Source organism: Rhipicephalus microplus, chromosome 2, assembly GCF_043290135.1.
Source record: "Rhipicephalus microplus isolate Deutch F79 chromosome 2, USDA_Rmic, whole genome shotgun sequence".
Lineage (NCBI taxonomy): Eukaryota > Metazoa > Arthropoda > Arachnida > Ixodida > Ixodidae > Rhipicephalus > Rhipicephalus microplus.
Window position 1 is genome coordinate 94,790,435 of NC_134701.1, and position 60,948 is coordinate 94,851,382.

At 46.0% G+C, this 60,948-nt stretch overlaps 2 protein-coding genes across 8 annotated transcripts in view; one reads left to right on the top strand and one right to left on the bottom strand.

Annotated features, from left to right (window-relative positions):
- LOC119170790 (lipopolysaccharide-induced tumor necrosis factor-alpha factor homolog) overlaps positions 1 to 4,045 on the top strand; it is a 24,986-nt gene extending 20,941 nt beyond the window's left edge. The window contains exon 4 of the mRNA XM_037422053.2: positions 3,596 to 4,045. Within this exon, the coding sequence (XP_037277950.2) occupies positions 3,596 to 3,704 (109 nt within the window). The 3' untranslated portion in view covers positions 3,705 to 4,045. The remainder of the gene's footprint in view (positions 1 to 3,595) is intronic.
- A 13,009-nt stretch (positions 4,046 to 17,054) lies between these two features.
- On the bottom strand, positions 17,055 to 60,392 carry LOC119170788 (uncharacterized). Of its 7 annotated transcripts, none has more exons than XM_037422050.2 (9): positions 60,153 to 60,390; positions 52,490 to 52,542; positions 49,455 to 49,550; positions 47,227 to 47,256; positions 46,304 to 46,428; positions 42,055 to 42,138; positions 41,201 to 41,255; positions 25,741 to 25,777; positions 17,055 to 17,222 (listed from the first exon to the last, which is right to left on the bottom strand). In XM_037422050.2, the coding sequence occupies exons 1-8, from the start codon at positions 60,265 to 60,267 to the stop codon at positions 25,763 to 25,765; spliced, it is 573 nt and encodes a 190-aa protein (XP_037277947.2). In that variant the 5' UTR covers positions 60,268 to 60,390; the 3' UTR covers positions 17,055 to 17,222; positions 25,741 to 25,762. The 7 variants fall into 7 exon arrangements, with proteins under 7 accessions (XP_037277947.2, XP_037277945.2, XP_037277942.2 ...); XM_037422048.2 differs by having other exon boundaries at positions 42,055 to 42,141; positions 60,153 to 60,388; XM_037422045.2 differs by lacking the exon at positions 25,741 to 25,777 and having other exon boundaries at positions 60,153 to 60,392.
- Between the last annotated feature and the right edge of the window lie 556 nt (positions 60,393 to 60,948).

Below are 60,948 nucleotides of genomic sequence, written 5' to 3' on the forward strand. Positions count from 1 at the left end.
TATTTAGGTCAATTCAAATTGTTAAGAAATCAATCCGTGAATCTAATGAGGCAACAAAAAAGATCCATTATTCTCGACTCATTTTCCAAGCTCAACGCGATTCAAAGAAAACATGGCAAATTGTAAAAGAAGTTGTCGGTAAAGAACCAACAAAGCGTGTGTCTTCTGATGTAGTCGATGCGCTTTATACTTGATAAATTTAATCTATTCTTTACTGAAATTGGCTCTACCTTAGCCACGAAATTCTGTAGTAGAGAAATGAAATGTTCTTCAACCTCCTTAACAAATACGTTTGCTCTTCACTACATCAGTGAGGATGAAATTCATGACACCGTTGCCAATATAAGCACGAACAAAGCCAGTGGAATAGATGGTATTACTGCTCGCTTACTGAAAGATAACATCGATATTTTGAGTTCCATCTTGTGCCACGTATTTAACCATTGCTTGCGTGCCTGGACGTACCCATCTTGTTTAAAAAACGCCAAAGTTGTGCCAAAGTTGGTATATAAAGAGGGCGATCGCTCTGATCCTTCAAGCTATCGGCCCATATCTGTGTTAAGCATAATAAACACCATATTCGAAAAGATTCTTGGAAAATGAATGCGCCAATTCTTGGAAAAATATAATGCTTTTTGCCCGGAGCAGCAAGGATTTAGATCACACCATTTCACATCCACAACTGTGTTATTGTTATCACAGAAGACTAACACAGCACTGCACAACAACCTTCTCGTGGCAGTTGTCTTCATTGATTTCAAAAAGGCATTCGATACCATTGACCATAATATTCTGCTTATGAAATTAAAACACTGTGGATTCCGCGGCAAAGTTTTAAGCTATTTTCTAACTACATTGATGGACGTCATCAAATGGTCAACATGCAAGATCTTATGACGTCATTAATAAACATAAAGACAGGAGTACCTCAGGGGTCGGTCCTGGGGCCACTGTTATTCTCACTATACGTAAATGATTTGCCATGCATACTCAAATTGGCCGAAATGCTAATGTACGCTGATGACACAGCTTTAATGGTTACCGCCGATAACATAGCCGATCTAGAATGTAGAGCTAAAGAAGAACTAGAAAATATTTTTTAATGGTTTACAGTGAACAAATTAACACTCAATGCAAAGAAAACCAAATGCACCATTTTTCACTCCCGTTACCAATATGTAAACTGTGAGTCATTTCGACTTACAATGAACAACTGCTAACTTGAGCATGTAAAAGAATTTAAATATTTCGGTTTAGTGTTCGACAGCCAATTACACTGGAAAAAACAAATTAACTCTGTTTGTACTAAGCTAGCATCTGGCTGCAGTATGCTACTGGCTGCCAGAAATTATTTTAGCAAAAATATTCTTAGAGTCCTTTATTTTTCGTTTGTTCATAGTCATCTATCATACTGCTTAGACTCATGAGGATGGACCTTTAAAACTTACCTTGATCCTATACAAATATTACAAAAGCGTGCACTTAGAATAATAGATTATGGGGCATATAATGAACCCAGTGCGTCTTTGTTTCACCAGTTGGATATTCTACCCTTTGATTACTTACGTTAGCATAAAGCCGCAGTCACCATCAATAATGTTATTGCACACAGTGTACCTTTCAATGTATCTATCTTTTCTTCCTCGTCCCGCGTCACTAGATGCATGACATTGCGGAATTTTAATCTTCCACCTACTAAAAACGTGTATGGTGAACGCTTACTACAGTTCGTAGGAGCTAAAGTGTAGAATAACATACCACTTCAGATCAAAGATTCTGAGGCTTTCTCGAGCGCACTCGAAAAATATTTGCTCCATGTAGATCAATAGTAATGACCATGTACTAAGCCTTACCCATAGTTTGATGTTTTGTCTGTTTTTGATTATTTCATTATTTATGAACAAAGTGCAACAATGTGTTCTATGTACATTTCTGAGCATTTACTTCACCTTAAATTCCAATGATATCTTCTTGTATTTTTTCGTTTTTTGAAAAATCAACGTTTTTTGATGTTCTGATTTTTTTTTATATATATTGTATTCTGCTTGTATACTTTCTCCCGTTAGACCCCCTACTAGCCTATGGCTTTGGGTCTAATCAGTGTTGTGAATTTCTTGAAATGTAGTCTGTGGTGACCCCGCTACTAACTGCCACGGACGATCACCGCGGGTTCACGCTTAGCGAGCCACAGGGCCGCTACTCCGTTTACTCGCGTGTAGCGCACCGCTTCGCGCGCGCTCAACTAATAAGGCGTTTAGCGCGGCGCGGCAAATAGACAGTGTTCTGATGGAAAAATACACAACACTTTATTGCCTCTGGCGGCACCCCAAACAACAGTACAACATCCGCTCCCAGGACGCGGGTAGCAAAGGCACCCGCACGCGGACGTTCACAATAAGGGGAAAACCGCGAGCACGTCGCAGCTGGCAATGGCGAGCTTTGACACGCCGGTCGGGAAAAAGGTCCCTCGCGGCTATGCTGCGCACTCTCACGATGGCCAATGGGCCTGGTCGCGAGTGTTAGGGCAAACTTCATACGTGTAGGCCTACGGCAAGTGCGGCTCGTTGTGGTACGTCCACTTCAAGCACTAGGCACCGCTGTGGGCTTAGCGTACGCTACCGAAGCTAGCACTCAAATAAACACGCCTGCCGAGGGGCCCAAGGCCACCCCAGGCAGACTACAGTCCGGCGATTCCCAAAGGGGACGCGGACGAAGGAAAACACGTGCTTACTCGGCGCCGACCACGAAAAAGAGAGCGCTCCCTCGGCGCGCGCGTACCGCGTGCCGTGCCCGCACGTGGCGCCATCTATCGCCACGCGTCGTTATCAGAGCAGGAAAAGCAAAAGGGTGTGGCCGTGCGGCGGAATGCCGGCGAAATGGTCGCAGGCGCGCCTCATATCCCCACAAGTCATAAACTCAATAAAATGAAAAAAAAAGGTGTCAAAATACAGAGTAGCGTTCGATCTTGCCATCTACATAGCTGATGCATCTTTATGTTGCCTGAAGGAAGATTGCAGTGCAGTTAAGTGGACATACTAGCCAATGCTCAGGAATGCAGCAGATACTCAACATAAACATTTTTTGTTGCTTAAAATGAATATCACTGATTTAGGCTTTTCAGAAATTAATCCACTTTTGTATTTATTCCCTTGCACTGATGAGTGTAAGTTCAGAGTGCAAATCATGTTAAAAAGAAAAACGGGATCGAACTTTCATGATAATATTTAGGGTTGTGTTTGCTATGCAGTGAAACATGGCATGCAATGATTGATTGATTGATTGATATGTGGGGTTTAACGTCCCAAAACCACTATATGATTATGAGAGACGCCGTAGTGGAGGGCTCCGGAAATTTAGACCACCTGGGGTTCTTTAACGTGCACCCAAATCTGAGCACACGGGCCTACAACATTCCCGCCTCCATCGGAAATGCAGCCGCCGCAGCCGGGATTCGAACCCGCGCCCTGCGGGTCAGCAGCCGAGTACCTTAGCCACTAGACCACCGCGGCGGGGCAACATGGCATGCAATTTGTACATTTTTGTTGCATGCTTTTTCTGCTGAAACTGATGCATATTTGTCTCTATGTGTGTTCAGCTGTTGGCTGGGTTGCTGCCTGATTCCCTGCTGCATTCCCGAGTGCCAGGATGTGGACCACCACTGTCCAAGTTGCAAGCGGCACCTGTGCACCTACCGCAGACTCTGAGGCATGCCCATATGGGACACTCTACTGCAGTCTAGAAACCATGGGGACCACCAAGAAGCCCGGCAGCTTCCCTTTGACATTTTGCGCGTGCCAGACGTGTTGCTGCCTTGGGAGCTTTCCGTACGAACCCACGCTCACCCCTCTGCTCGGGACAGCACCAAAACGATAGCCGCTGGAACTCCGTGCCCAAGAACGACTCTCTTCATCGCTTCCCGTTTCAATGGACCTTCCCCTCTTGACAGCGCACATCACGAGATGCCTTCCCTTTGGCAATATTTGTAGTGCAATACGAGCCCTTATTTTTGTCACATAGCGAATATGCGAGTAAATGAGAAACTTAAGTATTGCTTTTTGAATACATGTAGACTCTGACGATGTGGATGCTTCGACCAGTTGCTGATGAGGCACACAGTGTAGATTGCATCTGGAATGGTGGACAGCTGCAAGAACGTCCTTGGCGTGGATTTTTTTCTGTTGTGGGACGTGTGGCCTACAGTTTATTTTCCTCAGAGGAGGAGGGAGTTGAACTTTCGAATGCAGAATGCCTCCTTGAAAGGACTGTAAAAGGAGCCCGGAATCAAGTTTGTAGAACTTTTTTTTCGTAAGGATACTTTTTCATTCTCGCTGCAACGACCTGCTTGATTGTGATGCAGAACGAACTTGACTCAGTTCTAGCGAAAGTTCATGCTGCTTCCAACATGCTGTATTCAAGATTCTCAGTGAAGATAGTGTTGACTCAGGCCGCCACCAACTTTTGTTCTCACTGCATGATGTTTGCGCTTGGTGTTCGCTGAGCGATAAGGTAAAGGGCTCGACTTTGCACAGTTTGCAAGTATCCTCTCCTGCAAACCGTGAGAAATGACATGCCTGGCTAGTGGGTAGAACAGGAGTGCTAGTGCAATGGTTTACAATTTCTGGTTCATGTGTGAGGAATCTTATTAGATAGTGTGCTAGCTACAAATTTTGTAATGCCTGAAGTAATCAACCTTGCAGAACTCTGTTGTTGGCATGCTCATATATGCGGAATATGTATTGCAACGATGTTGTGGCTACGCCTTAAATTTGTTGCTCGCAATCTGTCCAATCATCTTTTCTTTGATTGTATACAGTATTGTCTAATCAAACTTGTCAACTTTCCTAAGTTGCCTCTGCACTTGTACATTTTAGGCAGGGATAGTAATTTCGGTACTGTATGTCTAAATAAAGCGAAACTATTCTCAATTCACAACTGTACTCCTCATTGTTGCCAGCATAGACTCTGTCCAAACTGCAGTAGTTTGCCAAGAAGGTGCGTAATATGTTCCGATTTTTTATTACTTATACAAGCAAAAGCAAAAACATTAGTTTGAGGGCGTTATGAATACAACGACTGGTCGGTAAAAACTAAATGCTGGGACGTATGTAAAATATTGTAAATAAACTGCATCTGACGAAAAAAATACCTTGGTTATAGGTACTATTATAAGCACATGCATTTTTGTACAACAATTGGCTGTGGTTAAAAGAAGTTGGTTGAGAACTCTATAAAGTATATATTCCTAAATATTTATTCTGAGCCACATGCAGAGAGCCCTTAGCGTATATGTTCAAAATATAACACAATCCCCATGGTGCTATCGCCAAGTTACGTGAATGAGATTTGTCACATAGCTCTCTTAGTGGTGAAGCATAGTGACAAACAGTTTTGCAGTGACAAAGAGTCCCATTAAAAAAAAAAGTGACCTGTAACGGAACGATTTGTCAAATGTGCTTTGCTGTAACTGATACGGTGCTAACTTTGCGATTCTGGAAGTTAGCTATGAAGTCAAACCTCGTTATAAAACAAATTAATACGTGCAGCAAAAGACTGCTGTATTGCACATCTTGTAAGTAGACAACATAACGCAAACAGTGTACCGCACTATGCGGTGTCGCTGACGTTCGACTTGCTACAGGAGCCCGTGGGAACAAGCCATGGTATCGTCCCGTGAATTTCCTTCCAAGAACCGACCGTTTACTCAGTCAGCAAAGGAAGCGCATGTGCTATGAGGCAGAAACTAGTTTACAGGAAGCGATGGCTACCCCACACTCATCAAAGCACGTCTAAGTGCAGCTGCCTGAGAGCATTGAAGCACACCCACTTGCTGCAAAGAGTTGAATGAAACTCTAATTAAATAAACAATTCGAGCTCTTTCCCTACTGTAGGATAGTGCTTGGTGGCGATAGCGAGAAGCATTTGATTTAGAAACCATGAAGATCAGGGTGGATAAGTGGCCGACTTGTCCGGCTGTCCTCGATACACATGTGTGAATTTGTTCTAGCGCACTGCTACTAAGCAAAAATCAGCATAGCTTAACTGAATGCGGTACCTGCTTCTAGGTTCTGCATGTCATGCATTGCCTGCTATGCTTCTCCATATCCATATGCACCAGTATATCCATGCTGTGGGTGTGTTCTGGCAGCAAAGTTTGCTTGTGCTCACTCCATTAATTGTGAACTATTTAGGGGGGTATGGCACATCTTTAGTACCACGCACCGCGATTATGATGCTCGAATGCAGGCCTGAAGGTCGCAGGATTCAATCCTGGCAGCAGTAGCCACATTTTATGGAGTCCATATACTAAGGCGCTGGTTTTAGAATCTCTGGCGGTGGCGATTTCCCGAGCCCTCTCACTACAGCATCTCTCACATACATATCGTGGTTTTGGGATGTTAAACACCAACATTTAAATTTTGTATTGTACTAATTCAGAATGACTGCAAATACTTCTTTCATTTCTGCATGCAACATGCACTTCAAGCTGTCTCATACAAAGAGGCAGAGGTGGAATGCGCTCGTCTTCTTGCCTATTAGAAGCAAAAGCAGTGTGCATTTACAATGTTGGTACTGCAGATATTAGCTCATATTAGGACAGGATTGCTGGCAATAACTGATATTCACAGGCCCCATTTTTTCTGAAACAAGAGTACCTCTCGAGCTTTCAAAAAGAGCAAACGTGCGTTTCTAGTTCTCTTGTTTGTGCGAGACGGTATCGCGTCTCTTGCAACGTTCCCGCTTTCTTTCGCGTAGGCGTATTGCCAGTGCTGTGCTTTAACGTTTCCCCTCGCATTCCTGCCGCGCCCGATAACCCCCAACATTGATTACATGGTTGAAGGAACTAGGATTTTGGCAGAAGAATGGCCGGACGACTCTTGGCAGCCTGGGAGCCATCGCCTGGTTTTTGCGCTCAGGAGAAGCGACGCCTTGAGTTATGCCAGGCAACACCGCACCTAAACGGCGCCCAGCAAGTGACCTGAAACCGTGCCCGCCACCTTTGCGAAGACGCGGTTCACTACCTAGGATGCCGCCTTAGACTATCCACATCGTAGAACGGCCAAAATCTCCCGTCGACCTTACGAAGCTGTCGCCATGGCAACTGTACGAAGCCCTTCTGTAGGCCGCGTCGCTACCGGACCAGCCGCTTGTGTCTCGCGACAAAGTGCGGGTTCACCCCACAAACAACACGTTCACCCTTAGTGTGTGAGAATCCGTCCGAGCACAAGCCTACCTTCGCATCACGTCACTGCAGATTGGAGTCCGGACCATCTAATTTCACGTTTACGCCCCACCAACCAACGATGCATTTCGTGGCATCATGTTCAATGCCTACGACAGGTTTACTGATGCAGAAGTATTGAAGGACTTGCAAGAGAGCAACCCAACTATGCCTGTCCTGGGAGGCCGTCTTATGAAACGGACCAACTACGTACTCGTAACCATGCTTGGAGATTGTTTGCCCAGACGGATCTTCTATCACGGCGTCTACATGCCTCTACCACTTCTACTCAAGAGCTTTAACTGCCGCTAGGTGGGTCACCGAACTGACGTTCGCCCTCATCCAAAACGCAACCGCTACATGTGTACTTTGTGGCGTGGAACACACGCCTATCCCACAGGGCACCCAACCGACATGCCGTTCCCGCTGCATCGTTTGTAAAGGCAGTCACACAACGAACAGTTCGAACTGCAAATGCCGTTCCTTTAAGAAGCCTACTCCGTCCGGCTACACACCAGCGCAAGCACCCAACGAAGCGCCACAACCGCAGCAGCCATAAATCCTTCGCACCAATCACTCACCGTCCCAAAAGCAGTCGTACCCGCCTCTCAGCCAGCTGCAGCAGCAGCAACAGACCAGCCGTTCGGGACCCCGCAACCGTGGCCAGTCCCGGTCCAAGTCCAGGTCCAAGTTGCGGTCTCGTTCTGCTAGCTACTTCAACGTGTCCTCGTCGCCTATCTCCTCCTCCCCTGGTTCGTCCCAGGGATTGTCACAGTCATCGTCCATGCCTGGTCCCAAGAAGCTCAGCTGCCTGGGCCTAATGACCCCCAGCGTCGTTCAAAGTATTACCGACGTCGTCGCAGGATCCACAGGTGAGGGAGTTGGTCAGGGAGAACTCTTCACTTAAGACACAACTTTCCTCACAGCAGTCTCAGCTCTCTAAACTAATGTCCCAGATAGGAAACCTTACACAATAATCCAGTCATTAGAAGCAAAGCTAGACAGAACCCTTGAGCAACCAGCCACAACCGCATCGCAAACGATGGATGCGGCCGCATCTCTTCTCCATCCCAGCCACAATCGGCAAACACCTCCACCGCGTCGCTTCCTGCTAAAACCGATATTGCTACGGCGGTCACTAAAGTAATACCTGCAGCTCGCACGACCCTAGACGCGAAATTCGAAGTCCAATTCAACACTCTGCAACAGGCCATTGCGGACACGAACACCTCGTTGAACGCCCTGGAGAGTTATTATAAGGAGGCCACCAATAATTTACTGAATGCTCCAACAAATTACACGGAGTTCACCACCGCCAAAACCCATGCACGGTTCGAGCATCCGCCCACGTTCGGCCAACCTGCCACGCTGCAGGCGGGCCCCAAGCCTGCAATGGCTTAACCACAGCGTGTCCCACACTCACCATATGGCAGTGGAACTGCAGGGGGTACCGTAAGAAATGGAGCCACCTGTAGCAGCTCGTACAGAAACTGCAAGCTGATCTGCAGGCGACAGAACCGACCCCGGATGTTTTTGCCTTGCAAGAGACGTCTACTCTCTCCACCCTCCCCAGTTACGTGGCCTACCACCAGCTTGATACGCATGTTACCCCCTGCACATCCACGCTCGTTCCCAGCAGCCTCACAGCTCTACAGCACGAATTAGAAGCTACGGGCATTCAACATACGATCGAAGAGATTCTACTACGCAAACGGACAGGAAAGTCGCTCTTCGTCCTGAATGTGTACAGTTCACCTCGTGAGAAAGCGGCAGACTTCTCTCGCCTCTTCCCTGTGACGATCGCTCTCGTCGGTGACGCGCAGCTGCTTTTGCTCGGCGACTTTAACACACGACATCCCGATTGGGGCTACACGCACACGGATCCGAAAGGCAGAAAGCTATGGTCGTAAGTACAAGACCTTCACCTTACTCTACTTAACGATCCACAGCAGACACCCACACGCATAGGCAGAAGTGTGTGTCGCGACACGTCACTGGACCTTACACTGTGCAAGAAGGTTAGGCGTGCTACTTAGAACAACACAGGCCTTTTAGTGGGCAGTGACCACAACATTCTCGCGATAATTCAAAGGCGCCTCAGCAAGAAGCCGAAACCGACAGCTAGCATTACCGATTGGCCGAAATTACACCAGTTACAAGCCTCCGACAACTTTACGGACATCAATGAATGGATTTCTTCCTTACAAGAGCACGCGTGCAAGTCACAACCCGTGAAGGGGAACCTATACCACCGACTTGCCCAACCGACTCTCGCCTTCTCCACATGTGGGACGCACACGCTGGCCTCTTGCGCAGGTTCGCCGGCAGCGTCACTACAAGAAATTACGCCGCCGCATCGAAGCGCGAAATTGAGGACCACAGCCTCGCCCTTGCGAGACAGCAGTGGGGTCAGCTGTGTGACAGTCTCAATGGGCAGATGAGCTGCAAGAGAACGTGGCACCTACTACGACACTTGCTCGATCGCTGTGCGTCCAGGTCGCCTGCGCAAAAACAGCTTCACCGGCTGGTACATCGTTACCCTGGCACCGACGCTGAGCTGCTCGAAGAGTTCGCTCATCGTTAAGTGAACCTTGCCCAGCCGAACGCGCCCCCGTACAGCTTTCCCCCATACAGCGGCAAACCGAACTCTCGACTGGACGAAGATATTACGCAGGCGGAAATCTACGCCGCAATGTTCAAGCTTCGCACAACATCAGCGTCTGGTCCTGACAGCGTAAGCAACAAGTCCCTCCGAAATCTCGACATGAAATCAGTGGCTGCACTCGCACGGTACACTAATAAGTGCTGACGCTCGGGCCACATACCACAAGAGTGGAGAAACGCGAGGCTCATATACTCCCAAACCAAGCAAGAAGATGGACATCGCCAACCTACACCCCATATCGCTCACATCTTGCATTGGCAAGCTAATAGAACTAGTTGTCCTTGCCCGATTACAGACCTACGCTGAAGAAAATGACCTTCCCCCTCCCACGATGCTCGGCTTCTGCGCCCACCTATCAACGCAAGACGCGCTAGTGCAAATACACCACGACCTTATTAATTCGCACCCCGTCAAAGGCCAGCACTTGCCTCGTGCTTGGTCTTGACCTTCATAAGGCATTCGACTCGGAGCGCGCTACGAAGCTATCGCCTCTAACCTTGCCGCCATTGACCAGGTGAACGTACGTATAACTACAAATGTGAACTTTCAAACCATACTGTTAATATATCATTAGCCGGTGGCTCCGCTTCTATACACCTCACACTCGGATACAGAGGCACCCCTCAAAAAGCAGTTTTGTCTCCATTTCTATTTAACTTTGCTATGCGCACGCTGCTTCATTCGATGGGATCCTGGGCCTTCGTCATACTATCCATGTAGACGACGTCACGCTGTGGACGACTACGGGTTCAGACGGCCAGATAAAGGAGACCCTCTTAATGTTTGGCCGATGCCGTCGTTAGGCACGCGACGCAGGCGGGACTCACGTACTCAGAGAGCAAGTCGGAGCTCTTGCTGCTTTTCCCTTCCGACCGCCGTCTGAACAAGTACCCTCCCCGAACCGCCATCCACGTCTATGTCAACGATGTAGCCGTATCGTAAGTTGACCACATGCACATTTTAGGCTTATTCATTCAATAGAATCAATCGAGCACCGTCGCACCGGAACGCCTCAATGTCGCCATCACTCAAACAACCAGCCTCATTGCTCGTGTGTCCGCTCGAAATCAAGGCATGAAAGAAAAATAGCTCCTCCACAAGAAATCACATGGCACCGCCTTCAAACTAACTCGTTTCCGTGCCCCCGGGTATACGCACACATTTACCCCGATCTGTTCAGTCCGCATTGCTCACAATGTGGCTTCGTCGCCTCCCTCTCTTTAATGCTATGGGACTGCAGCGAGGCTGCACCCCCGCCTGATCTCCTGAACACTCCCTCGTCCGAGGCGTGGTAAAGTCTACTACGTGATACAAGCTTAGAAGTACAGCTCTTTCTTCTCTTCCTAAAACAAAAGCCATGGTACCTCCAAAGCAACTCATACATGATACCCGGCTCATCATGGCCCGAAGGAGAACGCACGCGATCGCCTGATGGCTCACTTTCTGGTTGATCACCGCTCACTCGACACCTCCACTTAAGAAACCCCTCCACGGGAGACGAACTGAGAACATTCCATGAAATCGCCTCGCATTATAAATCCCATCGTAATATCTATTCAGAGGATAGCTAAACAGCTCAACAAACAAGAGGAAACGACGTGGCGAAAATTGCAATTTGGGGTGTTTTCAAATACTCACCTGTAAATGGCACCCCGAAATGTTAAATTCCAGATGCGCATGCGCACTGTATTACCATTGCAGGTCTAGTGTACATAGTCTGGACATTCCCTTCTTACTACGCTCCAAGCAGAACATAGAACCCTGGGAGGCCTTATTACCCAACCACGACGCCGAAGAACAACGTAATGTCATTGGTCTCTCCCTGCCCACTACCAAGTCCCAGAGGATTCCAGCCGTAGGCTAGGAGGATTAACGGGAGCAGAGGCGAAAACTTTCTTCGCCGTCATTCTCGACGAGCACAAATAAAGGTTACTTCTCTCTTTCTCTAGGAACATTTCTTGTGCTTGACGCCAATGTTGCAAGCATTAGTCAGCATTCCTTTGCAACCAAAATGAACAGCATGGTGTAAGCTACTATGTATTGATCGGCATAACTGACATATTCGTGACAAAATGTAATAACATAGCACTGTTTAAATACCCGTATGCAACATTTCCATGCAAAAGCATTGTCTGTAAAGTATTGAATCTCTTGTAATCATTTACTGATTTCTGATGTGTCACAGAGGAACCTATATATAATCGTGTGAACGCAATGCGGGATGATTTCGTTAAGACTAACTTCATGGTACAAGCAAGTTAGAAAAAAAAATGCAGAGAAGTTCTCAATAATGAAACAGCAGACGCGTGGCAGTGTGCCCTTTGCTACTGCAGCTTTCACTGCAGTAAAACCTTGCCTCGCAATGCTAGATGCGTTTCCCAACGCCACTACGCCAAGCATTCCAATCCCTTTAAGTGACATTGTCTAGTGCTATAACAATCGTGCGACGTATGCTTGCCCCCCCTTTCTTGAACAGGCTATTCGACACTCATTACAAGAGACATCGAAATAAGAGCTGCTACAGGGCCGAATTTTAGAGTCCCGCCTGAAGTTATGAAGGTTTGTTGCAGAGAGATGTCGTTTTGCAATAATGTGGCATTTTATTTGACATATCAAAGTAAAACATAGGCAAACGACACACAAAAGTAATGATTACTAGCAGTGTAAAAATAAGCTGCGCAATTGTTCGGACTTCAGTAAATTGCAGCACTCCTGCATCACCCATCCTGCCCAGCAGCTCGCACTGGTAGCCGCAGTCACCAGCATCTTTTTCGCAAGCATAGCAAGCTTGCAATATTTAATTTTTATTTTTTTCATTTTAGAAGTTCAGTAGTTCAGATTAGGCGATGGGTATCGTGGTTATTCTACATATGATCAATCATTTACCATGCTTATCTTGTGTGACTTCACCTTCAGTGATGCTACGTAGGTCTTTTCATCTGGAGCAATTTTTAGAGCAGCAAAAATTTCTGCTTTTGAGCATTTAAAAGCAAGTTATTTTGCATCTGCAAGCACTCTCGAGCAGCTAACCTCACATACAGCAATAAACTGGAAAAATTGCATTTACATTAAAGGTGATAAATAACTATTTTGGCACTCTTGTGGAAAGCTAGAAATATTTCAAAAACATTGCAAATCTTATGGAGCAAATCATCTCAGAAGCACATCATATTTCTGTAATAAAATAGAAAGTTGGGGGAGTTCATTTGACGACATTCTTGGTAACGTTTCAGCGCCCACGCAGTGGACGGGAGAATGAAAGGCTAGGAGACAAACAAGCGCAAACTCACAACTTAGTTTAATGAAAGAAATACATGAAATATATATTCTAGAGTAGCTTAAGAGCGCATGTGCGAATGAAAAGCAAAAGAACTATAATACACCATGACATTAATTGTTTTACATAAGTGGTATCTACAACGTGCAGCACAATGTAGAGTAGGGACGAAGGTGGACGCTGGGTTTCTGAGCGCGATGGCAATAGAGACTTCCTACGTGCATGCTTGTAACATCATGCTGTATTGTGGATATGCAGTCAACACATTGTTCCTGGTTTACTACTGCCACCGTGCATTTTCCTGTATGCGACTAGGCAGTGTCCACTAAAAAGGAACTGTCGTCCTCGGAGTATTTATCATGCATGGAATGTGCGATCCATATTTTAAGGAAGAGGCTTGAATACGACTCTTTTCTGCCAAGCCTCCGGCAGCCTGTGTTTGTTTCCGACATGCATTGGTGGTATGATATTCAGTTTAGCAAGCAGTCATACCAGTTCTGGAGAGGCTAGTCCGATTATTTGATTGTCGAGGTGGACTTTACATAACTTTGCTGCAGTCTTGTAAATTCACAGTTCTTGGAGTTGTTCTGTAGATGTCCATCAAGGAAGGGTCAGTGCCTTTCTTTAAGTGTATTGCGGAGTAAGGTATAATTATTTTGTTCATACGTCCTGGTTATTCGAAGGTATAGGTAGCTGTATGTTACTAAGCTTACCACAAAAGCTTGAAAGAAGTGCAGGAGGTCGTGTTTTCAGCCCTCTGTGCTTGTTGGCAATCCAGCTAATCATGCGAGAGATTTGGAGGCATCTGTTCTTAAGTTTCTGTAGTGGGATTGCATTGTTTCTTTTGAGTATGCTCCTAGGATTCCGATGTTTCAGACTTCCTCAACATATGCGTCTTCTTAGTTGAGGAAGTGGTCGTGATCTGGCACTACATGAAGTAATTTTTTGTTCAGTTGTGTACAGATCCGTGGGGCGACATGGATTCCTCTTGTTCACAATATTGGCGGTCCGGCTGGCTCTGTAGGTTGTAGGATGTTTTATAGTGTGTAGCAGTTCGTGGTGAACGAAACTCGCTATGCTAGCCACGTTGCGTTTTAATGTGCGCGTGGTTTGTTTGGTCATGTCAGCGCTTGTGTAACCATTTCTAGGTATGCCTGAAACAATGTACGAAAGCATTTGGTCTTGCTCGGCTTCCAATGCACAGTAATAAGATCGGCGAGTGCAACTTTCCAGCCATATTTATTGTCCTCGTACCCTCCATTCGCCAGAATAATTTCAGAGTGCCCACTTTGTTTCAAGCACATCGCAAAATGCTCTTAACATCCTTCCAAACACGGGGACTATTAAATGGCGTGCGAATGCAGCGTTTTATAGCAACTAGGTAGTGAGAAAAACAAAAAAAAGAACAGGCTCTAGGCCATGCACTTGTGTGCTCTGTTGGTAGGTGTACAACTACAGCACTGTAGTTTATCGATCATACGTGGAGCCTTATTTATGTGGCCGTGGTACTACTACATAGAAATATTACTATCACATAAACTGCGACACATCGTACTTAAAACAGAACTATCACGCGCAACCGTCTGTTTACATTTAAGAATGCTTTAAATAGCCCAGCCATTGACAATTCAAACGCATGCCTTTACGATTTCCCTGAAAATTTCATCTTTTTTACAATGTCTTTAGCAATTGTGTGGCATTGTTAGTGACCGACGGAAAGGCAGTGGTCATTTCAAATGCGAAGCATTTCTTTGATAGATATGCTCAGTCGCCGAAATTCGCCATCTATCTAGCCACCTACGACTTTTAGATCTCCTGGCCGTTTAGATAATGCTTTCAATACCAAAATTGGTATGGCATAACATGATTGTGTGATGGGGATATGTGACTAGGCATAACATGAAAATCATGACGGTATGTCATGACCACGCTCATCATGCGCTTGCGGCCGTTTCGGTAGCTCCACATATACCAAATTCGGTATCACGTGACTTGAATTGACGACGAAGGTAAATGAAGCGTGCAAACATGATAATCATGACATGCACGTCATGAAAAACATGCCTACATGCTATGCTCATAGCATGCTCGTGACCATTTCGCTAGCTCCACATATACCGAATTCCGTAGCGCGTGTCGTGAATAGCCGACGAAGGTAAATTACACGTTGAACATGATAATTATCATATGCGTATCATGTAAAGAATGACTACCTACAACGCTTATAGCATGCTTGCGGCCATTTTGCTAGCTCCATATTTACCAAATTTGGTATCACGTGACGTGAACAGATGACGAAAGTAAATGACGCGTCCTAACTGACAATCATATCAAACATGAAATGCGCCCGCGGCAGTTTTGCTAGCTCCACATATACCAAATTTGGTATCGCGTGACGTGAATAGACGGCGAGGATAAATGACCTGTCCAAACATGATAATCATGACATGAAAGTCATGTACGGCATAATTTACATCCACCTCAAAACGTGCCGATTTCAAAGTGACATATCAACCTTCCTCATTCGTGCTTCGCGTATAAGTTTCCCACTGTACGTGCATCTACAATTTGTTTTGTCCGAAAAAAAAAAAAATGCTTATATCAACCACGGCTGTGCGTTTGCACTGTCATAACATCCATCGATGAGTTATCTGTTGAACTCTAATATAGAATTTTTTACATTCTTACCAGTGCAAGGACGTTTGCATACATATGCGAAATGCAATGTAGCACAAAGCGCACAGCCACTAATCTTGTCTGATTAGATTTATCGACTGTCCTACATTTCATAGTGAATAGAATAAGACAGAAAAAAAATTTATATAAGACGAGAACAGTGGTACTGAACTAATCGAAAAGATATGCAAGCTTTCTGAAATCTTTCTATCTTTTTGTAGTGTGCAGATGACAAAGATGTAAATATGTTGTTCAGTCACGCTACAGCAGGTGGAACACAAGCTAACCACGTAAAAACAACGCTGCAAAGGCGTGATTTAGTGCGAAAGCGTGAAGAAAGTCACTCAGTGCGAGCATCCTATGAAAGGCAGAATGCGCTTTACTCACGGGTAAAACGTTGCATAGGCATCCTGCACTGATTAAGTAGAGAAGAGCGTAGATGTTACATTTTATCTGCCGACCACCAGCTGAAACCGTGCGCGACGAAGTGTCGCCGACTGCTGCCGCCTATAGCCCGATCTCACCGCGAGAAGAAAAGTGCTCCTCACCTAGTGTTTCCTGCCTGCCCAGCTATGACACGTGACGCGCTCACGTATGGTAAGCCCCGCTGGGACGTTGGTTGCGCGCCAATAAAGTATCAAGGACATCGTTGACGTACCGGGTGCCCTAGTCACGATGGGCTACTCCTTCCCATGTCTACGGCGAAGATGGGTGGCGAGCGGCGGCTCGAAAATTTGAAACTGGCTGAAGCAGATATGTCCTAAACCCTGCAACTTCAGCATTATAGCACTCATTCGCAAAGTTCTTGCAGTAGCATGTTCACATAGCAAAAGCGCGCATATTTCTCTTCATTAGTTTCTGGACCACAGAGATGTTTAGAGAGCATAAATAAAAAGGAAATACTTTTTTTGATTCAGAAGCAGTTCATGCTCCGTTTCTGCATATACAGAAATCTCAATGCTATAAATGCGTTGCAATTTCGATTACGTCCATCTTAAGCAAAAAAATGCAACTCTTGACGCGGCTCTGAAGAAGCAGCAAGTCAAACATGACAGTGCCTTCCGCAAAATGGTCATATGCAACTGTATACTGCAAAATGAAATTCAATGAAGAAATTTATTACGCACAAGGATAACATTAATCCAAAGCCCGACAGGCTCAAATGAAGCTCCAGCAGTGCTGAGCACGAGCGCGAGCAAGACCAGATCTCACAAAGACACACACAGCAAACACTTTATTGTTGCAACAGAGGACAACGCAAACAAAGGACAATGAATGCAAGCAAAAATGAGGACATGTTAGCGTGACTGGCTCCGGCTTCCCCGACGTACAGGGCTAGGACTATGCCGGCCACCGTTTTCGGATGCATCCCGGCGAGAGCGGTGCTGCAAATACACGAGATGGACAGTCAGACTTCGTCCCACAACTAAGCCACCACACACTATGACCATGTGACAACAAAAAACGCCAGTCCTGCGCAGAAAGCGCAGCACAGTCACGGCAAAAGCTAGAAGAGCGTCCTTTCAGAGCCTTTTCTGAAGGGTCATTGGGTAACTGCTGCAAGCACACTTGCTTGATGCCCACTATGGCATTAATAAAAAATTTTACGGTAATAGGCCGGCATTCGCTATGACATTTTTCGTCATTTTTTTCAGAAGCATGGTATCTGCTAAACACTTGCAAGGAATTTCGTGCCAACTGTTCGTGCAGTGGTTGACAATAATGAGGAATTATGGCTGAAGTGGGTATGTGCCACAATTAAAAGGTGAACGAAAAAGCTTTTGTAATGGTTTGGAGCATTGTATGACTCACTTGTCCCGCTATTCGCCTGGTGCGATGCCCGATTGCTCTCTTGCTGTTTTGAAACACTTCACAAGTCGTATTAACACGATTGTTTTCCCGACATCAAGCCTGTTAAAGGCAAGTTTGCCAACAAGTCCCAAGCAGCGGCATGGCTCAGTGGTAGAATACTGGAATGGCACCCAGCAATCCGGAGTTCAAGCTCCACAGTACTAGTCCTTTTTTTTTTTTTTTTTGAATTTCGTGCAATGTGGTTACGGACACCAGCGGTGGCAGACAACAACTACGGCGCTGCGCGAGACCAGAGTTGTGATCCCACAACAGCCTTCGCTGTAAAACACCAACTGTACTACATGCCAAATGAGTACATAATACACTACGGCTGCCATGAAATACACATGCAATCATCATATATTTTGGCTTCCTTCCCTCTCACCCAAGTGAATGACTGCTGCTGCTTCACGTCTTCGCCACATTAGAAACATCTTGACTGGTGAACAGTTTCTTTAATTGATATTCACTATGCAAAGCAATCCTAACAATGGCCATGCAAACAAAAGCAACAAGTCATGGTAGCTCGTGCGGCCTTGACTACAGTGCTGGGAAATCCCAGAACCTTATTGGTTAACCAACACTTTCCAGCGTTCAAGAACACACTAAAGATGTGCAAACCAATTCATAGCTCATCATATTGTATGTGCTTAGTTAAACTAGATAACCCCTCAAAAACAGTCGTATGCGCAATCGAATCCACTCAGGAGAATGCTGTACGTGGTGTGTTCCTTGACTAGATGCATGCACGAGTGAGCGTGAGAAAAGCTGGTGACTATTTGTACGGTGAAGTAGTGCACTTTAGACAGAGAAAAAGGGGCAAGAAAGACGCAACACTTGCTACATGTCAGTGTCATGTCTTTTCTGTCCCCATTCAAAGTGCTATCCTTCACCATACGGTATAATGACCTGCATTGTGTCACAGTTACAGCTCGCTTGTGTGCAGCAGTAGCAGTGAAATGTTCGAAAGAGGATATTGAAAGCCCCCTCATATTAAGAGCTCAAATGCGCGACCAACTAATTCTGCTGAACTGACAGCCGTGCTTAAAGACCACTGTCAATTCAGTTATAATCACAACCTAAATTCCTAGCTGCATGCAAAATAGCATACTTTAGAATAGGGCAGGGGTTGGAAACCTTTTAAGTGGACGACCGATTTACACATGGCACAGACACCCAGGGGGCCACAAGGCTTTCGCTTTGCCAGCAAAGCGAAAGTTCATCATTTAACGATATGTACAAAACCGTAATAAAAATCATGTTATCCCTGTCTAACATGGAGACGGGGATCTGACTTCGAGTCAGAAGATCGCACGATGTGGCCCATGGGTTACCGACACCCGCTCTAGAAGGATTACAATTCTCGACAACCACCTAAAGTGTGTCAAGAGAAGACGAAATCAACTCTACGGTGTCCCCAACTTTAAAGATGCATCAAACTAAGCCACATTCAGCAAGATTGTGCACTCAAATGCTGACATATATGAATACCAAAGAAATAAATGCAGTTAGACACTTCTGATAACAAGTAAAGCTTATCTAAACTTTCCATGCTTCCTTAGCATGGCCCAGACATAATCCCAAAACCCCCATGCAATTATGAGACGCCGTAGTGAAGAGCTCTGGAAATTTAGACCACCTGGGGTTCTTTAATGTGCGCCCAAATCTGAACACACGGGCCTACAGTGTTTTCGCCTCCATCAAAAATGCAGCCGGAATTTGATCTCGTGAACTGCAGGTAGCCTAGATATAGTCAATTAAGTGTACATAAAGGCACATAAGCATAGAGAGCGGCAGTTAAAGACTGGGAAATTCAACGGACACACTCTCTCCATCTGTGAGACCTTCCCATCCTTTTCTTGTTCTTCATTATGGTTCTCGTGAATGCCAGTTTTGCTAGCTTGCCCGAACAACAGGGTGGTTACGACTCTTGCAGTCTGATTGTGGCTACCCATGTTCGAACTTTGCCTCGCCAAGAAATTTTTGTTTGGACAAATGGAGAAAGGCCAAAGGTTAACTGGTAAAAAAGGGGGAGGGTGCTGGAGCAGATGCTTGGACAAGAGGACTCTTCTTTTCCAAGGCTGCAACTGATTTTCTTAGCAATGGTGTGTGTACGCTTTGTATCCTCTTTTGCAATCCAAACAAAGGAGGAGCGGCCAGCTACCTTGAAAAAAGACCCACCCCCTGTTAATGAAGTTCTCATCCCCGAGGTTTTGCTGCACACGGCAAGCAGCCCAACCTCCAGATAAATAGCTTCACCAACAAAGAAAAAGAGGGAGATAATTAAACACAGCTTTGGTGCACCCAGCTATTTGCACCTTCTGGCATTTGTAAGCAGCAGGGCTTGCTCAACTGAATTAAGCTTAAAGGAGCAACGACAAAATTTAAAAGGTGAGATAATAAGCGAAATAGATGTATATGGAGACATACGCAACACCTAAGAGATATCAAAGGCGAATATGGCTTAGAAAATATTTAGAACCAATTTTAAAGTGCACTCCACGCGACTGAGCGAGATGCAGAGACTCGACGCCAACATCAACACAGGGGTAATGTAAACAAACATGCATCACGAGTTTGTGTTAACTGGCAGGTAGCAAGCACGCGCCTCGCACATGCGCTACTGGCAATAGACCTCTACCGGGGTATGTCACAGCGTGACATCACCGGTGCACGTGCAAGGCGGTGGATGGCAAGACACTCCGGCCGGTGGCTGAGTGGGGTGCTGTCGCTCGGTGCTTGGGCAATTTTTTTTTCTTTTCGAAAACTTAATCTTCATCTCACAGTGGCAACATTAGCTGTGGCATGTGTCAGAGAACATCTAGGTGGGTGATGAAGCGCGTGATGAAATATTCTCCACGCTAGCTGGCTGTTTATCTACGAGAAGTGAACACACGTGGTGGCCTGTGCAAGGAACAGCGGCATCTTCTTCGAAAATGTGCAGTGTTTACTGTGGCGTGTAGTGTGCGTTGAAAGGCATCGACAATATTGGTTCATCTTTACGGACTGTGAAACATGGAATATTGTGTGTGGTGCGTGAATAATGCAATGAGTCCTGTTTGCGAAAACACTGGTATTCATTGAGGGCTAGCTTCAGTAACAGATTGTCTATAGAACTTTACGATCTGACATTGTAGTTAAGGTAAAAAACATTTGACATCTCAGCGTATGCGCGGCGCGCAGAAAAATAAAAGTGCATGATATCCTGGTGATATACGACTACGCATGAGCTATAAGCATGTTGTAGGGGTTGCCGAATCTGCATATATGCTTCACCACGGCTATAACTCGTAATATCAAATACCTGATACGTGTTAATGGAAACAGCAGAGATTTTGGTTTGCTATCTACTTTGTACTTTTACGGCTCGATCCTTATAAAGTGACAATACGTGTTAGAAGTATGTGTATCAGGCCTAAAGGAGTGATAGGTACAAAAACACGTTATAGGTGTCAAATGCTGCAAGGTAACTGTGCCAGATAATATGACATATTATTAAGATGTCGGATTTTACATCACATAAATTTTCACTGGGTTATTGAGAAACGCAGCGGCAGAACTTCACTTTGATTTTCACGAGGATATGTTAACCTCAGCCTACAAGAAGTGCTTTTTTTTCCATTCATCTCCGATGAGACTTTTTTTGGGCAATGAGTGAGAATCTTAGCTGTGACATCGCGCACAACAGCTCAAAACCATGTTGCCGCCAACGCTGTACCTCGTTTAAAACTGCATTGCACATGCCACAATGGAAATTGAGTAAGTTTACATTCATGCCTTAATAATAATGACCATGGCTTAAATAATAATGATAATTGGATGTTCATAACTATCACTCAGAGAGGCAACAGATAAAAATTAACCAGGTAAAAAGTAGGGAGTCATCCAAGAAATTAAAGCAAAATGCATATCAATGAAATACTGCAAGCAGTTCTAAAATCGAACTGGCAATTTAGTAAACCACGGTAGTCCAGGGGATAAACTACAGTTACTAACACCCAAGAACAAAAGCAAACAAAATTTTAGAAAAAGAAAAGAATCGGATTGCCGCATTTCAAGCTTGTACATTTAGCTTGAACTGAACCTAAGAAAGTGCTGCCCCGAAAAAGTACGGCGAGCTTGTTTTGAGAAAATGCAAGAAAAAAAAAAGTGCGTGTTAACCAAAATGTAGCGGAAGATGCTGAAATGTTTCCGTTAAATTTTTAGTAGCCACCAGCCTGCATGCATGCCCACTGCTGCACCATACATCATTCTGAGCAGCACAAGACTAAGAGCTGTTTCGTTTTTGCTTTTTCAGTCAATATATAGTGTGTGGTGGGGATACCAGTTGCTGTTAGCACAAAAATATCAATGTGAAATGTTGAACTAGGCAAAAAACAGTGCCAATGGCTCCAGTTCACAAGAATACCATCTTCTCCAAACATATTACCTCTAGAACCAGTGTCCTCCCCTTAACTGTAACAGAGCATAGGCTGCTTATAACTTATCTAGTTGGAGTCGTGCATATCCGCACTAACTAAATTAACATTTTTCAAAAGTTGCATGACTGCAAAAAATGACCAATATGCAGCAGTGCAATTCTGACAATTAGGCATGCAACTGGAGTGCACATTGCATCCGTTTCCATTAGCGATTGACACCTACAGAACTGCGGTGATGACATAATGCATGCAGAGAAAAAAAGTGCACCGCAGAGGTAAGATGCCGACAAAATTTTCAGACCTCCCGTTCATGTGGACTTCCTCACAGTGTGTCGCAGTGTGCAGGAACTATTCTGGAACACATGCTTTCAATTTTCCAAATGCGTGCACGATGCCAAAAACAATGGCAGCCAAAAACCACCACTAGTGTTGTACATGTACACTGTCCATTTTTATGAGCGGAAACATGCGAGTGCGCTCCCTGCGCGCTAAGGTGGCCACTTGCAGCACTTCCAAGCAACCACTACCTTTGTTTCACCTAGTAGCAAGCCTCGCCGCGGTGGTTTGGCGAGTTGGCTGCCGACTTGCAGGTCGCAGATCGACTCCTGGCTACGGCTGCTGCATTTTTGATGGAGGCGAAAATGCTGCTGGCCAGTGTGCAAAGACCCAAGTGGTCAATATTTTCGCAGCTGTCCACTACAGCGTCTCATTATCATGTGATGGCTAAGGGAAAAAAAACCAGTGATTGGTGATCACAAACAGGCTAGACTGCCACGGCCGGCTGTGTGGCGAGATGAATCTGACAGCAAGATCGCCACTTCACTGAAGGCTATTGCGTAAGAGGCCAGGCTGGCCTTTTCGCCTTCAAGAGGGAGGCGGTTACATTCTTGCTGTCCGTATCATATCACCAATTACTAGCGGTTGGTCATGAGATGGTGCGAAAAGAGGCTCACCCATGCTTGAACGCCCTGAAAGCAGCCACTGGAACGCTCTTGGGTGTTCCCTTTCATAAAGACTGACAGTGTAAATCAACGTTTTCGTAACCTAACCCGACTCAACTCTTTAAAATGTAACAAGCCAACGTTTTGTCGACATTAAACCAAACAAAAAATTTTATAGGTGATGGTCACTGCTGACAAGAGCTCGTTAGGCCTAGAATGAAGGTAGTAACTTGGCATGCTGCTGTGAGAAACTTGCATTACACAACACAGAGATTGTGTGTAGCGGAGATCGCACTCGATTCACAATTGGGAAAGCATCGTGGCAAGTATTTTGTAAAGTTCCTACAAATCATTAAGTTCGCATGCTTTTTGCTATGGCGAAAGCTGGATCAAGTCAAAGCAGAATGAATGTAGACAATCAATGTTGTACGCTTGACATCTGCACTGTCGACGGCGCTAAAGATAACTGAAAAGATCAACAGCAGGAACGTGCCTAAGCAACCGCTCTCCCTCCTCATACCATGCACTTGTGCCCGGCTTGTGCCTTGCTTTTCCAACTGTTCCCTTTTCTACCCCTAACTCCTTGTTCATATAGTCAGTGTCCTTTGCGCCTTCATAACGCCGTTGTTCTCTTCCCACTGGGTGCATTTTCGCCGAGACGTGCACCAATTCCCTCGCTTCTCTGTGAATGTTCCGGCAGCCATGTCATAATTGTTTCCTATCTGTGTAAACTGTACAATAAGCTGTAGGCATACACATGGTCTTCTATGGAAGAGTAAATCAGAAATCAGAATAAACCACATTTAGCTGGTACTGCATTGCAAGCAGTTACATTATAAATGGTCTGCGCTGTACATACACTTATTGCTTTAACTTAGCCCAGACTATGCTTCCTCTTAAAACCCGCAGACCTCAAAAATAAAATAGAAACCAAGGAGCAGTGTAGAGTAGGCTTGCATGCATCATGGCATACACGTTTGAAGATTGACAGGCATGCATTGACAATTAATAATGCTCAGACAAGAAAACACACAAGTAGCAGAAGAAGCGGTAAACCAAAGATGGCCAAGCCGCTCGTGTCAAAGCTACTGTATTCATTCTGGACAGTTCAAGGACTTTTTTATCACCGTATTTACACAAATGTAGGCCAACACATTCTCTGTCTATTTCGGTTGTAAAGTCTTTCTAAAAATTTGGGGGCTCTTAAGCTTTGACGGAGTCCTGCATAGCTAGCTTTTCTGCACAGCTTTCAAGCTTTGTCTTGAAGCCACCTTTGCACATCAGAATTTACTCGAATAAATTGCGCACTTCTTTTCGTGATTTGGGGCCCCAAGAAGGGGTGTGCAAATTACGCGGGGCTTTGGTGAGCGCATGCAAAATATCGTGCCACAGTCCTAACGTGCGCAGCATATACGAAATAAAAAGAAAAATTGCAGAATAAACGAAGTGTACTTATTTTAAAGAATGAGCACGCACTTTAACTAGTCAAATTCAATCCCATGCGGTTTATTGGGGATCACTAGCGCCCGCTGCGCCACCACCCTTCCGAAACGCATAGTCCTCAGTTCCGTTGAGCGCGTTTGAATGCCGTGTTCTCTTGGAGCTGTTGACAATGCTGAGAGAAGCTAGGTCCCACGTACCACGTGTCGTTGCGGGAAGATCTGAGCATCCAGACATAACTGAAAGGGCCTTCTTCAATGGCAGGAAACTTGAATTAGCAAGTGCGCTCTCTCCAGCTTACTCGCGAATCGATCGCACTAATCGTCGCACGTTAAAGTATGTCACCTTGAAGTGCTCTGCGGCAGCACAGCTGAGTTTTTCTTTGGCAAAATTTAGAAAAGCGAGCTGCAATTTAGCCATATATATATATAATCACTGTAGCACATCGCAAGGGAACCGTAGCAATGCGTCAGCCAGATGGCAAAAGCTGGACATTAAAGTTTGACCAAGCGTGAATTGCAACGCAGACAACGAGAACGGTTTGTGTGGGACAGGCCCTTACACGCCTTCGATGCATAAAGTTGACCGTGCCGTGACATGAGCGTGCATTCTCGCGATGCTAGAGATGGGGAGATAGAGGGAGGGAAATGCTCGAGCAGTTCCGGCGCCCCATCAAGAGGTCTGAGTGTTCAGGTACGGTACTCTAGGGACCCAAGTTCAGGGAAAGTACTCAAAAGGGACTTGCCCTGCTTGATAACTTGTCTACTTGGCGAGGCGCGCACCCGTTCGAAGCATAGGAAGGTCTGAAGTCTTCTCATGTGCGCGTCAGCAAGCAGGCATGGGCGGATCGGGAAGCGCAAAATATGCAGGAAAATATTTTTTTATTAAAGCTGTTAAAGTAATAGGGGTGTGCATATTATGTGAGGGCGCAAATCATGGGAGTAAATACGGTAGTTTCCTTCAGAGAAAATTATTTTCACGAAATGCACTCATGCCTTTTTATTTTTGTCAAGCGATTTCAGGGGTGTCGACCTACCTTCGAGTCGACTTACAATAATGTAAATACGGTAGGTTGCTCTAGGCAAGTGCATCATTGGTGCTATCTTTGACTGTCAGACTTGCGCCAAAAGAGCACGATTTACAGTAAATTTCGGGTACAAAGAAGGGATATGCTCAACTAAGCACATGTGTGTTCCCGTCCCCCCACTTTTAGTTTCGAATGATATTTTACAAGATGCTGCTCTGCTTACCTCGTGAATGGCACCGCGTAGCTTACTTCGCCCTCATCTGAAACGCGATATGGCAACAAAAACGATGCTTCAGTTTAACATGCAAAATGAGCTCGTCAGCGCAAACGAAATGCACACTTCAAGTACACAACAAAAAATGAAAGAGAAGTATGGGTAGCCAATTGTTTGCAGTCATCAAGTGCACCGCTTCATATAGACTTTCAGAGCTGATAGACACCATTTGCAATTTAGCCCCTGAATTTGAAAAATAGGCTATGCACGCACAATTTTTGCAAAAACTTTGCATACTTACATTTACAAATTGAAGGCCTTTATTCTAACCTACAGGAACACAAACTTAAAGAAAACAAGCAGCACAGAAGTGAGAAATGCATCAAACCTCACAAGAGTGAATAAACGAAGAGCTGTTAGTAAGAGAGTAGACACCACGATGAGAGCCATGCATGCATTACTTCAGTGCCCACACTAATACCCTATTAACTTTAAGTATAATAATCTGGAAAAATCGAGGATAACAGGACTTTGATGAGGAGGAGCAAAGCTGAGGAAATTGCTACGAAAAGTAGACCATCCCACCCCCCTTTTAATTCAGCAGTACTGACAAACTCTTCAGCAATAGCAGATCCTATGGCTTCCAGGATTTGAGCAACACGAAAAAAAAAAAGGGGGGGGGGAGGCACACTATTGCCAGACCGTGTGGTGCCGCGCATGCGCAATATTCGTGTTGTTTTGAAGGCAATTTTTTTCACTTTAGTTTGCTATCTTAGAAAATGGTGTAGGCCGCATGGTTGAGACGCTATTGGCGTTTTCCCACGAGGCAATGTGAACCGCTGATTGGCTAGAGCAGCGCATTCATATCTCACTGAAGAAAGTGTGCCTGGCCATTCGCTACTGTGCAGCGAGGGGGCAGTCACTCCTTTCAACGGTGCGCGCTCACCCAGTGTTTGCTCTCTGCTCCGTTCGCATCGACCGATGTCTGCTGCTGAGCCGCTCCTTGCCTTGTGCTACATTCTCTATCAATTTCTCTTCATTCCCTTTTGCACTTCTGTGCTTTTCGTCTTTGTCGTTACGCGCAAAGCCAGTAACGGAGCCAAAGACAGTGCGGAAGTCCTGTGCGCGGATGCACACTATGCGGTTTTTGCGTGCATTCAATTTCCGCTATTATGCTACAAGTGTAGACTTCGTAGACACTTGCGAGAGGTTGAACAATGTTGTCGGCTGAGAGATGATTGAGACTCCAACCAAAAGCTTTGAAGAAACCCGACGTTTCGGAACCAACTTGGTTCCTTCCTTAGGGGCGACTGCGGAGGCTAAGTAGGGGCCGCGTTTTCAAAGCACTCGCGGGTTAGCTAATGACCCCCCCCCCCCCTCTCTGTAAGTCGCCAGTGGAGAATCTGACACATTGAGTGTGGCTGGAGTAATAAATGCCCCGATTGTCTCAGATTGTTGAACTTGGACGTGCTCCAAATCCCATGATGTCGAGTGTTTCAGAGATCGCCGAGCCCGCATTTGGATGCTGTATGCCTAAATGTAAACTCTAAAAGACAACAAAAGAAGATGTAGAGGAGGCGAAAGAATATATGAGTGCGGTAAGGCGCTTCTAGCTATTCCTATGAAGCTTTCTGGAGAAAACGGAAGTGCTGAATTTGCTAAGCCCATTTTCTCGGAATGGATGTTTTCTCTAGTTGCGCTGAAGAAAGCTAAACTCAAGGACCCCTCATCAGCTATGCATAGTTTTTTTTAATTATGTTTCCGAGTGACATTACCATGGTGCAACAAGCTCCTTTTTTTTTAGATCGGTATTGTTAATTTATAATAAACCATTCAGTTTTGATAAATCTGGTAATTACTAGCTACACTAAATTCGATGTTGCATGAAAATTTTTTGGGGAAGAAATCGAAAAGAAAGCTACTCTATACTACCCTGGGATATCTATTAAAAAACCACAATGAACTTCAGCTTTCTATGTCCTGGTATTTCTCATGAGTGACTTCCTCAGGCACCCATGTCAACCACAACTCGAACTGAGAAACACAGCTACATGAAACTTTGCAGTTGCTCTAGCTTTAGTGTCGGAAACATGCACTGAAATTTTCATCCAGATATCTTGAGAGAAAAAAAATCTTAGGTCTTGAGAGAGTCGTTCAGCAGTCGAGCTATGTCCATCAGGCGAAGATATGGACTGTTCCTCAAATAAGCATTAACTGCTTCTGTAATATTTCATGTTAGTTCAAGCGTAACGCTGTCGCAAATATATACATAGCACAAGTAGGCGGCTCCCATGTTTGCGTTTACGATTTTTATGCAAAATTTTTATGCAGGATACTACAATGACTTTTCAAAATGACGAACTATTAGCAGTCCCTTGAGATTTGTTGTATTTAGATTTCGCTGTAATTAGAGGGTGTAAATGGTACATGTAAAAAATAGTTTGGAGTTGCAGAATATCTCCCGTTAAATTTTTGGAGACATGAGATGTCAAAGAGGCAGTAATGCAACACATGACCGCACACAGCATTCGTATCAACATCGGAACATCATTCGAAGACTTGCTTCGCACTCATACACAAAACAGATTCTGTTTCCTTGAAATGTGATGATATCTCTCAGCCCATTTTCAACTGCTGTGTACCACAATAGTTAACGATTTAGCCAAAGAATGGCCCTGAATGGCAAGTGCTGCTACTGAAGCTGCGTATATACTTGGTATGCTCTCGATACTACACTACCAAATTCGTACACAGTCAAGAGCAGTTCGTACCGTACGTCTATCTAAACATCACTTCTGGCACAGCTCAACCCCCTTAAAGTCTGCGATGTGGTGAACAGCATAGCCTATAGAAAGCAGGGTTATACAGTCGCTGACCGATTTAACGGACCTGGCGGGGACTGAAAAAAAGTCCGAAAGATTCGTTTCCGTCAGAAATATGAACTTTATTGCAGCAGGCAGGCTTAAAGAAGTCCATGATTCTGCATTGCCTCATGCTACCCTTGGAAGCAATTTGGTTTGCCCATATTTGCGTTAAGGTGACATCGTGTCTGTAAATGCTCAACAAAAGCGTCAACACGGTGGCGATCTCCACTGCAGACAGCTGCGGGCGATCGTCATCATCTGAACTGCTCTCCGGCTGCGGCACAACCTGGCGAAGAATTTCTTTGTCTGCGGGCTCCGCGCACAAAAATGTCATCATCCGCATGAGCGAAGTCTTTAAATATGGAGATTTAGAATAATGTTTGCAGGCGCTGCTGGTACAGAGGACGCATCATGAATTCTAGAATAGCGTTTGCTCCCCCTAAGGAAAGGTCTAGGGACATTCGCCCGGAATGCAAGGGCTTGCAGTGCACTATTCTGAAACACCCTAATGTCATTGTGGCAGGCACATTCACTCTGCTACTGCGCAGCTCCGCCTCCTCCTTGTACAGTGCGACGACGACAGTGCTGGCCACTACAGCTGACTGAAGAAGAGAAAATGGTCCCGTGCCGCGTTTTCTACAGTAGACAAGGCCTCTGAAACCTGAAATATGATGTTTGCTTTCCAATCTTAAAGACAGGAAAGCCATTTTAAAATTAAGCCACTAAGCTTAGTCAAGCTGGCAGAAAATACAACATCGCGGCGTCCATACAGGTTCGTGGCGCGGCTCAAAACAAGCGATTTAGTCCGAAAAACCCAACTTTAGAGAGCCCATTGGTCCGAAAAATCGGTCGAAAAAATGAACTAGCCCTATGGGAACCCCTACGGTGCACTTTTGAAGTACGAAATATCCAACAATTTTGAATTTTTGGAGTCCGAAAAATCGGTCGGCCACATCTAGCAGGACACTGAGTTACAATGTGCTCAACATAACCCTGGTGACAACACAATAGTTCAAACCGCATGACAGTTGTGCACTTATGTATCACACATCACAGCCTTACTTCGCAATTTGCACCTCGAAGACTACTACAGTGAAACCTCGTTAAACTGTAGTTGGGCAGAGCTTGGAAAAAGTACGCACTAAACGGTAGTACTGCTTAACCGAAATACTGTCCGATCGCTCACTTGCCCGTCAAAAAAAACTTCAGGGAGTGCGATGAAAGAACAAAAAACATGCAGTAATTTATTAACTTCGCGAGACACAGTCTTCATTTGAAGACGCGGCGGCCTAGCAGCAACGACAGCGGCCTCAAACTCACTTATGCTGTGAGCCAGCTTTTCTGCCAGCCTCCTCTTCTCGGCAAATACCCGCATGACGCTGACGCAATGCGCAGCTTCGGCCAGTCGGACCTGAATCACCCGTGTTGTCGCTTTACATGTCCTCATCACTATCATTAGGCGACACTTCAACAAGCAAGGCAACAATGGCTTCGTCGGACATGTCCGGAGATGTCTGCACATCGCTGTCTGCGTCTCTGAAGTCGGAGAAGGAAATGCCTTCCGTAACGCCCTGCCGCTCCAGCACTTCAGCTAGCAGAGTTTTGCAAGCTTCGTCTACTGTCTGAAGTCTGGTCGATGGTGTCACTGGCTTCATCTGCGTCGCCCGCACACACACTGGAGCCAGCACGCTTGAAGCAATTTTTGAACTGTCGTTGCTTCAACCTGCCGCCATGAGTATTCGAGCAGGTGAATCGCGCCAATCAGGTCGATGGAGAATAATTTGCCACATTCAATGGCGAGAAAAAATCTGTGACGCAGATTTTTCTTGTGGAGCTGTTTTACAGCTCGAATGATGCCTTGGTCTAAGGGCTGGGCAATCGCTGTTGTGTATGGTGGCAGAAATGCCAACTACACAGATGTCAGGTTGTCCAGGGCGACGTACGCCGAAGCGTTGTCTAAAATAATAACAACTCTTCTGTTCTAAGCCGCAAAACGACGATCGATGAGGCGCACGTACTCCTCAAAGTGTTTTGCCGTCATCCATGCTTTGGTGTTGCTGCGATAGATGACCCCTGATGGCAACCGGACGCCTTTGAAACATCTAGTCTTCGCCGACTTTCCAATCACGAGGAGCGGAGTATTGTCGGTTCCAGTCATGTTTACGCAAAACTCCACTGATATTCTGTCTTTTGCATGCTTGCTGTCGGTGCACGTCTTGCCTTTGAACGCGAGCGTTTTGTCTGGTAGCAGCTTAAAGAATCGCGACAATTTATGCATATTAAAGATGTCATCAGATGCGTAGTCTTCCAAGATGTTCTTCAGCTGACCATTTTGCCACTGCTCCGCACCATTCACGTCAGCAGCAGCACCTTCTCCTGAAACAGTCTTCGTGGTAATGCCGTGCCTCGTCTTAAATCTGGCCAACCAGCCATTGCTGCACACAAAGTTGTCATGGTTGAGCTGCGAGGCAAAAACCAGGACCTTCTCCACGAGCAGGGGTCCGCTGATAGGCAGACTTTTTGACAGTGCAGCTTTTAGCCACTTCACCAGCGCCTCCTCTACATCTGAGAACGCTGAACCACGTAGCCGGCACCTTTTCGCAGTTGCGGCAGCACTGCCGAGCAACTTCTCTCTGGAATTCCAAATTCCACACACCGTGGTTAACAGCAGGTCCTTTTCGCATGCCAGCGCTGATTTTTTTCATGCCACTTTCAATAGCACGAATAATGTCCAATTTCTCTTCTATTTTTAGCACTCGATGCTTTTGTCTCAGCTTCGGCATGACGGAAGTACGAAGCAGCACAAGCACACATACAGAACACGTGAAAAACGAGGCGAGAGCTGTACGGCACGGATCAACCAGAGAACACCTATGCACGGCGCCAAAGGAACAAAGAAAGCAAAGCAAGCGCACATTGTGTTTGCGTGCTTGTGCAAAGCGCCATTGCGTGGACAACACCTGAAGCCTAGCCGGCCGAGTGCTTCTTGTTGCAGAAAAATCCAAGAGATGGCGCTCACCAATACAGCCGCCATCATCATCAACACAACAAGCGAGGCATGTTTTGATCTCTGGGATCTGTCGGGGTGCCCAGTGGGGGACGACATGCCACGGCGAGTGCGCAACGAAAATTGGAAAAACTACTTAATAATCGATACGTACGCGATAAGCTGGTACGGCTTATGCGGATACAAAATGCATTACAGTTAAACCTCGTTATAACGAGATGGGCTATAGCGAAATAATGGATATAACGAGCAAATCACAATTCCCCCTAAAAGTCCCCATACAAACCAATGTATTTAAAGCCTCGTTTTAACGAGGCAAAATTTGCCTGTTATGGGATATAACGAACAAATTTTGTCAGGACGTAAAATTTTGAGCTGATGTCATGACAGTGCACAACGCGAATTTGAGACGGCGCGCAACGCGAGAACTGTATTTAGCAGTTCGAAACTTCCGCCACGCGCCCTCCAGCAACGCGCGCAAAGCAGGCGGCATGCGCTGTTTCCGGAGGAGAGGTCGCTGCACGTGCGCCGCTTGGCTACCACCGACAATGTAGCGATCATCTCGCCCTTTTCTTTTCTTTTGTGTCTTCTTTATATTCTCCTCTCCCCTTTCTCATGGCGCTGAGGCGCGCTTCCTAACCTTACATTTCCCTTCCCCTCGAGTAACCGGTACCTAGAGGGCAGCGCAAAAGAGCGCCCCTTCCTCTTCACAGTCACTTTCTCTGAAAGTGTTGTCGCTCGCCAACCTGAGCAGCGTTGCTTTTGCGTGCGTGTTTCTTCTCTTTTTCGACCACTTCCGCCTTATCTTTTATCGTGCTGCGCTCGCGATTCCAGCAACATGAATGCGCCAGGCGGGAAGCGAAAGCGCATAACGCTAGATCAGAAGGCGGCTTTGATAAGAGCCGTCGAATCGGGGATCAAGAAAGGCAACGTGGCAAGGGACTGGCGTATCGACGAGCACACTCAACCATCTTGAGCAAGCAGGAGTTCATCATCGACGCTGTTGCACGTGACGTGAAAGGAAGCGCTAAGAAGAGGAGTGCACCTGTCTTTGAAGCGGTCGAAACGGCCGTTTGTAAATGGTTCTTGAACACGCGGGCCGTGAATCTGCCGGTGAGCGGCGCCTTGCTGCAAAGACAAGCGAGAGACTTTGCCTGCATCATGGGCTATGACAACTTTGTAGCAAGTTCGGGTTGGCTCCAACGCTTCAAGGAGCGCCACAACATCGCAATCTGTCGACGAAGCAGAGGCTACCAAGTGGGCGAAAGAAAACATCGTGCGGCTGCTAGAAAAATACAGCGCGGAGGATATTTTTAACGCGGACGAAACCGCTCTCCTTTTCAAGATGTTGCCGCGCAAGACGTTAGCTTTCGAAGGCGAGCCGTGCCATGGCGGCAAACAAAGTAAGCTGCGAATCACTGCACTACTTTGTGCAAACATGACCGGCACTGAGAAGCTGCCAATTTTCGTAATTGGCAAAAGTGCATCCCCTCGCTGCTTTAAGGGGGGACGCGCCCTTTGAAAACCGAAAAATCGCGAAATAGTCGATTTTTTGAAAACCACATACTCGGGCAGTATGACTCATAAACTGCCTCGACTGTAAATATCAATGTCTAATTCATCGCGAAAGTACGTCAAATAAATTTTATAACATGCCGCGGCAGCCGGCAAGCGGCGAGCGAGCGCCAAAAATACCCCAACTTCGCGCGCTCGCCATTTCCCAACCGCTCGGCCGATCGCCGCCATCTTGATGTTGTTTTGCTCGTGAATTCTTGCGCTTTTTTGTTCCCCCACCCGCGGCAGTGGCGGTGGCGCTCCGAGGCGGGAGTCGCTCACGATTGGGGGGCTCGCGGAAGCTTTCGAATGTCCCGCTGCCTGGATGCGAAGCCGCGATTGGACAAAGCGCGCGCCTCTCGAGGGAATGGGGGAGCGCGCGGCTCCTATTGGCTGCTGCGCGCGATGACGTAGCTGCTTCTCCGGCATGCGCCGGCTCGTCGTCTGCACTGGCGCTTGCAATGCCGGCATTCTTTGTGTGCCCCGTTTGCCATCATTCTGATCGGTCATCACACGTGCTCCTCTATCTTTCACAGTCTTCACGAGACGATCTTCTACCGTCTTCATGAGACGATCTTCCGCCGTGTTCACGGGACGCGGATTGTTGCGCTGACAGTCACGATGGGCATTTCGAAGTTCAAGACTCGGCACGCGTTCGGTTCAAGAAAGCGTCAGCTGAAGCTCGTACGCATGGCGAAGCTCACCTGCACGCCCACGCGCGGCGACAGTTGCACCGATGCTTCCGCTTCATCTTTTCAAGACGATTGCGTCGACGCTTCTAGCGACGAGACTTCTACACCATTGGCACAAGGTTCCGTCGTGACGAGTGAGGGTGGTGTTTCGTGCTCAAGTGCGCCTGGTGTGTCGCGCTCGCCAATCGCATTGATTCCGGCCCCGAACAGTGAGACCGCGTCGTCGACTGTGCACATCCAAACACGTTTTCGGACGTGCGAGGAGTTGGCGACGGCGGAGAGAGAACGTGCTGCTGTGCAACGAAAGCTTGGCGCTATGCCAGCGACCGAGAGGACGTTTCAAGCGATGATGCCTGAACCCGAAGCTGCCACCGCTACGACCGAAGGCGAGAGATATTACCTCGTGCAAGGGGATGCCCTTAGCGACATGCTGTCCAAGACCCCGTGCCCGCGCTGCCTCGCGACGGGGATGAAAGTTCAAGGAGGCAACCAGCTTGGACTTGCCACGAAGCTTGAGCTGGTATGTCCACATTGTGGAATAGTTTCAAGTTCGTGGAGCTCTGCTCGTCAGAACGAGTCAAGGGCCTTCGACGTGAATATAAGAGCCATTACGGCCATGAAACAAATAGGGAAGGGACAGACAGCCCTCAACGACTTTTGGGCAACTATGAATGTTTCCCACCGTAATAAATGTTTGAAACTTTCGAAGTCAATTTTCTCAGAATGACTTTTTTGGCCAGTGAGGCTGCTTAGTCAGGTGATCTCTCTGGAACTGCTGGTCTGATTTCTATCAGGTTTTTTTTATTATGCACCTTAATAAATTGCCCAGGGCAAGACAAGCCCGCTTTTTCAATTTATTGTGTCTGTAATTTGTAATAATTAACTAAAACTTCATTGATGAGAGCCAAATTGTGAACACTAAATTCAGTGCTCTGCTAACATTTTTTGGCAAGGAAATTTAAAAAAAGGGCTCTTCTTGCCCTAAAGCACCTATCCAGGAATCATCTTAGAGAATTTCACAGTGCTAGCACATTTTTCAAATTCTCCAGACCTTGACTAAGGGACCCATGTGGACTACCCTGATAAATGGCTGTAACTTAGGAACCAGTGAACATAACTGCATGAAACTTTGTGGTTATTCAAATGGCTTTGCTATTAGTGTACCCTGAAAATTTCATTAAGATATCTCAACAAACAAAAAAGTTGCCCTTCGAAGGTAGCCTCCCCTTTTAAGGGGAAGAGGCAGCTCCCAGTCAAGTACGTAGCCAGTCGCAAAGCCTGGATGACCAGGGAGATTTTTTCAAAATGGCTTTGCAAATGGGACCAGAAGCTGGCGAAGGCGAACCGCAAGGTGTGCCTTGTTTTAAATAACTGCATTGCCTCCCATACCGCTGCCGTGCTTCAAAACATCGAGCTGCTGTTCCTTCCTGCCAACTGCACAGCAAAAATACAGCCGCTTGACCAAGGCGTGATTATGTCGCTGAAGGCAGGTTACCGCAAGCGTGCGATAGACAAGCTCCTGCTTAAGGGGAGATGCGGGTCGAAAAATCGCGTTTTTTGCGAAAATTTCCACTTTTGAGATATTGCTTCTAAAATCACTTTTGATCATTCAACTATCATTTCCCCAAAGGTCATAGCTGAATTCAAACGAGAAAGTGGTAAAAAGTCGATCTGCGCTAGTGAAGGTAGCTGCCGAAGTCGCGAATTCACGCATCCGACGGCTATTTTTGAAAATCCGCCACTCGGCAACACGATGACGTCCGCCATCGGGGTTTGTTCGGTGGTGTAGATCAAGGCTCCTTCTAGTGTACAGGCGTCCCCCTAGTTTCGTATTTTAGTGAGGAATTTCACAAAACAGTCGTTTCCAAGTCGGTTTGCAGCCAAGCTGCAGCCGCTTCGCGCATCTCTACCGGTCACATGGTACGCTACCGAGGCCGCCATTGGCTACATCTGATCGGCCTCGCTCGCTGAGCGCTTGCGACGATCGGCACTTGCCGTGCGTTTCTACGTTTTTCCGAGTTCACCATGGATAACTCGAAGAAGCGAGACTTCCGAGCACGAAAGTTTGCAAGCAAGAACAAGTACCAAGGGCGTCGACGTAAACCGAAGCGCAAAGCAGCGGTAGAAGAATGCGAGCCGCGGGCCACTAGGCCTAATCAAGGCAGCGGGGATACGGCGGCTTGCGGGAACTTTGACGAAATCGACGCCGCGATCAAGTTCATCAGCGCATCAGAAAAAAAGATTGAACAGTTCGAAAGCGAAAGAACGAAGAGTGTTTGTGGCTCTGTGAGCGGAGTATTTTGTGACATCGGCGCACTGACATCGATGGTAAGCCGTGCTGTTTGTCCAACATGCCACACCGCTGGACTCGTCGTTCGCGACACCGCAAGTAAACGTAAGGGCCTCTCTTCGTTCCTCGAGCTGCACTGTGATAACAGTGAGTGTCCTGAGTCAGTGGTTTCTGCCGCGCATAGTTCGCGGCGTGTTCTGCCGGAAAGACAGCCCACCGATGCCGGTGATGACTGGAGCTACCGAAGCGGCAGCTCGCGTGACAGCTTCGCTGTCAATGTGAAGGTAGTTGTGGCTGCGCGTGCAATAGGCATTGGGCATGAACAGCTGTCGCGTTTTTGCGCTATTCTTGGACTGCCAATACCTATGCATCATAAGACTTTTATTGCAATTGGCAAAAAAGTTCATGCTGCAGCTACCAAAGCTGTGCAAGAAAACCTGGCGAAAGCGCGGATGATAACTAAAGAGAAAGTGGATGGGGCTGATGTTGCTGTCATGTATGATGGCACATGGCAAAAAAGAGGGCACAAGAGCCACAATGGCATCGGCACTGCTGTGTCTGTGGACACTGGTTTGTGCCTAGATTTTGAAGTGCTATCGAATTACTGCCTTGCCTGTAGCCGGCACCAGGACTTGGGTGATGAGGAAGAAATATGGCAAGCATTCCACACACCTGTCTGCGAAAAAAATACAGAGTGCTCCTCTCATGCCATGGAGACTGAGGCAGCTTTGCGCATATGGGGCAGGACATCCTCATACACAACACCATTGCGCTTCACCAAGTTCCTCAGTGATGGGGACAGCAAAGCTTATACCGCTGTCGCTGAGGCCAAGGTATATGGTGAAGCTGTTGTGGACAAGGAGGAGTGCACAAACCATGTGGCCAAGCGTCTAGGCACTGCACTTCGGAAACTGCCAACAAGACTTCCACGAGGGGAAAAGCTGACAGATGGCACAATTCAGAAGCTGCAGAACTATTACCGTATTGCAATCACAAACAACAGAGGTGATATTCTGAAAATGCATCGTGCCATCTGGGCCTCATATTTCCATTCATCATCGAGCAACACAGCAGGCAGCCACCGATACTGTCCAGAAGGGGCGACTTCCTGGTGCAAGCATAGGCGAGCTGAAGCGCTTGGGGAGGCCCCACCCGACCACACACCAATCTTGACCAAGGCTCAAGGATTGGCTGTGCTTCCCATTTACAAGCGGCTCACAGATGAAAAGTTGCTGGTGCGTTGTATCCAAGGGAAGACCCAAAACGCTGCAGAATCTTTGAACAGCAAAATCTGGTTGTTGTGTCCGAAGACTAAGTTTGCCTCCCGGACAACAGTGGAAACTGCAGCTGCTATGGCCGTGTTGTGGTTCAATAAAGGACATTCAAGCTTTGAACACGTGCTAGAGGAGCTTGGTGTAGTCCCACCGGATCAACTGATCACCCTGGGCCAATCCCGCGACCAGAGGAGAATCGAAAGAATGTCTGCGTGTGAAACAGCCGAGGCAAGGGCCCATCGGCGGAACGTGGCAAAGAAAGCGCGCCTTGATGACTCCCTTCTCAAGCGGCGAGAAGGATCCACATATGGAGCAGGACAATTTTAGGTGCTCTAGCTGTGTCCCTTCTATGATATCACCAAGTTTTGTGCAAATCGCACTGTGTAATCATGAGTAAACATATTTACAACTTTCAAATGCATTTTTCTCGATTTCCATTTTGAGGTAATTCTCTCATCTTGTGCACAATCTTTTTTAGGCATAAAATAGTCCTATCTTGATGAAATTTTGCACAGAGCTTAATCAGCCACTCTAGAATACAAGTATCTACTTTAGGTTGCATTATACATCACAGATTTTTTGTTACACAACTTGATACACTGATAGAGAGATGTAAAATATGCATTTAGTACTTTTAATTTTTTTTTTTTAATGTAGCAAATAAATTTTCTGTTTGAGGTACTTTTCTGTATTGTACTGCTCAAGTGCAGCAGAATGAGCCATTTTGCAATTCTGTGTGAAAATTTTTAGTAAGCTTTATTATGTGCACAAAAAACACTATATTTTGATATCAAAGTTGTAGTAACTCCGGAACTACTATAGCTATCAAACAAATAATTGCAGTTATGAAATCAGCACTGCAAGCTTTACTAACACCTAAAATTTCAAGGAGCTGGGTTATGAAATAAAAAAAAACCTTTTTCGAGTAGCATCTCCCCTTAACATGAGGATGAAGCGAGACACCGATGTTGACTTGTACGCTGCGCTCGAAATGCTTTAGGCGGCGTGGATGAGTGTGACGGCGACCACGATCGCAAACTGCTTTCGACACGCCTCATTTGCCACCGCACCAGACGCCAGCGATGAGCCATCAGACGAGCCCACTGTGCCGGACGGTTTTGCCACATCAGACGAAGTCGCTGCATCATGGACGGCACTTCGTGACGCCGGTGTCGTGCCTGACAGAGAGTCGTTTTGAGACTATGTGAGTGCGGACTTCGAAGTGGTGGCAACGGAGCAGCTCCTGGATGACGATATTGAGCGCGCTGTCAGTGATTTTAACGAAACCAGTGACCATGACTCTGTCGACGAACAGGAGACAAACGTGCCGACGGCGTCGGAGGCATTAGACGCGGTGGACGTACTGCGCCGCTACTTCGGCGCTCACGAGGGCGGCGAAGATGGCTTGAACATTGCGGCCGCAGCTGAGCGAGCCATCGTTCGCATCAGGAAGATGCATCAACGTCCAATTACGGACTTCTTTGCAGCCAAGTCTGCATGAAATGCAAGCTGTGTATTTTGAAGTGCATTAAAACAGGTGCATGACTTTTTCCTTTTTATTTGGGAATGCGGTTATTTTGTTGCCCACCACTGTGCGGCGGGATGCTATTTCGCCCGCTATTTTTTAGGGTAAGTACAGTGCATAATATTTGCGGTAAATGCCCGCTACGGCTATAACGAAATATTGGTTAAAACGAGCAAATAGCGGCGGCCCTCCAATTTCGTTATAACGAAGTTTAACTGTATTTTCAAAGGCCGCCGAGTCGGGGATTTCACTTCACTACTTTTAAAATGAAACTACTGTTTACGCGGGTACGGTTTAACGAGGTTTCACTGTATAGTCAACTCTCGTTAATTCAAGCTCGAAGGGACCTGTGAATTTTGTTTCAATTATCAGATGTTTTCAGACCTATGACAGTAGGTGAGGCGACACCACACAGTATGATTAGAACAGAGAACAAGTAAGGTCCACAAATACATTGGCCATTATTAAGGAGGCAGACCCGTCTCTGGGACCGAAAGTGACAAATTCATAAAAAACCTGCATAATCTTGTGCAGTTTGATCAAGATCACTGAATAAATAAAAAAAAATGAATAACACCAGTCTGCCCCCTTAAAGAAATCATGAATTGCCAACTGCTTCTTTGCTACAGGTGTGTGCCTTCAGCACAACACTCTATACCAGTTGAGGAGCATCACTGCTTACCATGCTTCTGCTTTGTTTCAAATATTTGTTTACTAGCAAAACCTTTTTCTTTCAAGGCCTCTGGGGCTTACGTTTCATTTTTAGACTGTTAGAATTATATAGGCCCGCAAGTTTTTAAGTAGTAGTGGGAAAGCAGCAAATATTTCTTGGTATGGAACCCCAAAAAGTATAAACTGACGGAATGATGGGAGTTCGAATGAGCAGGCTTTCAATTACATTGAAAGACTAGAGGACCAACCAAAAAATTGAATTTTGTTTGAATTAACTGAAAGTATGAGTTATCAGTTTGAATGATCGCGAGTCAACTGTAGTTGTGCCGATAGAAACACATGAAAGGTAACCTTTGTGCTACAGAGTATAGTTCCTGATGCCTAACAAACAAACAGTATTTCAAAACAACGATCCTCAACGAGCTAAAGTATACTCTAGTTTCGTACTTAAAAAGACTGTTGTCCTTTTTCGTAGATCAACTGGAGAACACTCGACAGTCTGGGTGCGTACCTCATCATTTTTGTTAAAACATCAGGCAAAAATAATACCTTAAAAACGTCGCATGCATGCAGCACTGCTGCAGGAAGCTGAACCCCTTCTTAAGTTGGTCCTTAGAATATGTTGTTAAGGCTGGTCAGCAGAGTCCATGCATCTTTACAAATACTGTACAGATTTTTTTTTTTTTAAAAGTAGCTGACAGTACACAGCACTACTCTGACTGAACGACAAAAGAAGTTCGTTCCCTCCTTGGTGACACACCACCCTTACAAGAAAGGATATGCTTCGCCTGCAAAACCTAAACACACGAGCTACTATCTGCCCGTGCTTAGAGTAGTGACAGAACAAGTGCAGTGCAATACCTCCCCCATTCTAGCAGACCATGGCGATGTCAAGTTATCACTAGCGGAGGAAAATACGGTGCACTTTCTTTTGTCACCAATACAACTATCGCTACCAAACCAATAACTCTTTTCCCACTTAGCATGCAAGATGTACAGAGGCCACAATGGTGCACGAAATGAACCTACGCGACCTGGAAACAAGTTGGGATCTGCCACGACGTTCTGATAGCTGTGACACTGCATCCGATTCTTTCAACAGCAGGCCACTGCTATTGCTGTTATGGTTTGCTTTTGCACACTGTTCCGACTTGCAGGCAATTTTTGAACACATCTTACAGGCAATTAGATGCACGTAAATTCAATTTCTTAAGCACGATTAATGGTTCACTCACAACTTCTTCAAATAAATCCTTGGCTGTAACTTTTTAAAACTACGAGCATCCCTTGTTAGTGCTCCAAGCTCACTGAAGTGGTCTGTACTCTACTTTTGGGCACAACTAAACATCAGAACCAATATTTTTAGTCTTCTGATCATAAGATGCCTGGATGATACAACAGTGCTGTGTGGTCTGCTGTAAGTTATACAACCGAGGTTTCACTGTATTCACTAGACGAAATTGCCTGAACATAGCTGCAAAGTAGCGCATCCACAGATGGCATTACGCTCCCCCCCCCCCCCCCCCCACAAACAAACAAAGCACTGCCAGAACAAGTGCACCTATTGCGCAACCTGTCCCATGACACTCACCCGGCTGTCACGTGGGGAAGGTGAGCGAGTCCAGCTGCGGCGACGGCTCGATGACCTGAACACAGTAAATAAGTACAACACCATTAGGTCGCGCTGAACGTGCAACAGACTGCGTCACTTTGTCGGCACATGGCATCATTGCGATAAGACTAGACAACTTCAACACATCATAAGCAACCACAAATGGCTTGAGGCAACATGCAGTTAGACAGCGCCCTCACCAATGCCCATAGCAAATTTGGGGGTAGGCATGGATGAATGTTATCATGATCTTACATAAAGTGGCAGCCAGTGCTACCAAGCTGCTTATTAGTCCTCACGATTTCAGTTTGTGCTAACAATTCGAGACTTCGAACACTTTCCCAACTTTAGCATTTACATGGCTACTGCAAAATCCTCTCATTGTGTGTTCCATTGTTTTTCTGCCACCACTCTCAAACTTCCAGTCTTCTGTAAAACTGAGTCTTCTCTCACGGGCTTTGCCGCAGATTCATGCCTGATCATTTAGCGGTAGAGCTTGCAAGTAGTCGCCACAGGAGCATATTGCTGAAAGAATGCCTTGAAGGGCACCTAACCACCTCAGACATTTTAAAACAACGTAAACGTGTGCGTTGAGTTCAGAATGCTGTCACAATCAACCACATCAAACGTAACAGCTCCATAAGCTGCAGGCGCCCCACAAATATCACGAAACAAATCTCCCCTTCTTTCGACCTTTCAGGGGTGTTCAGCCTCTCAGCTTTCGTCTCGACGCCAACATAACATGTCAGCACGTCATCCACAATACAATAAAACCAGTGACACCTGCCACGAAAACACTTGCATTATATTTGAGTGATATGCACGTTACTGACCTTGATCGGGAGCGACGACCGCGGGGGCGGTACGATCTGTGTCCACTTCGGCTCCTGCTGCGGCTGCGACTACGGCTGCGGCTCCTGCTGTTGAAAATATATTAAAGAAAAGGGACAAGAACAGTGATGCTGTAAAACCAAAAAACAACCAAATTGTCTCTACCAACACAATCTTTAAATATTCTCAAGGTTTAACAGTTGATCTTTGTCACACACTAACCACATTACAACAAAGCAGTGACAGAAGTGGCATTTTGATTTTTGGAGCGTATTCCACAGCAGAAAAAATTGCTAGTTTAGAGGAACTATTGACGTTTTTGGAGCAGATGACAAAATATTTCAAATCTCCTGCAGTTTAAAACATCACCCAAGTATCCTGTAAGTAGGAATACTAATCAAACATATTGCACATATACCAATAACTTGAAATATCACAAAACAAATAATTAAGCAGATGAATGGCCAAATAACACCAAGTAAGATGAGATACCTATATTTGAAATGCCAGTACTTCTGGTAGGCATCATACAAAACTGACAAAGCTCAGCACCAAATTACAAAATCAGCTATAGGCCCATGCAACTATTGCCAAAGCAGCAGCTTAGAATCGGTACGAGTACAGTGAAACCTCGTTAAACCGTACCCGCGTAAACAGTAGTTTCGTTTTAGAAGTAGTGAAGTCAAATCGCGACTCGGCGGCCATTGAACATAATGCATTTTGTATCCGCATAAGCCGTACCAGCTTATCGCGTATGTATGGGTTAATAAGTAGTTTTTCCAATTTTCATTGCGCACTCGCCGCGGCATGTCGCCCCCCCCCCCCCCTGGGCGTCCCGACAGAACAGCAAGGCCCAGAGATCGAAACATGCCTCGTTTGTGTTGATGATGATGACAATTGTGTTGCCGAGCGCCATCTCTTAATTTTTTCTGCAACAAGAAGCACTCGGCCGGCTAGGCTTCTGTTGTTGTCCATGCGATGGCACTTTGCGCAAACACGCAAACACTGTGTGCGCTTGCTTTGCTTTCTTTGTTCCTTTGGCGCCGTGCATAGGTGTTCTCTGGTTGATTTGTGCCGTACAGCTCTCGCCTCGTTTTTCACGAGATGTGTATGTGTGCTTGTACTGCTTCGTACTTGCATCATGGTGAAGCTGGGACAAAAGCATCGAGTGCTGAAAATAGAGGAGAAATTGGACATAATTCGTGCTATTGAAAGTGGCACGAAAAAAATCGGCGCTCGTACGCGAAAAGGACCTTCCGTTAACCACGGTGTGTGGAATTCGGAATTCCAGAGAGAAGTTGCTCGGCAGTGCTGCTGCAACTGCGAAAAGTTGCCGGCTACGTGGTTCGGCGTTCTCAGATGTAGAGGCGGCGCTGGTGAAGTGGCTAAAAGCTGCACGGTCAAAAAGTCTGCCTATCAGCGGACCCCTGCTCGTGGAGAAGGTCCTGGTTTTCGCCTCGCAGCTCAACCATGACAACTTCGTGTGCAGTAATGGCTGGCTGGCCAGATTCAAGGCGAGGCACGGCATTACTACGAGGACCGATTCGGGAGAAGGTGCTGCCGCTGACGTGGATGGCGCGGAGCAGTGGCAAAATGGTCAGCTGAAGAACATCTAGGAAGACTACGCACCTGATGACATCTTTAATATGCATAAATCAGTGCGATTCTGCTGCTACCAGACAAAACGCTCGCGTTCAAAGGCAAGACGTCCACCGACGGCAAGCATGCAAAAGACAGAATATATCAGTGGAGTTTTGCGTGAATATGACTGGAACCGACAAAGCTCCGCTCCTCGTGATTAGAAAGTCAGCAAAGCCTAGATGTTTCAAAGGCTTCCGGTTGCCATCAGGGTCATCTATCACAGCAACACCAAAGCATGGATGACGGCAAAACACTTTAAGGAGTACGTGCGTCTCATCGATCGTCGTTTTGTGGCTAAGAACAGAAAAGGTATTATTTTAGACAACGCTTCGGTGTACGTCGCCCTGGACAACCTGACGGCTGTGTAGTTGGCGTTTCTGCCACCAAACACAACAGCGATTGCCCAGCCCTTAGACCAAGGCACCATTCGAGCTGTAAAACAGCTCCACAAAAAGAATCTCTGGCGCAGATGTCTTCTCGCCATTGAATGTGACAAATTATTCTCCATCGACCTGATTGGTGCGATTCACCTGCTCGAATACTCGTGGCGGCAGGTTGAAGCAACGACAGTTCAAAAATTGCTTCAAGCGTGCTGGCTTCAGTGTGTGTGCGGGCGACGCAGATGAAGCCAGTGACACCATTGACCAGACTTCAGACATCGTAGACGAAGCTTGCAAAACTCTGCTGGAGCGGCAGGGCGTTACGGAAGGCATTTCCTTCTCCGACTTCAGAGACTCATACATCTCCGGACATGTCCGACGAAGCCATTGTTGCCTCGCTTGTCAAGTGTCGCCAAATGATAGTGATGAGGACGACACGGAAAGCGACAACACGGGTGATCCAGGTCGGACAGTGGCCGAAGCTGCGTAATGCGTCAGCGTCATGCGGGTATTTGCTGAGAAGAGGGGGCTGGCGGAAAAGCTGGCTCGCAGCATAAGTGAGTTTGAGGCCGCTGTCGTTGCTGCTAGGTTGCCGCGTCGTCAAATGAAGATTACAGACTGTAACGCGAAGTTAATAAATTACTGCACGTTTTTTGTTCTTTCATCGCACTCCATGAAGGTTTCTTTTTTTTTGACAGGTAAGTGAGCGACCTGACGCTATTTCGGTGAAGCAGCACTACCGTTTAGTACGTACTTCTTCCGAGCTCGGGCCAACTACGGTTTAATGAGGTTTCACTGTACTGTACGTTATTTTCATATTTCACCACGGGCAGTCTTGAAATTTTTGTAAGTTAAATGAGCTAGATGAGCTTACTTGAAATGTCAGTTCTTGTGATATACTAAATGATCTCAAAGCTTTTAAAGTGGTAAATATAATCAATCACACATCAAAGTCGTCACAGCAGCAATTGGTAATCATTATGATGCTGAACACGTCTCGCACATTATTAAAAAATAGTCTGCGTGTCAGCTATATATATATCCAGAATGTTAGTACATGTAGCATCGTCAATATGACAGTATACAGCCAGTTCTCGTTTTCTTTTAGGCTTGTGGGATGGTGACGTGATTGAAGTGCACCATTTCCCGTTTCCAAGCTCCATTTTGGAGCACGTTTGGAGCAGTTACTTTCAAAAATCCCAGTTTCAAGCAGCATTTCTTTTTTTGGAGCAGCACTTCCATCTCTGACAAAGTTACATCTAACACAAAAATAAGTTTGGTATATCCATAAATGCACACTATGTTTATTGGAAGATGATTATTCATTTACTTCGTTATATCAAGGTACGTTTTATATAGGTGTGAGTGCATAAGCAGACAAACTGAATATAGTCTTAGTAATTCAGGAGTAGGTGCTAAGAAGTACAAGTGCCCTGAAAACAAGCCTTTCAAAAAAATCGATGTTTTTGGCACTTTTTGGTCATTCAAAGACCCACGTTTCCTTTTAAATCTCGTTGCCTGATAATTTAGACACCATGTCCATGTGTATATAACAAAAAAAAAAAAAAGGAGCAGCAGCATTTTATTATGAATGGAAGGTTCTATTTTTTTTATTGCATCTGGTTTGATTACTAGTGGATAATTCTAGTCAGGCATTTCGACGTCCCTGGGATCATTTCAAAATATCCCACTGATGATGCATATGGTGCTGCACATTTACGTTCATTTTTGTTGATAATTAATATTGATAATGACGTTCTCAAACTTCTTACTCTGATGTAAATTGTTTTTGCCTCAGTGTCCTTTCAGGCCATAATTTATTTGTTGTTGAAACACCCAGTAAGTTAGTTCGTGCGCATTGAATATATCTGACACGTACGTATATAGCTCCGGTGACCAGCCAATTAAAATTCACACATGGCCCGCATGAAAATAAAGCACAATTTATTTGCAGCCTATATTATGATTGCTTAACAAGACAGCAACATCTGTCCAGGCTACTATGTGTTTGTGGATGCTTGAATGGTACAGTGATAGCATCGCTAAAACTTACTAAGTCAGCTCTTGCCCCACACGCATTCACTGGACATGGATAGACCTGATGTACTATAATACAGAAAGAGTATAACAGTAGTAAGTCTGAGCAGTCTTCAAGTGGTATGGTACTACTGTACTTTCCCCAAGGTAAATCCCTATTCCAACAAATATGCACTGAGCCAATGTTCCTTACCGTCCCCCGCCCCCTCCACCGTAGTAGCGGGCTCTCTCGTGGTCCAGCTCTGGGCAGTCGCGGGCCCAGTGGCCAGTCCGACGGCAGCGGTAGCACTCATCAAAGCTCTGATAGCCCATTCGGTCCTATTCACGTCCACAGGGGAAATGCAGTCACAAACAAACATGCCGACCAGAAAAACAAGGCGATGTAACAGTGTTACTGTAAGACCTGTCATAGATCACCACTCCCCTAATATGTGTACACTATAATTTAAATCTTACTTATTTCAGTGCCTTTGTTTTCGTTACAAGCGTAGTAATTAAATGAAAACACTGTGCCCTTGTTCCTAGACACATATATAACAGCGACCTAGAATGAACTGGAATTATTTTTCCCATGGCCTTGATAAAACATCAAATATATTGACACAGTTACAGAGGAAAAATATCTTCAAAACTAGGGGAACATTTTATTTCACTTAAAGCAGGCTGTTCAGTTGATACAGTGTTTCTGTTGGTGTAATAAAAGTATAGCAAACTATGAGCAGCACTTATCCCTTCCTTCACCTTCTATGGTAAGCAAAAAAATGTGGCCAGAGCAGTCGATGTTTCTCCTGGCTGCTCAAACTACAGGGCTCCACAAGGCCTCCGCAACAAATGCCTGTGCAATAGGCACCCCCATTTACGAACGCCAAGTGCTTTCACATCTTCAATTCAATAACAGCGTAAGTAGTGAAGTGTTCCCAGTAATAAGCTGCACAATTCTCCATTACAAATACACGTGTCACTGAGATTTATGAACTGCTCTCTGTGTAAATAGTATTTTTCTAGTTAATTCTGTGCGTTCTAGACAGCCACAAAGCGAAGAAATAAAAAGATTGACTGAAAATTCTCAAAAACATCGCCATCACCTTTTAAACTTGCAATTTAGAAGAAACATACCCGAGGTCTGTCTGGCGTCTGCCTAGATTGCTGCGAACGCACATGAAAAGAAAGGGAACAGCAACCAAAAAATATGATGCAATCTGCATTACGAGAGCAGCAATAAGATGTGTGTTAGTGTATTAATGTAAACGGCGATTCAGCAGGGCTTGTGCTTTTAACATGCTGAATAGCACAAGCTACAACAGCCCGTCAGTAAACACAGCCTATCCAATGACACTTTGTTAATAACACTTACAGGGTTAGCAAACTTTTTTCAGAGAACATAGTGACCCTTTCTTCAAGCGCCCGACACCTGCCCCCCGCATGTCATCAAGGGTTAGTAGCACTTCCTAAAAGTAATCTGTCTTGCTAAGTGCTTTGCATAATTTACCACACTTTGCTGGTTTACAAGTTCTAAAAACTCAATGCACAATAGACTGCTCAGATCTCACCTGACTTCTTACATACGGTTCAGACTAAATGTTTTTTGCACAATGCATGCTAACAATGTGATCTAGAGTTATTTTTGAAGGACAAATTCGCCTGCCAGTTGTAGCATTTCGTATATGTAGAGAACGCAGCAAATCTTAAAACCAACCCGAGCAGAATTGACAGCCCTAAATGTCGCAATTAATCAATGCACATACACACATTAAGTCACTGAAGAGGAAGCCCTTGTGATACGCTATGAATAAATAATTTAGGCTGCCAAGCTAGCTATTCTTCAGAATTAAGCAAATTCGCTTGCCACACACAAAGCCAAGGTCAAATGGCAGCTTTTTATTCGGGCATTGAAGGTGCGATCCCCCATCAAGTGCACTGGCACTGCTAAACAAGGTACAAACTGATATATGGTTTAATAACCAAAAGAGACTCAGCACTGCTAAGACAGCCCAATTTAAACCACCCAGAGTATTTCAACACACTGCTGACATCCATCTCCCATTATGAGTTTCTGGCAAATCCCCTCCATCAAAATGTGACCACACGACTGAACCTATGCCTTTGAGGTTGGCAGCCACACACTGTAAGCGCTACCAACTAACTACTAACTGCCAACTAACAGCTAACTGGTTGAGATTGAGCAGATTCTGATGCTGTTCATGAATTGATACATATTTTTTTCTGTGCAAAGATAAATGTGTTCCCCCAGCCTATTCTGTCTGTTACGATTAACCCAAAACTGATGCTCAGCATAAACCTGTCGCACACCAGCTTTGTACTGTCATCCCATTTTGGAGGATAAGCCGTAAGGTATTCACACCTTGCAGCAAAAAATGCTCAAGAGATTTCTCCAATTCATTAGCATCACAAATAGCTAATGAGGCTGGATGAAAACGCATCCTGTGTATAACGGACGGCTCAGCTGAAGTTGCACCCAGCAAGAAGAGTTCACAGGCGAAGCTTCCCATTTTTTCCGCCACCTTCTTTTTCAAACAGAGGCAGGTCCTCACTCAGGAGCTGCCGGTGCTCGTTGTGTAAAGCTGAACTGTGGGTAGCCTGCCATTGGCCAACAGCAGACACAAATCAGGTGTGGTGGTTGGATTTGATTCGATTCTTCATACAGCTCAACTGAGTTGCGCGCAACACAGTTAAGATATTTCACCAACTCGCCCGGCAGTCCGTGCTCTTGATACAGGTTGCCACCACATCCCAGTGCGGCATTCCATATGTCGACCTAACACTGTCAGCCAAAAGTCGCGCGCATTCAGTCTCAAGAGAGAGCGACCATGTTTCATCACATACGATGACATCCTCGTGCCATCCTCCTTTGGGTAGCTTCCAGCACACTTGCTAAAATGAGTGAGAGGAAGTGCCTAAAGATCAAAAACGGACCCCGGTAACCCCTGTGACTCTTGACAGATCCGAAACATTTTTGCAGCAATAGATACACGATGCACTTAACTGAGGTCATTCGACGATTACTTGGAAAAGTGGTCGATAAGTACTTAAATGTATATAGACTCGTTTCAAACAAATAACAATTATTAGCAGGGTGCTTTGCTTTGTCACAAAGCAGCATAAGTATAAGCATCATTACATCTGCTCTGCACTGATGTTTCTACGAACAAAGCTTATTTTCTTAAATCACGACGCTATATATCTACAAAAATGTAGTTGGCTAAAATTAACTAAATTTGGGAAGTATATTTAAGGACGAGTTCATTTACACCAGCAATGTGATAAAACACTTCTATTTCATACATTTTTCTAAACTACAAAAAAACCCCCCGAAAAACCCTTACCTTTCCAGCCGATGGCCGAAAGGAGGGCCCACGAGCCCACTCCACCACCACGCTCTGGCCCCGGATCTCCCGGCCGTTCTCGTACTTGACTGCGTCCTGCAGTGGGCCCAGCGAGCCCTTTTGGTCAGCGCCACTCGTCTCTCACACACACACCGCAGCAGAAGAAGAGGGCCCAGTCATCATCACTGCTGGGCAGTAAACGCAGTGCTCCCCCCTCCTGCCCCCCCCCCCAGCTGCCACCGAAGAATACCCCCTTTCCCAAGAAATAAAATTTTATGCACACGCTGCATTCAGAAATGCTTAGGCAAACACGCCACAGCAGCACTACAATCAGCCCAAGCAGGGGTGTAAAAACATGTACAAAGTAACGACTAACACCTTCTATAACTCATTCCAGCGCTCCCTACACCAAACGTACGAAGCCGTTTTAGCAAAGCCCCAAAAATATACCACTTGCTTCTAGCCCCACCGGGGGGCCAAGTAATCTTGGCTCTTGAAAGTTGCCATGCATACAGAGAAATGCATCAAGTTCCTCAGCAACAGTACTGTGTGTTTAAATGTTAAAGGTTAATGCATTAAGAGACATTTTGAACTTCTAGGACAGGGCTACTTGGTGAAAGCAATGCGTACATGAAAATTTTGGTCCTAACAACGTAATGTCAAGTGAATTGCTACTGGAGTTATCGACAGTCATTTCCATCTTTCAGTGGTTATAGCAACGTAAAATTTGTGTAAAAAGCCTTCAACAGGCACGAAGAGTTACTATTTTAAGTGCTTCTTTTAAACATACTAGTGGCAAGCATAAAAAAAATGACGCTTTGCAGTGCAGCTTTTACTTACAGCTAATAATATGGCAACGTAGTCATGGCCAACCACTTTACACGCTTTAGCCATTGCTCTATGTACACAGTAGTTGATTGAAGCCAATCAACAAAGGCTGCTACAATGAAGAGAAATCGTACACCTGGTACCAAAATGAGAAATACCTAATTGTAATGGTAAAGCAGGGAACTGAATGACAAAAGTGCTGCGAATGACGAACGGGCAATGCTTCCAGTTTCGATGTCCCTATACCATAACAGATGTATGCATGCATTCAGAGATTCCTGCAAAAAGTACGAAAATACCAGGCAAGTGCAATAGGGACAACAAGGCAAGAAGGTTGCATGAAGGCAGCACTTTACAGAATAGTTCTAGCAGTGAATTCCTCTCATTCCCGCCAGTAATTACGCAAACTGTGCTTGCAACTAAATGACAGACAGTTCATTCTATCTGTACAAAAACTAAGCACTAACTACTTTACTGTATCAGAACCATTTCAACAACCACACTTGCACAAAACACTCGCTTTGGTAATGTCCCTAATTTGAGCAGGGTTGATGTTCAACCATCATTCACTTGAAGGACCTTAAATCTAACAACTCTGCAAAAAAATTTGCCGAGACAACGGGCAAACGAACCACCTTCATTCAGTGAAGTGAAATCGAACACCTTGAACCAAAATGAGGAATTATCTTATTATAATGGTAAAACAGGGAAGGGAATGACAGAAAAGTGCTAAGAATAGTACATGGGTGCAGAAGATGCTATGCACGTGATGTGCACTTCCAGCCAAGCAGAATGAAGTGGGCAAAGAAATAGACTCTTGCAAAAGAGGTAACCAGTCAAAGACAGGACAGAAGCTGACCAACACCCAGAGCTCATGCAGCAAGCCACAGAGCAGGCAATGCGAGAAGCAGCAACTTCGGTGGCAGCTGGAGAATCACCAAGAAAATAAAAAAAACAGAAAAGGCATACGGGAGGGCCCGAAGGGACGCCAGTCACTGCCGGATGTCGAGGGGGGCTACGGATCTGTTGCCATACGCACGCACATGGCGGCGGCTGCTTAATCGCTCATTTTCTCTTTGCAAGCAACGGCTCTCGTCACGAGGTGGGCATACGCGCGAAGGGCAGTCGTGTCATGTCCGCACACAAAGGCAACACACTCTCATCATCATCGTGGCTGCCGCCGGCTGCCCAGAGTCGGTAGCTCTCGGTCGGTAGGGGTCTCACACCGGTCGGTAGGCCGCAGAGCCACCCTTCTCTGTCAGAGCCGGTCGGGCGGTCTGTCCACTGGAATAAGCCAGCGGCTGGAGAAGGCACACACTACTAGCACAGAGCCACATGTGATGAGTGCTTTCTCCCCCATGTGACCATCCTTGGAGGTTTTTTTTCTTTATTCCCTAGTAAACAAAAGGAACAGCTAGTCGCTGTGTGTGCTGCTGCCAAAGTGACTGTTGCTAGGTTGATCACGGTTTGCTGCATGGCCAACATGTTTGATAAATGCTTGCAGCTTACCTAGGCAGCAACAATGAAATGGATTCCCTACTGTAGTAAATGAAGTTTAAAATTTTGAGATATTGCTTTGTAAATTATTCCTTTTATGACTCCACCCTGCCCAGCACTGCTAATGAAAAAAAAAACAAAAAAAAAAAAAACAAGCACCTAAGGTTGCTCCTGCAAGTGCGACAGCTTGCCATTTTATCTGAAGTTTGAACACAAGATGAAGCATGGCGCACAATTTTTTTTTGCACTTCAAACACGGATTTGTTAACTTTAGAAACCCCTCATGAAGAGACACAAAAGAGGAAATACCTGCTGGACTTGCCATACCTTTGGTAGAGCACACCATGCAAAGCATGACTGGCCAGTAATGCTTGACAAGTGACCAGACCTCTCCAAAAGAAATTAAATGTTCCTGTGGAGACATCTCGCCCAATGGCAGCAATTAAAAGTACACATTCGAATTGCTTCTAAAGAAGTTTTTATCTTCGGATTATAAAAAATGGTTTCACCTGCTAGGTGCACGAATGCACACAGCAACAAGGTATGGTGTGCATTAGTATGAAAGTGGGCTGAAAAATCCACGATGCAACCTCAGCCTTTTCTGCAACTGCAGAGCAGCTCCACAGGTGTGTTTTACAGGTGTAAGAGACTCCAGGAAGCCCCCCCACCCCCCCCACCCAACAGCAAAGGAGCAGAAGGGGACCACTTACCTCGGCATCGCGATGGTCTTCGTAATCCACAAAGGCGTATGCCATGCCTGTGCCTGCAACCAGAGAACACAAGCAGCAATTCAAACATCAGTAGGTAAACAGCATTGCTGTCCTGGAATGGTTTTCTTAAAGAAAGAATACATCCATTTGCTTACAGAGATGCACATTCAGTTTTGATGCTTTGACATGCAGCTTTAATACAAATATTAATCGAGGGTTTTATGTCCCAAAACCATGTTGCGATTTTTATAAGACGTCATAGTGGAGGGCACTGGAAATTTTGACAATCTGGTGTTTTTTAACGTACACTGACATCAGACTACACACAGGCCTCTACCACATTGCCTTTATCGAAGTGTGACCATCACCAGCCTAGATGAAACTGTTTCTAACCCATGCTTGATCGATCAGTCAGCAACAATAATAAAATTTTTTCTGGAAAAGCACTGATGAAGACCAGCATATCTGCGAAACCCTGCACCTTATGTTAAATATCAACAAATTCTTGGTGTGTGTGCATATATTGCCACCTAGAGTTGAGCCGGCAAGCCCTAGCGAGCCAAGAAGGGAAAAGAGAACAAAAAAGAATGTGTTGGCGCTTCGTTTAAAGATACACGCTCGTGTCTTTCTGCCCCGCTGTTCCTGTCTTGTCCTCACGGCTCTTGGTGCGTGAAAAACTGGTGAATGTGCTGGGTAATCTATGCACCGTACCCCTCCACATAGCAAGAACTCAAGCGTCGTACCGGTGGTCACTCCTGTGCACCGGGCCAGCAGAAGAATCTCAGGGCAATCCCCCGAGTTTGGACTGCTCATAAACAACATCTCCGACCAGCCCTACTGACACCAACCCAAATGGTACAAACGGCACAACGCCGCTTCATTGCACCTTACACCGCGAACGCCAAATCCCTTTCATGGCACTGCACTTGAGGATGTCGAAGACTGGCTCGTTCATTACGAGTTCGTTGCCGTGCACAACCAGTGGGACGACGCAGACAAACTGCGGCACGTCTATTTTAGTCTTTTGGACGTCGCACGTGTATGGTATAAGAACCGGGCAGGTAATTTTACATCGTGGGAAGACTTCAAACGCCGACTTCTTGGGACATATGCCGGCCCTGACCGACGGCAGAGAGCTGAGCGCAATCTGCAGTCCCGCATACAACTGCCGAATGAAGGGGTTGCGATGTATGTCGAGGACATGACGCATCTTTTCCACCGAGCTGACCTTGGCATGCCAGAAGAAAAGAAAGTACGGTACCTCATGCGCGGGGTGAAAGAACAGCTTTTTGGTGGGCTTGTGCGCAGTCCTCCCAAGACTGCGTCCGAATTTCTCAGAAAAGCCGACACCATCGAAAGCACTCTTAGGCACCGGGCCCCGTCATACGAACGGCACGTCAACGCTTCAACTACGGACTACTTGGGAGCTTTCGGTGGCCAAATGGATTTCTTCCGAGAGCTCATACGTTCAGTCATCCGCGAAGAACTCCAGAACCTGTCAGTGCCCTCGCAGCCCACTATCTCCTCGTTGTCCAGCGTAGTCCGAGATGAAGTCCAGCATGCCTTAAGAGAACCTCCTTTCATGCGGGATTATCAACCACCCAGTGACTTCCCCCACATGTCGTATGCTCAAGCTTTGCGGCAACCTGTTACACCCGCAATCCCGTATCTCACCGTGGCCCCAGCCATGCTACAGACGGTCCAAGCGGCGCCTTATTAGAGCGCACCTCGCCTGATTTCGCGGAAATCAGACGTCTGGCGTGCGCCTAATAGCCACTGTGGCGAAGCTGGGCATCTGTACCGACACTGTTTTTATCGACAACTTGGACTACGCGGATTTTCGACGAACTCACCGCCACCCAGGTTCGGTCAGCGGCCCCCTGAAGTTGAAGAGTATGTGGCTAGCGCGGAACTTCGTTGTCCTTGCACCAGTCACGCTCCCCGTCGCCGCGGCGATTTTCTCTTAATTGCCATACCTATTCGAGCGTGGCGCAGGGTCGGTCACCCAGTCCACGCGGGACTAACCACGCTTTTGTGTCGATTATAGGAAGCTGAATAACGTCAAAAAGAAAGACGTGTACCCGTTGCCTCGAGTGGATGATTCTATTGACAGGCTGAGGCGAGCAAAGTACTTTTCTTCAATCGACCTCTAAAGTGGTTACTGGCAAATTGAAGTTGATGAACGTGACCGCGAAAAAACTGCTTTTGTAACTCCCTACGGTCTGTATGAATTCCGAGTGCTCCCATACGGTCTCTGTTCTGCTCCGGCCACATTCCAACAAATTATGGATACCGCTCTCGCTGACCTCAAGTGGAAAAGTTGCCTCGTCTATCTAGATAATGTCGTCTTTTCAAGAACGTTTGACAAGCACCTTCATCGCATCCGGAGTGTTCTTGAAGTTATACGATCCGCTGACCTTACCCTCAAGCCTGAGAAGTGCAATTTCGGCTACAAAGAACTGAAGTTCATGGGTCACGTGAGGGCTGCAGGCATTCAGCCCAATCCCGAGAAGACTGCCGCTGTGGCCGCTTTTCCAGCTCCGACAGACAAGAAAAGTCTTCGATGATTTCTGGGGCTCTGCACATACTATCGCCGCTTTATCGAAAACTTTTCTAAGATTGTGGAGCCACTCATAAGACTTACGCGTGACGACACCCCATTTCTGTGGACTGACGAGCAAGCGACTGCCTTTGCGGCACTGCAACATCGATTTTCTTCCCCTCCTGTGCTTCGTCATTTCGATGAGGACGCTCACACAGAGGTGCGCATGATGCAAGCAACATTGATCTCGGAGCTATCTTGGTGCAAACACAAGATGGGACCGAACGTGTGATTGCCTACACGAGCCGCACTTTATCACGTGCCGAAACCAACTATTCAACGTCAGAGAAAGAATGTCTCGCGGTAATATGGGCGATTACAAAGTTGAGCCCTTATCTCTATGGGCGCCCATTTAAAGTTGTGACTGATCACCACACTTAATGCTGGTTGGCTAACCTCCGAGACCCCTCTGGGAGATTAGCACTATGGAGTCTGCGACTTCAGGAGTTTGGTGTCACCATCGTATACAAGTCTGGTAGAGAGCATGAAGACGCCGACATGCTATCACGAGCACCTCTGTAATCCGACCATACAGCTGTAGAAGACGACAGTGCCTTCCTGGGGACTCTCAGCGGGGCGGACCTCCTCAGTAAGCAACGAGCGGACTCCGAGTTAAGGCCCATCGTCGACCATTTAGAAGGCAGCACCGCGTCTATTCCTCGACCACTTTCCCGTACGTGGCCGTCATTTTGCTTACGACACTCATATTATACAAGAAAAACACCGGTGCCGGCAGCAGATCTTATCTTCTAGTCGTTCCTCAAGACCTTCGTGACGATATCGTATTAGCCTGCCACAATGAGCCGACATCCGGCAATCTGGGATACTCACGGACGCTCGACCAAGTACGACAGCTATATTTCTGGCCAAAACTCGCAGCTTGTGTCAAACGCTACGTGAAAGGATGCTGCGAATGTCAGCGTCACAAGTCACCACATGTAAAGACTGCAGGCCTCCTACAACCCATCGACCCTCCGCGTACGCCGTTTGACGAAGTTGGGATGGACCTCCTTGGACCGTTTCCTTTGTCTCACTCTGGAAACAAGTGGATCGTCGTCGCAACTGATTATTTGACGCGTTACGCTGAAACGAAGCCACTGCCACGCGGTACAGCATCTGAAGTCGCCCAGTTTTTCATGCACCACATAGTGCTTCGTCACGGCGCCTCATCATTTATCATCATTGACCGAGGGACAGCGTTTACGGCAAAACTGTTGGACGACATCTTCAAGCTCAGTTACACGAACCACTGTAAGACAACCGCATACCACCCCTAGAGTAATGGCTTGACAGAAGGGCTAAACAAAACACTGGCTGACACGATTTCTATGTACGTGGATGTGCAGCATAAAACGTGAGACGAGATCCTGCCGTACGTAACGTTTGCGTATAACATCGCAACCTAGGAAACGACAAGGTTCGCAGCCTTCCGCCTCGTTTACGGTCGAGACGTGCAAACCATGCTAGATGCCATGATTCATTGTGACATTGACCAGCACGAGCTGCTAACTCCTGATGTCGAGGATTACAATCAGCGTGCAGAGGAAGCACGTCAAGTAGCTCGCGTGCACGTAAGATCGCAGCAATGTAAAGACTCCCAAAGGTACAACATCCACCATCGACCAGTTACCTATCAAGCTGGCAACCAAGTGTGGGTTTGGACTCCTGTTGGACGGCGAGGTCTCGGCGAGAAACTCCTGAGCAAGTACTTCGGACCCTACAAAGTATTACGGCGGTTGAACGAGGTCAACTACGAAGTCATTCTAGACGGAGGCTCGGCAACGACCCAGCGCCACTCACCACGAAAAGAGATTATGCATGTCGTCCGCTTAAAACCTTATTTTACGCGGTAATACTCGCCTTATTGTGTCAGGGCAGCAAACATTTTCTTTTTTTGTTGTTGTTGTCCATAGCGTCTCGAACGAACTTTGAACTGTATTAATGTTTTTTTTTTTGCTTATGGCCAACCACAGACTTTTTTTTTTTGCACCTGCATATGCCCTGGGTACTATAAGTATCGTTTCTCCCTTTCTTTTTATTCCCTTATGGGCCCTGCTGTCACCTTGTGTATGAGCATCAAGTCGATGCTCTAATGGGAGAGCGAATAATGCCACCTAGAGTTGTGAGCCGGCAAGCCCTAGGGAGCCGAAAAGGGAAAAGAGAACAAAGAAGTGTGTGTTAGCGCTTCATTTAAAGATACATGCTCTTGTCTTTCTGCCCTGCTGTTCCTGTCTTGTCCTCACGGCTCTTGGTGCATGACAATATATACATATGCACATACAAAAAAAGGAACAGTTTAACAGTACTTTAGTTGGGGGCTTAACAGAAAAATAGAAATAGGGAAGTTTGCAGGTGGATACGTCTCACGCTGATCACTAAATCTCATTTACATTGAAATTTTTGTTTACAGATCACAGCGTTAACTACCAATGAATATAAAAACGTAATGAACATGAGGCATTGAAATTCATTACAACACTGGTGTGCCAACGGTTCACTCATCAGTGGCAAACAAATCATTGATTTAACTGCAAATAGATTCAACGTGCGACAAACTACATGAGAACGATGTGAAGGAGGAGGAAGACGTCTACTGAACATGGTTTTTCGTACAGCCATCCCAGCTGCTGCGTTAAATAAATATTTAGCGTCCTCTATGTCCTCCCCGAGTGACACTGTACCCCCATTGAAAGTAAGACTGATGATATAAAGCACATTAGATTCTACTTTTCACCTGCGGTTTATAAAACTGTCCAGAATAGCAGGTACGGCTTGGCACATCAAGTAAAAAATAAACGCAAGTGAAACACAGCTTGGCACATCAAGTAAAAAAGTGCAAGTAAAATTAACAGCAATTTATGCAGAATGAAGATGTTTTGTGTAGGCAAATTTACACCGAACTAGAGTCAAGCAATCGGAATGCACTGTCGGGTGCTACAGTAATAAACTCTATATGCAATGTCTCATGAAAGCAGACAGACATAAAATTATTGGAAATTTTTAGACCTTTAAAGGAGCACTCAAAACAGCTGCAAAATAGCTTGCGACAATTCGCTCATGTTAAGCATAATACCACATGATTAACTGCACTTTCATGACAACTGATAGTTACTCCAAGCAAAGTAAGCTTATTAAGAGTACTGCATGAATGAGACACTATGTAATTCAAGCGAACATTACCTTCATGTACAGCAGATTAACAATACCACAATTTAAAGTGGACATGCTGGCCCACACATGCAAAGAATGTGAATACGAACCAAATGAACTTATACTGAGCATAATTGGCAAAGAAGAAAGGCAGCAATGTGCCTAACGTGACCCGTTAAGGGTTTTTTTTAGTGTGGTACCACTAAAAACCGTACGGTTCTACTAGATAAAGTACATCTGATCACGAGACCGTAAAGCAGGAGAAGAGTGAGTGCATTACACACGTACACCTGGTGTTCCACATTTTGCTACCTGAAGTCCACCTAACATTGCAATCGAATACTAACTTTTTTTTTTTCTTTCCAGACAGAAAAACAAGTCCCCCTCCCGCTACAATTGACTACATATGGTACACACACGTTTGTTTTGCACAGAATGAGACAGCCGAGCTAGATGGCCGGTATTCATTGTAAATAGACAAGGCATGCGAAACGAACACCAGATAGAATAAACCACAAAGGCAGATTAAAAGTCGCACAAAGTAGAAAAAGAAAGGGGGGAGAGAGACGAAAGCTTATCTATGCATGCCCATGCAATAATAGGCAAACCTATCGATATGGCGCGCTTCGGGTCTACGCGACAGATAACGCATCCGATTTTTTTGTGCAGGTTACTTGATGGTTGGCTCAGGCACGCGTCATCATAACTATTATCGATAACCGAGGTCTCAACCACAAAACGCGTTCAATGATTCTTGTACCGGTACAAAATTGCGCATTCATCGAATTCTCGCGTCCAGAGTAACTGCACGCCAGAATGCGACAAATACGCGATTTCGCGCCCTCCAAAGCGCACCCGGTTGATAGGTTGCCCAATCGGATGAGCATGCGCAGGTACGTTTTCGTATTTTACTATTCCGCCGTCGTGCACCTTAGCAGTTGTTAGTAGGCGTCTGTTGTTGGTTCGAGAAAGAAAGACGGCTCGTTTCTGCCGTCCTCTCTTGTGTCGCGTTTGTACGTCCTCTCCATCGTGTATTTAGCACCTCAGCCTCAATCAAACATGACCACCATGGTCGGGAATCGCACCCCAGGCGCTGCACCGCACTTCCTACCAAACTGCATAAATTAGGCGCCTTCCAACCACTACTACCACCACCACTCGCTCCTTCGAGTGAAGCCGCGCGGAATCCTGGCCAACATACTGGCATAGTGGCGCTTCACTCGAAACGTTACAAAAGCGTGGGCGTGTAAAAACACAGCAAACTGCAAGCAAGCGACCTCCAAAATGTCTAAAAATCCTGAAGAGAGCATCGGGTGGTAATGCGAGCAGCGCCAAAACAGAAACGCGGGTGACACATCAGCAAATTCGTAGAGATCGTGGGCGCCGGCTACGATCACGCACACGTCACACACAGCAAGCGGCGAAATATTCGTCCAGTTTATTCGAAAAGGGCAAAACGCGAGCATGTGCGCGATGCGTTTCCTCTCGGTTCTCGCGCAACACCGGAAAACGAGACCGATTTATCGGCGACGCAACAAAATTCATATCAAGCGCGCGGCAAGGTCTCAATGCCGACCCGCTCGTTGGGCAACCGTGGAAACAAAAAAAAAAAAAAGAATAACCGATCTTCGGTTAAATGAAACACGACCTAGTGATGCAGTACAGATGCGTGGGCAGCCATCTTGCCCAACACCGAAGCTTTGTTCCGGCGCCGGTATCCACAGACACGCGCGCGCCAGTAAATTTCCAAGTTTTCATCCCTAGAGGACGGGAGAACATTTTTGTTATGCGAGGTCACCACCACAATAAATTGATTTCAAGCCCACTAAACGCACGCTCGCGGTATAGCCTCAAAGACCGGGCCATGGAACACACGCGCAAGGCCTAGAGAAAACGAACACGCCAGCTTACCGTACTTGACGTCGCACCGTAGGAGACGGCCGTAGCGTTCGAATACTTGTTCCACATCTCTCTCCCTGGTGTCCAACGGCAAGCGACCGATGAACAACTGCCCGCGACCCGACATTTTTGAGCAGTTTTGAACTGAGCTCTGTATTAGAAGACAACGCAACCGGCGCCGACACGATTTCTACTGCGTCTTCGCACTTGTACACCGCCGCCGGTCGCCACTATCGCTCAAGTGGCGCCAGCACCGCTTTGTGTCTGATATCGGCACGAGATGTCGCCAACGTAGGGCCAAAATTAGTAGATTCAAGCCGAAGCTGAGGCTAGAAAAAAACTTGCTGGCGATTCTCAGTCGTTCACTCGAACAAAAAAAAAAAAAAGAAAGAAAAAGAAGACGAGTGAAAAGAATGTCTTTTTGTTCCTAAACAATAGTCCTCATCTATCTCGCATTCGCAATCCGCACGTTACGTCCAAATAATAATAATAATAATAATAATAATAATAATAATAATAATAATAATAATAATAATAATAATATTATTATTATTATTATTATTATTATTATTATTATTATTATTATTATTATTATTATTATTATTATTATTATTATTAACCCACACAAACGGGTCTTTTTACGTCTACGAAGACTTGGTCCGTGAGAGGTCGGCTGGTGTCCTTTCACGACATCACGAATCATTTTAAACTAGAGTGGAGGCTTTATCCACCCCCGCACAGGTGGTCGACTGAGGCGCAGGAATGCGTCTGCAGAAAATAGCAGATGCGATCTTTTCCCAACCCTTAC

What these genes read in the sequence shown, in the direction of transcription:
- LOC119170788 (XM_037422044.2), bottom strand. Translation starts at nt 60,267, where the DNA reads ATGTCGGGTCGCGGGCAGTTGTTCATCGGTCGCTTGCCGTTGGACACC. An exon ending in AAGACCATCGCGATGCCGAG is followed by an intron (nt 49,551 to 52,489) that starts GTAAGTGGTCCC and finishes GGCCCACTGCAG; the next exon opens with GACGCAGTCAAGTACGAGAA. An exon ending in TTCGGCCATCGGCTGGAAAG is followed by an intron (nt 47,257 to 49,454) that starts GTAAGGGTTTTT and finishes GTGCGTTCGCAG; the next exon opens with CAATCTAGGCAGACGCCAGA.